The sequence below is a fragment of the Fundulus heteroclitus genome, chromosome 21, assembly GCF_011125445.2.
Source record: "Fundulus heteroclitus isolate FHET01 chromosome 21, MU-UCD_Fhet_4.1, whole genome shotgun sequence".
Classification (NCBI taxonomy): domain Eukaryota; kingdom Metazoa; phylum Chordata; class Actinopteri; order Cyprinodontiformes; family Fundulidae; genus Fundulus; species Fundulus heteroclitus.
In genome coordinates this window covers 13,274,319-13,345,410 of record NC_046381.1, presented here as the reverse complement: position 1 = coordinate 13,345,410, position 71,092 = coordinate 13,274,319, and the positions used below count along the sequence as shown (strand labels likewise).

Here is a 71,092-nt window from a genome sequence, read left to right as displayed (position 1 = left end):
ATCCAACTATAACCAGCTCAGTGGAGGATGAGACATAAGACGGTCCATATTTACCTTTTATACCTAATCTATACATCAAACCAACTGTGGAGAACTAAACAAACGTTTATTTATACCACAAATCGTGATCACTAGCTATGTAATTTCACAATCGGATAAAAATGGATTCGGATTAAATAATCGGATTGTACCGTTTACATGGGCACACAATCAATTAATCCGATCATAGTGTACGTGTATATGCACCTGACTTTATTCAGAATAGAACCACTCTGACGTGCGCAGTTATCAAATTTCCCTAAAACACAGAAGAAGTACTTCCGTCTTTGCTGAACAACAAAAATAGTAAACAAACAGTGTCATACGAGTTTGTTTGTCTCCCTAGCAACCAGGCTGGACTTGCATGATGTTTTAATTACCTTTGAAATGTTACTGAGTAAGTTACAATTTTGAGCTCTGTAATTTATTTTTCGAACAGAAAGGTTGTATCGGGAGCCCCGTCGGTTTTGCTTCCCGACATATTTCCGCCACTTGACAACGTGGAAAAACATCACATTTACGTTGGGCGCACATGCGCACTTGGTTCAAATTGTGATGTTCGGAATAATTTTGACTTTGGAAAGTGCCTTGAGATGACATGTTTCATGAATTGGCGCTATATAAATAAAATGTAATTGAATTGAATTAATTTGAGCCTGGCAAGCATTTATATGCATGCTGATCGGATTATCAATCGGCATAATCCACCCCTCTCATTCGGATTACAATATCATTCCAATTGAACTTAATCCGATCATCATATTGCGATTGGTTTGTTTACGTGACGCATTTTTATTCTGATCAGCCCTTTATTCCGATTACTTTCGTCCATGTAAACATAGATATAGATAATGCACTTCTCTCTAAGCATTTCAATATTGTGTTATGGCAATAAAATCTGTGCAGTGACAGAAAAAAGGCTATTGTGTTAATTACCTAAAAAGTTATATTACTCGACCATATTTGAAAAGAGAGTTTATATTTCTGAGAAATCAGTCACACATCTTTACAAAATCACAGATTTCTTTGTGAATATATAATTAGCATTACCATTTTATTTGAGGCAAAAAAACAAAACAAAAAACAAAAAAACTGACATACCATGGTAGTGACCCTGCTATTGGTACGTGGACAGCTATGCAACAATTTATGTTAGGCTGCAAAAGAACAGTTTATGCACCACCACATATCCATCACATGGCTTACAAATCCACAGATTTCTCCGTGAATATCGAATCAGCATTACTAATTAATTAAGAGAGAAGAGACGGCTAGAAAAAAAAAAGATTAATTTCCAATGTAAAGTTTTGCCAACGTTTTTGTTTTGTTTTTACAAAGCAAGCAAGCAAAAAAAAAAAAAAAAAAAAGCTTTGTTTCTGCATACAAAGCACTTGAACAGTAAATGCCGGCGATAGTTCTAAACAGTGAAGGTTGACATGAAGAAGTAAGCTTTAAGTGGATTTGTTGGCTTTCATAAACACTCCTCCAAAATAAACGCTATATTGCAAGAGAAACTTTGGATGGCTGCTGATGAGGATTCTGATGAGGACATCCGGTTTCTTCACATAATACAACTCGTACACTGGAAGGGTCCAATCTTCTATATCCAGCCAGAATGTGACTGTGAAGGTCCATAAGCCATGATGTCCGCTAGCCTTAATGCAGAGGCTAAAACAAGCGGTAATGAGGACAATGATCGTCTTCAGGATCTAAAATGACCCGCAATTGATTTATTTACATTTCTTATTGGTTTTCCTTTGACTGACTTCCACACATGATTGCTATTTGTAAGCCCTATATTCTTCTGGTGTCGCCTCAGTTATGTGAACTGCCAGCCCAGCGGTCATACAGATGACTTTCACGTCAATTTTTATTTACTTTAAACACTACAAAGCGCATAAACAGAGTGAAGGAATTCATTCTTTTATATTCAGAACTGCGTCCATGTGTCTTTTGTAGCCAAATTACCCCAGAAACCTATGTGGCTCAGATGTTTTCTGGTTTTAATTCAAACAAATAGAAAACCTGGCATAGCTTTGAGAGATTAGCTGTTTTAGCAATACTTGTTCTGTAGACTAACACATAGTACGAGTCAAGTGAAAGGAACGTAAAAGATGGTTCATCCACTTTTATCCTGTTGAATCACGATTTACAACTAAATTGTCAAACAAACTAAAAAACAGACTACCATGTTTTGTCTTATACAGGGGGAAATATAGTCATATTCAATAAATTTGAATATTATTGAAAAGTTAATTTATTTCAGTAACTCTGTTCACTAAGGGAAACACATCATATAGATTAACACAAACTGATGACGTTTTAAAGCCTTTCATTTCTGTTAAATATGTTTTTTTTCCTCACCTCCGGCTTATATCAAAACAGCATTTGATATTAGAATATTGCATCAGACCAATGAAAAAGCAACATTTATGATGCAGAAATGGAGGCTTATTGAAAAGTATGTTTAATACCAGCGTAAAGGTTGTGTTTTTTTCAAAAGGTACTTTTGATCTGACAAATAAGCCTCTCAGAAATGCATATTCTATGTTTTGAATGTGACTGTAGATGAGTTTGAATGACTTTCAGTCTTCGTCTTGCCTGCTCGTTTAAGGGAATAAAATGATTCAGTCAGGAAGGACACAAGATGGTAGAAGGGAGCATTTATTGCTATCAGAACACTGACAGCAAAGCAACAACTGCATGTTTAACTTGTGTTTATTTAAAAGCCATTTAGTCCTCCAATAGATTTTGTTAGATCCAGAAAATAGTAAGCTACCAGTGGATAAAGCTTTAATGACAATTTATCTTTGGTTTTGTAAAGAATTAGGTAAATTCAAATGAATGTTTTCACATACCTGTGTGTATATATAGGTTTTGCTTCATATACGTCAAAATCCTTGTTTTTGTTTGCATTTAAAGACTTTTTCATTTATTCATGAATGGTAGATTATCGTGCATTATTGGTTTGGTTTCCAGCCATATCCAAGTTTATTGGACCAAAGAATCATGCTCATATAATAGTTTTTTTTAACCAGCAGAATCAACTAATACTCTCCGGGCTCTTATAAAGGGAGCAGACAGATCATAGAGACCACAAGTTCCAGATCCAGAAAATGATTCTTAACTCTGCTGGCTCGCTTTTTAAACTTTCCTGTTGATCCTACTGTTTCCAGCTTTAATTCCCCTGGCAATCGTTATGAAAGTCCCTCTGCTGGTATCTGTATCAAGTGGTATCAATCTTGTTCATCTAGCCAGTCAAGTCTACAAAGAGTTATCTAGCCATGTTACATTTCTTGAAACCACAATTACGTATCATGTGTACATTCCTGAGTCAAAGGGGCCCAGTGTTTCTGCTGCTATGGTGACTAATGTAGGGAACAGCTAGGTTATGTAAAAGCTCTCTAGTGTCCTGACCTTTAGCAAAAAAAAACAAAAAACAACCACTTATCACATTTTTAAATTAAGGGGACCAAACTGCTTTGGGGTACATACAAAAAAATAAATAAAACTGCACTTACAAAATGATAAAAGGCATTTAAAAATGTTTCAAGACCAAAAAGAGTTGGTTTATTAGTTTCTTAACAAATAAACTGTAAGCTTATATAATTGTGGTTTTCTGACCATGTGGGCTAGTAATGTATTTTCATAGAGCATGGACCGCATCTCACGCTTCAAAACTCATATACTGTGTTCATAAAATCATTAATTTAAATATTTGTTTGTTCCTTTCCTGAATCTTCAAGCCCAAATAATGATCATTATTAACGCATAAAATCCTTGAACCAAGGGGGAAAAGATCAACTGATTGTGAACAGGAAAAGAAAAAAAAAAATCATTCCATCACATTTTGGTATAATTTGCATTTCCATTAATCCCAAATCACTGCCTCGAATTTGAATTATTCTTCACAGATTAGCTCCCTTCTTTATTCCTCAAAGGCTTATACTCCAGCAGTCAATCTATCTCAGCTCTGCAGAGCCCATAAATCGAGGCTAAAGAGGGTAGACAAACACGCTGGGCAGGCGGTGTGAGAATCAGCCGATTAAATCCTTTGTCATTATCTGGCAGGCCCTGCCAGGGACATCTGCTCGTGAGTGCAATTTCAGACAGAACCGGGGAAAAGTGGTGTTACGTGGGTTAGAGTGGAAGCGCCACACCCCGGCTCCTTTAAAATTACTAACATTCACTTCATTAGGGCCTGAGTGTTGGTCTCAGCCACGGTGAAAAGAACTCGTCTCTGATAGCGTGGTCTTTTGTAACAAAAAAGAGGCACCGGCATTGGCCCAAAAGTAGCTTATGCCGTTGCCATCTTCAGCATGAGAAATTGAACTTCCTGCCTCCTGCTGTGATCTGCCCCCAAAAGACTAACGATGCCGGTTGTTAAAGGTGAAATGATGAGTCAGGCTCCAAAAAAACAAGGCATCCAGGGACCTCCTAACCAGAAAGGAAAACGAGGCATTTGTTTAAGCAAACAGCCCGTCTCAACAGTTTGCTGTTTCAGTTCGGAGCCAACAAGTGCGGACCAGAGGTCGATTTATGAGAGTGGTAAAAAAACAACGCTTTGGTACAAAAACTACTGAGCAAAAACAACATCATAGAAAGAACAACAATAACCGAGCATGACGAAAAACAAGGGAAGCTGATCCTGTTTGTTTCTTAAAAAGGATCACTGGAAAGGCAGCATGGCAGAGGAAAACAGGCCCAGAGGAAAGGATACTAATCTAGAGGTAATCCCCACAGCATCTGTCACTGATGCATTAATCAGACAGAAAGGAAACATGTTATTCTCAAACACCCCCTCTTGTCTAAAGCCACTGTTGTTGAATTTAGCAGATTGGACGCGAGGCCGGGGCTTCTTTCATCTAAGAAACAAATTTTACACCAACCTGACGGCATACTAGCCTCGTGAGACCATCCTGATCTTGCGAGCTTTCAAGGTTTCACTCGCAGATCAGTCTGGCTACTTTCCATTAAAGAAAATTTGGAGCAGTTCACCAAACGAACGTCCAATCAGTGTTGGGTTTGAGGCGGGTTGAGGTGTGACGCAACGAGAAGCGCGACAGTTCAGTCTAAAGAACATGGCGGCTTCAGCCGATGAAACTAGCGTTAGCGTGGCTATCGAGCAAGTTTTATCGGAATTACAGAGTATTTCTTTGCTGAGCTAACGAGCCTTTACCTGCAGCAGCAAGAGTAGCTTGGCTTGTGGTTGTGTTTTCGTCGTCGCTCTGTTACGAGCGACGACGAAGCATGTTGACGAGTACGTCATATGCTTCGTTGATCTGATTGGTTCATTTGGCCCGTCTATCACCAACATAGGCCAATCAGCTGACCAGTATTTTCGCCCCTTCCCAAAATTACTTCAACGGAAGGTTTCCAGATGGATATGCGGAGCAAATCTATCTGGCGGAGTCAGGTTAACGGCATACATGCAAAAGCGGCGTATTCTGTTGTCGCAGAGACTTTCCAAATTGTCTGTCACCAAATGAGATCAGATTTACCCGTTGACATTTGTATTCATCCTCTTTTACACCCAAATAAAATCCGGGTCAACCAGTTGCCTCCAAAAGTCACCCAAATAGGAAACAGAGCCCATCATCCTGTCATTTCATCTCAATTTAAATCCAGCTATTCTGTTTCTGGCCTGGAGAAAATTAGTGAACAACCAGCATTACGACGACCAAGGAGCACAGCAGACAGGTCAGTGAGAAAGTTGGGAATCTTAAAGCAAAAAAAGTGTCCTTAGCTTTGAACATGTCACTGAGGACTGTTCTGTCCATACTCCGAATACGGAAACAGGATGACACAAGCTATCAGAAATGTCCACCAAAACTGATTGGGTGGACAAGGAGATTGTCAATCGGAAAAGCAACTACAACGCTCATTTCAACTCTGGAGGAGCAGCAGAGAATCCACAGCTCAAATAAGCAAGGCTGTCGACAGGGCAGCTGGACGTAATGCGCTCCACTAATCTTATCTTTAAGGAAGAGTGGCAAAAACGGAAGACGTTGTAAAGACCATATAAGACACAAAAAAATGAAAGGAAATCAGAAAGACCAAAACTGAACTTTCTGGCTTTTTTGGAAAGCTAATCCTGCAATCACCCTGAACACATCTTTCTTAGTTTTATGCTTTGAGGATTTTCTTCAGCAGGGACAGGTAAGGAGGTCAGAGCTGATGGGAAGATGGATGGAGTTAAATGCAGGACAATCATGAAACAAACAGTGGTTTAGACATTCATGTGTTAGAATTGCCCAGTCAAAGTCCAATATGCAATTGGTACCAACATTTGAAAACCCTCTCACCCTCTTTCCTTTTCCTTTTTTGTTTTTTTTTGGTATTCTTTTTGATCCATTGTATATATGAAGATTCACTGTATATAACTGAATGCACCTTCCCTACTCTGCACCTTCTTGTATGAGCCGATGTGACGAGTGAATTTCTCCATTGTGAGATCAATAAAGACCATCTCATCTCTTATCTTATCTTGACATTCTCCATCCAATGTCTCTGAGCTTAAGCCATTTTGACCCGAAAGTTCCTTACAGTCTTTAAATGGGCAGCGCTGGTAAAGGCATAACCCAAAAGGCGTGCAGCTAAAATTGTAATGACAGGCTGGCGCCAAAGTTTAGTCTCAAGGGGACTCTGTTGGCCTATAACAGAAAATAAATCTCATTGAAATAGATCCCCGTTTATTGGTGCAACGTGACAAAAATTTTTGAAAAAGACGTGTAAATACTTTTGCAAGGTCTCTATACAAAGAGAAACTGTGAGGTCGACAGGATTGTCAGGGTGCTATTAGCACATTGTTGTGTATCAATCTGCCCTCAATTGGTCCACAATTGCCCTCAGTCCTGCTAAATAAATACTCCTCATCAGCGGTGCCACGGTCGTTACCGTGAAAAGAGCCCATAACGCTGACACAATTACTGACGGAGTCACGACTACGTGTTTGGACCAGCTGTTTGGGACACTGAGAAGCTGTGTGTTGCTTAGATGATTAACGCTACCTGCAGGTGTGATGCATCACGCAATGATGAGTTCCTCTCGCGCCGCTTAATCATAATGAAACACGGCCCCTCACTCCGCCGCCCCGAGCCCCATCAGTTTCGTTGAGCCAATCCCAGCTGGGGCTCTTGTCACCAAGGGGGGGGGGGGGATGAATATACAGAGGACATAGTCTGGAAGGCTCTGTATATTACACATGTAGAGTACGCAGGAACAGTGTGACGTCACAGAGGGGGCTGAGATGATTAAAGTGGCCACAATCCGCATCAAATCTCAAACACATCATCAGAGTCCGCAGCCCTAATCTCCCCAGAAAGCCTTAGCTTTTCCATGAACTAAAAACGCGCACTCTGACTCCTAAAGACATAAAAACGTGTTTACAGATGCTGAGGTCAGCTGCTCGGCACTGATTGGATTCACTTTGTTGTGTTGTGCGTGTGTGTGTGCGCGCGCGCGCCTTCCTTTAATCTAAGTAACCTCACGCGCCAGGCAGAGAGTGTTTAAAAAGGGGCTGACGGGCAGTCAGCTCCAGCGCCTCGACCTTCATTTGCATTTTTACCTCGTCCTGCACACGGTTTGAGATAAGAATGATCTGCGTCATCCCTTAATACGCATTGATTACGTAGAACACACACACACACACACACAAAAAAAGAAAACCCAGGGTAACGATTCTTCCTGCTGCTCATGACAGCCACCGGCTGCTTTCAAGAGCAAACAAACAGTCATTTTGGACTATTGTTTTGCAGCTCCGTCTTTGCTTATCTAGATTAGTCTCATTAAGATCGCAGATTTGCAGCGGCACAGATCAGACAAACAATTAAAGCGCCTCTTAATAAATTAAGTGTTAATTAACGCGTCAATAAATATCGTTCCACTGCATTTTGAGCTCTTGATGAATGGATCCCCCTGTTTGCATGTGCTGTGCAACTCCCTCCCTATTTCACCCAGATGACCTTCCTCCCGGTACACAAATATTGCTCATTACATGGGGGGGGGGGGGGGGGGGGGGGGGGGGGGTTTATGTGCTCGATATAGCCATTGACCCTCAGCCTGCCTCTGGCTGTTGCCTTCTCCTTCTTGCTCTTCCTCATCTCCTTCCCTGTCCACGGCTAGTTACCTACGGGGCAGTAAATTACAGCGGCTGGGGTTGGGATTAGGTCTGAGACATGTGCACACACACACATTTCTCACACTGATGATTGTCTCTTTGTATGCCAGACAACTCTGCATTTTACTGCTCCTTCTTTCCCGCCTTGCAAATTGTGCTATCAATCAATCTGGTTTCTTTTTCTTGTGTGTGTGTGTGTGTGTGTGTTTTATGCTTGCAGATGCACAGGTAAGAATGAGCATCTAGGTAGTTTTAATGCAGCGAATCCTTCTAGCTATTCCCGTATCAAGCATGCTGAATGATCAAGATGTCAAGCTGCATTTTTTTTTTATTGCACAGCAACACATTTTCTGGCTATGTTGTGTTGCGTGTATCAGCTAAGAGGAGCCCGCAGCCTTAATATAGGAGGTGACCTCAGACGTGTCCTTTCCTCCGCTCCTGCTATAGATGGACTCTGCACACATGAAGCTCTGGGGCAGCTGATGGAAATAGACTCGCTGCAGGAATTTCTCTACCAAATGACCTGGAAAACATCGCCTGTCTGACTTGTGGGAAAATATGCGTATCTTCTTCGAGCCCTCGCGCGATGCACTGGCTGACATGGCAGTAGGATTCTTGTGGCGTGATAACCTTGAGTAAAAAAAGGCATGGCATTACCCCGAAGACTGAAAACAGAATTGTTTGCCGCGATCTAACTTTTTCTTGCCTGAAAAGCAACAGTTCTTCTAAAAGCTGCACAAAGAATAATACAAATAGTTACAGCTGCACTTCCATTTGCAAGAATGGAAAATATATAAAGGAGTGCCAATACCTAAAAATAAGAAAATGCCCTTTTCTGGATCAAACCGTAGACCAATAACTTTATTACCAATTCTTGGTAAAATAATGGAAAGAGTTGTTAATGAACAGATTCAGTCTTATTTTATGAATAATGATTTGATTACAACTTTTCAGCATGCATATAGAGGAAAACACTCAACAGCTACTGCCCTGACTCAGATGGTTGATGACTGGTTCAAGTATATGGAGGAGAGGAAAATAATAGGTGTTGTAATGCTTGATTTCACTGCAGCATTTGATATCATTGACCACTAATCACTGTTAGAAAAATTGGAGTATTATGGGTTTTCACAAACTGCATTATTATGGATGAAAAAATATTTGTCTGATAGAAGACAACTTGTTTATTTTAATGGAAGTTTTTCAAAGGTAAGGGCTGTGGAACATGGCGTGCCTCAAGGAAGTTGTCTTGGGCCGCTCCTTTACACAATCTTTACCAATGATCTTCCATCTGTTTTAGATAAGGCAAGCGTCTCAATGTTTGCCGATGATTCCACTATATATTTAGCAGCAACTAATATTAGTGAGTTAAATACAAAACTGCAAAGAGAGCTGTAGTTAGTGGTGGACTGGATAAGGAGTAACAAACCGGTTCTCAGTGTATCTAAAACTACCTGTTTAGTGGTTGAAACTCCTTTTTCTTTACTTTCCAAACCAAAACTTGAACTCAGCACAGAGCAAAATTCTGTTGATCAAAGAGGAGAGGCTAAACTTTTGGGATTAATAATTGAGAATAGATTGTGTTGGGACAGACATGTTCAGAAATTGTTAACTAAAATGGGTAATACTTTATCAGTTATTAAAAGGTGTGCAGAATATTTTACACCACAGATTGTTAAACAAGTACTTCATGCTTTGTTTTTTCTCACACCTTGATTATTGTTTGGTGGTTTGGTAAAATACTTTAACAATAGATTTAAAAAAAAAACTACAAGTAATTCAGAATAAAGCTGCACGTGTCGCTCTCATGTGGGTTTAAATCAAATGTTGACAAAATGCATGATAGCCTTTTATGGTTAAAAGTTAAAAATAGATTGGTGTATTCAGTAATGGTATTTTTATATAATGTTATAACAAATAAAACACCTTTCACTGTATATATAAAACTATCCTTTAGTATTGATACACATCATTATCCAACGAGACATGCAGTAGGAGGTAGTTTTATTTTACCTAGAGCTAAAACCAAATCAATTCAACGTTCAGTTAGGTACAGGGCAATGTGTGAATGGAATTTGCTCCCAAATACTATCAAACAACAAAACACTCTGTATGGTTTCAAAACTTCACTTAAGGAATATTGCCTTCAAAGAAATGTAGTATAGTTAACGTTAATTTAATTAAGGAGATACTGTTGTACGGTTCTTGTTAGCTTATTCTTTGATATAGATCTATTTGGAGTAGCAATATTTTATTTTAATCGTGTTTATCATTTATTTATTTATTTTATTATTATTTTTATTTTAGTGATCAAGGGCGTTAATTGTAAAATACATAGTCAATTTTGTGTAAATGTCCCCTAATGGGGATCCAATTAAAACAAACAAACAAACCCAAAACTATCTACATCCATTACAGATTTCAATTTCATGTAATTTTTAAATGGCCTGTCAAATCTGACTGGAAATAACATGAACGTGTCGAAGTGGCCCAACCAGACTCCCAACTTGAATCTGAATCTTGATCTGCCATGAAAGCTGTGGATGACAAGGAGATAAGCAATTATAAGAAGGCTTTTATTGTTAGAATGCTCATAGAGACTTTTCAGTTTATTATGTTGAATCTTATCAATAGTTTCTGAAATTATATTTTTAAACAAGAAGTGAAAAAGCAATAGATCTTTTTGTTTTTTGCTACATTGATTGTCTTTTTACATGGTTTTGTCGTTTGAGTGATGTCTCTCTCATTTCCATTCAGAAACATCTTGATTGGATGGCAATAATTTTGAAGCTAGGTCAGCCTGCCAGTGCTACAGACACTTTTGGGCTTATTCTTATAATAATTCTAGCTATACCGCATAGATATTATTTTGATTTTAATACTGTCAGAGCGGATAAGGCCAAAACGAATGATGGACTGAAATGCAGGACTCACTTTACCTAAAATATTTTATTTGAAAACAAGTTTAGCGAGTGTGTTGGAGAACCACTGAGCGACCTGGGGACGGCGAGAGTCCGGTTAGGGAGGGACACCAAGGAATCTCCAGGAGTATCTCGAGAAGGATGAGGAAAAAAGGTAAATACAAGCAGTAGGCTACTAAAATCAGAAGTGCAAAGGTGGGTCTGATAACAACAAGTATAGTTTTGTGATCTGGTGAATACCGGTGCTACTGCTGCTCCTTAAAAATGAGTCTTGATGATTGCTGATGAGGACCAGGTGTGGCAGCAGGCAGCAACCAGACTCCACCCTGGCGATCCATGAAGTCTGCTTAACCCAGCCCACAACTCACGAAACGCACACATCTACACAGCCAAGCCAGATCGTGACAGATACACAGGATGAAGCAACATTTTTAATAAAAATTAGGGTTGTAACAATACAGCACATTACGACTCCAGGAGACACACAAAATTGGGTTGGCGAGAAGTAGTCCAGATTTTAGTAACAATTTTTTGAAAAAAGAATGCTTTTTTCCCCCTCACAAGCACATAGGAAAGGCTTTAAAAGTAAAGTGGTAAATACTGTATATTACATTTTTAATACTTTTTAAAGGAGCATAGCGTAAGATCCAGGATTTTTGCAGTAGTTTGCTAACCTTGCCTGCACGATGAATTTTCATGGTATTTGTGCGTTTACAAACACATGAGAATCCATCTTGTATCGCTTGTTTCGTTTGTGTCCGAACCAAAAAAAAAAAACGGTTCCGGCCAATCACGTTGTGGTATTTTGGTTGAAGGCGGGACATACCGGTGCAACGAAAGCAAGAGCTGCTGGGCCCACAGCCGAACCATAACAAACATGGCAGCGCAGGAGGACGCACGCATAGCTGCTTCGATCACATCTGTTTTGTAAGAATCCACAATTTTACTTTCGAAAAGAAGAACAGCAAGAAGTACCCGCCTTTCCCCAAAAGGATTCAAATGGAGCAGCACCAGATTGATAATGTGCAGAACTACAATGCTACACATTCTCGCTGGCCAGGTTAGAAGTCTGCCCTCTCTGGTGACAAGTTACAATCAGGAATATTTTTTTTTGTCACTGCATGTTATAGCGACAAAATGTCTCTTTAGCCACTTCGGTTCACATTAGAAATAATGAGGCAAAAACTGACAAACAGGCAATGAACAAGGGTTAAAAAAAAATTTTATCGTTCAGGAAAGTCACACATAACAGATAATGAGGAAGTAGGGTGTAACGTATGACCGGCTAGTAGCAGTGGGGTGATTTTTAAAGCGTTAGACTGCAGTCTCCCATCAGGGGGCGATTGCCCTCACAGCTCTTGGGAAGAAGCTGTTTCTAAGTTTATTTGTTTGGCTTTGATTCTTCTGAAGCGTTTACCTGATGGGAGAGGGGCAAACAGCGCATTGCTTGAGTGGGTGGGATCAGTGCAGATGCGTCTGGCCCCTCTTTAGACTCCCACATACCACAATCCCCTGCGTTGTTTTCACCACCCGTTCTAAGTCCTTCCTCTCCTGGTCTGTGCAGCTCCCATACCACACAGTTACGCTGATACATAAAACACTCTCTATGGTAGCTCTATAGAAGTTCTTTAGCAGTTTAGTGGAAAGTCCAGACCTTTTCAGTTTCCTGAGGAAGAAGAGCCGTTGTTGGGCCCTCTTCACCAAGCGGGAGGTGTTCACAGTCCAAGAGAAGTCGGAGGAGATCTGAATGCCCCGGAACCTAATGCTGTCCACGCGCAGAGAGGTGTGGATAATCCCATGCTGCGGAGCTTCAAAGCCAGCATGTCTGGTAGTACGGTGTTGAATGCTGAGCTGAAGTCCATGAAGAGCGTCTTAACATAAGCGTTGGGCTGCTGCAGAGACAGCGTCCTCCGTGGAGCGATTCCCCCTGTAGGCAAACTGCAGGCTGTCCAAGCCAGCAGGGATGGTGTCCTTGATGTACTTTAGGAGTACACCAGCGTTGTGCACGGGCACGGGGAAACAGGGAAAGAACCTGCAGCTGCGACTGAACAGGTGTCTTGTTTACAGGAGTAATAACTTCTTAGATAAGAAAGCTATAAATATTGAAGTTAGCCTATGTTCTTTCGTCAATGCATCAATTACGGTGGAGACTCAATAAAATAGCCAAGTAAACGAGAGCATGCAGCATGTCACACCCACACCCGCACGCCCAGAGAATTCAGCCCAAATCACTCTTTTATGAACGGAATATTATCCAAAACAAACATATACAGAAAAAAAGAAAATAAATATATTTAACTTCAAAACTTGCACTCACCAGTTCTTAATTGTAAAGTGGTCCTGATGCAAAAAAAGGCATTAATATTGGTTTGATTTTTGTGTTTCATGTTTATAAATAGGAAAAAAGGTTTTATAAATCAAAATCTGTATTTTAAAAGATTTTGAACTAAAAAAACAATAAAGCCAGCCCATAATTAACTTTCCAGTTTAGTGCTGATAGGAAGGTAGAAAATAGACACTAAGCTTGGCATTATTAAAGGCTAATGGTAACCTGGTCACGGTATTTTTACAGTGCCCAAAAAAACACAATCGTATCTTGTCTGTCAATGTTTTTGTTTTTTTTCCACTGAGCTCCCAAAATGCTGCCAGGCAAATGACGTCATGTCTTCATATATTCCCTTGTAACCAGGTTTGGACAGACATTGCTCAAAACACACACTGAGGCCCAAAGTGATAATGTAGCTTTGATTTACTTCACCAGATAAAAAAAAAACATGTTTTACTTGGACTAAACATTTTGAGACATATTTAATACAAACGATTATTTTAGCCATTTTGAAACCATACATTTTTTTTTTACTTTAGTGTATACTTTAGTGGTATACCATAGAGATGCAGGGTGGGGGCACGGCTACCTTGCAGCAAAAAAAGGTCCTGGGTTCAAATTCTGAACTGGGGTCTTTCTGCATGGGGTTTGCATGCTCTTGCAGTGTATGAGTAGATTCTCTCTGGGTGCTCCACCTTTCTCCCTGTTAGGTTAATTCACTGCTCTAAAACGGCCTCAGGTACAACTGTGTGTGTGGTTGTTTGTCCCTTACCTCGCTGTGATGAACTGCCCAATTGTCAATGGTGTACCCAGCCACTTGCCCAATGATCCCTGGAGATAGGTACTGAACCCCCCGCTCCTGTGACCTTGCATGGACAAGAGGGTATCAAAAAGGGATGGATGGTATTCCATGGTGTCATGGTTTAGTTTTGATTCGGCTTTTGTTGCCATTGGTTTTCGGTTTTTCCACCTTGTTTTAGTTTTAGTTAGGGGTTAACTTTATTTATTGTTTTTAGTTTCTCCTTCCCCTCACTTCAGCCTTCCCTTCCAGCCTTCACTTCACTCTCCTTGCAGTCAGTCACACCTGTTAGTAATTATTCAGTCAGATGCATGTCACCTGTTAGTCTTCCTATTTAAACCTCCCTCTGCCTCACTTTAGTGCTGGTCCGTCTTCAGTATCATCCACTCCATGCCAGTCCTCGTCCTTGCCTTGGAAGGTCTATTTCTGTTTTCGGATTTAAGGTTAGTTTTGCCACGTTGAAAGACTTTGTGCCTCACCGTCGTTCCTGGGAAGTTCTGCTTTGTGTTCTGGTGTCCCCAGTGATTTGCTAACCTGACTAGCCGCTCTGAGAAGGCTCAGCTCTGTGCCACCCCGCTCAGCGTTGTTGGACTCTCTCTCTCCTGGCCGTCAGCCCCTGCCTTCACCTGCACCCCTGAGCCGTTGTATTCCTGCACCTCCGGTTACATCTTCCATCAGTCATCAACCCTTCAATAAACCTCTCAAACTTTTGTCCTGTGTGTGTTCTGAGTTCATCAATAAACAAATCCTGACAGTACGGACCAGCCAAAAGGATGAACTCAGACACCACATGGAACTTACCTGCAGGGGCTGACACCCCGGAGATCCGTGCATACCTGGACATGTGCGAACGCCTGATGAAAGAGAGGTACGCCAGGATGGCTTCTGCCCAGGACCCTGCGCCGCCGATCAAGGCCGACTCCACTCCCCAGGTGTTCTACGTGGGCGTTGTTGCCGCTACCCCAGGGCACGAGAAGAGAAGCCGCAGATCCCTTCATCGCCTATGTCACCACCTCTATGACTCGCAGCTGGCTCCCCGAGTAAAGCTCAATGTTCCATCCATCAGAGCCCCACATGTCGAGGAGGACCAGCTGTGGAGCTTCTATTACGGTGACCGGGACGACCTTCTTCCCCGTGGGCCTGTAGCCACCCCTCTGACAGCCTCTGTACCCCCGTCAGGCTCCTCCCGGCTAGGACGCCGGGCACTCCGACGCCTTAAGGCCTCCGAAGACTCGCTCCCGCTCAGGTCCCGTGAGGGGGTTCAGGAGGACCCGCCCTCTGAAGCCTGTAGCCCGGCAGCGTCCGAGGTAGCTGAAGAGATGGTTCCGCCTCCACCCGAAAACTCCGCTCTGCCGGCCACCGTAAGCTCCGCTCTGCCGGCCACCGTAGGCTCTGCTCTGCCGGCCACCGTAAGCTCCGCTCTGCCGGCCACCGTAAGCTCCGCTCTGCCGGCCACCGTAAGCTCCGCTCTGCCGGCCACCGTAGGCTTCGCTCTGCCGGCCGCTGAAAGCTCCGCTCCGCCGGCCGACGTAGGCTCCGCTCTGCCGGCCACCGTAAGCTCCGCTCTGCCGGCCACCGTAAGCTCCGCTCTGCCGGCCACCGTAGGCTCCGCTCTGCCGGCCTCTGAAGGCTTCGCTCTGCCGGCCGCTGAAAGCTCCGCTCCGCCGGCCGACGTAGGCTCCGCTCTGCCGGCCACCGAAAGCTCCGCTCTGCCGGCCACCGCAAGCTCCGCTCTGCCGGCCACCGTAGGCTTCGCTCTGCCGGCCGCTGAAAGCTCCGCTCCGCCGGCCGACGCAGATCAGCCCGAGGCCTCCGAGGAAGCCGCCCTGCCTCAGGCCGAGGCCTCCGAGGGAGCCGCCCTGCCTCAGGCCGAGGCCTCCGAGGGAGCCGCCCTGCCTCAGGCCGAGGCCTCCGAGGGAGTAGTTTCGCCTCAGGATGAGGCCTCCGAGGGAGTAGTTTCGCCTCAGGATGAGGCCTCCGAGGGAGTAGTTTCGCCTCAGGATGAGGCCTCCGAGGGAGTAGTTTCGCCTCAGGATGAGGCCTCCGAGGGAGTAGTTTCGCCTCAGGATGAGGCCTCCGAGGGAGTAGTTTCGCCTCAGGATGAGGCCTCCGAGGGAGTAGTTTCGCCTCAGGATGAGGCCTCCGAGGGAGTAGTTTCGCCTCAGGATGAGGCCTCCGAGGGAGTAGTTTCGCCTCAGGATGAGGCCTTAGTTGATGCTACTCCTATTTCTAGTTCGTCGTGCCGGGGTCGTCCTCCACGACGCCCGCACCAGACTTTCCTGTTCGGCCGGAGCCAAAGACTGCGGACTCCGGGCCGCTCAACTTTGCTTCGTCGGGGCCGTCCACAACGGCGCCCGCCTCTGACTTTCCTGTCCGGCCGGAGCCGCAGACTGTGGACTCCAGGCCGCTCGACTTTGCCTCGTCGGGGCCGCCCACCACGGCGACCGCCTCTGACTTTCCTGCTCGGCCGGAGCCGCAGATTGCGGACTCCGGGCCGCTCGTCTTTGCCTCGTCGGGGCCGTCCACCACGGCGCCCGCTTTTGACTTTTCTGTTCGGCCGGAACTGCCGACCGCGGTCTCCAGGCCGCTTGACTTTGCCTCGTCAGGGCCGCCCTCCTCAAGGGCTTAGTCGGGCGATGCTGCTCCGCCGCCTGCCTCGTCCAGGACGACCTCCACGAGAACTCTTGCGGCTTAGCAGCCGTCTTTGCCTACGCCCTTAAGGCCAGTGCTTTCTGTTTTATTTTGTTTAAGCTCGGTTTTAGTTTTGATTGATTTAGAATTCCTCGGTTTAGAATTATTTAGGGGGTTCTTTGTTTTCTTAGAGTACTTAGTCTCTGTTTTGCTTTGTTTTTTCCTGCTCTGTTTTAGGAGTCTAGATTTTGCCTTAGTTTTCTAGGTTTGCCCAGCCTTGTCATTTTAGCTTTAGCTCTCTGGTTGTCACGTTAGTGTACTTGTTCAAGTCCTAGTTTTTCTTGTTTTTTCCTTCATTCGTAGTTAGCTTTAGTTTCATTTTCTGCTTTAGTGTTTTGATTTTATGTTTTGCCTTAGTTTTTCTTTTGTGGTGTTATCCCTGCTCTAGTTTTGCCTTATTTTCTAGTTCTTGGTTTGATTCTTTATTTTTGTCCTGCGCTTTTAGTTTCCAGCGCTCCTTAGGTCTTAGCGCTCACTTAGATTTCTGACCCCTGGCCCTGAGCTGTTTCATGCTCCTTAGCTTTGGCTGGTTCGAGCTTCCTTGGTTTTTGTTTTGGCCTCTTAGTTCCTTAGTCCCCTGGCGTGTTAGGGCGCCCTCTGTTTCTCGGTTCTCTGGCGTGTTAGGACGCCCACTGATTCTTGGCTCTCTGGCGTGTTAGGACGCCCTCTGATTCTCGGTTCCCCGGCGTGTTAGGACGCCCTCTGATTCTCGGTTCCCCGGCGTGTTAGGACGCCCTCTGATTCTCGGTTCCCCGGCGTGTTAGGACGCCCTCTGATTCTCGGTTCCCCGGCGTGTTAGGACGCCCTCTGATTCTCGGTTCCCCGGCGTGTTAGGACGCCCTCTGATTCTTGGTTCCCCGGCGTGTTGGGACGCCCTCTGATTCTTGGTTCCCCGGCATGTTAGGATGCCCTCTGATTTGTGGTTCCCCAGCGTCTTAGGACGCCCTCGGTTCCCCGGCGTTTTAGTACGCCCTCCGTTCTAGTTCCTTGGCATTTTAGATGTTTCTGCTTCCCTTGTGCCCCGGCGTTTCCCTCACGCCCCGGCGTGTTCTTCCCTCTGGCGTTGTCGTACGCCTGTTCTTCCCTCTGGCGTTGTCGTACGCCTGTTCTTCCCTCTGGCGTTGTCGTACGCCTGTTCTTCCCTCTGGCGTTGTCGTACGCCTGTTCTTCCCTCTGGCGTCGTCGTACGCCTGTTCTTCCCTCTGGCGTTGTCGTACGCCTGTTCTTCCCTCTGGCGTTGTCGTACGCCTGTTCTTCCCTCTGGCGTTGTCGTACGCCCGTTCCTTCCCTCTGGCGCTGTGGTACGCCCGTTCCTTCCCTCTGGCGTTGTCGTACGCCCGTCCTTCCCTCTGGCGCTGTGGTACGCCCGTTCCTTCCCTCTGGCGTTAAGTACGCCCGTTCCTTCCCTCTGGCGTTAAGTGCGCCCGTTCCTTCCCTTTGGCGCTGTCGTGCGCCCGTTCCTTCCTTTTGGCGCTGTCGTGCGCCCGTTCCTTCCCTTTGGCGTTAAGTACGCCCGTTCCTTCCCTTTGGCGTTAAGTACGCCCGTTCCTTCCCTTTGGCGTTAAGTACGCCCGTTCCTTCCCTTTGGCGCTGTCGTGCGCCCGTTCCTTCCCTTTGGCGCTGTCGTGCGCCCGTTCCTTCCCTTTGCCGCTGTCGTGCGCCTGTTCTCCCTCTGGCGTTAGCGCGTCTGGCCTTGCCCGTTTTGCCTTGTGGCAATGTTCGCCTGACTTTCCTTGTGGCGATGTTTGCTTTTCAGCATCTGCTAGACGTTCTTGTTTTGCTTACCAGGGGTTGTTAGTGACCCCTTTTAGTCCGCTTTTGTTTTTCCTTTTGTTTCAGATCGCCCTGAGTGGGTAGTTTTTTTTTTTTTGTTTGATTTTGGCCCACCATCCGTACCACCCTCCACCCACCCTGCTTTGATCTGTTTTGTTTGACCCTAGCCCGCCATCCGTACCACCCTCCACCCACCCTAGGTTGGTTGTTGTTTAGTTTGTTAGGCCGTCCGGAGACCGGCCTTGAGGGGGGGGTAATGTCATGGTTTAGTTTTGATTCGGCTTTTGTTGCCATTGGTTTTCGGTTTTTCCACCTTGTTTTAGTTTTAGTTAGGGGTTAACTTTATTTATTGTTTTTAGTTTCTCCTTCCCCTCACTTCAGCCTTCCCTTCCAGCCTTCACTTCACTCTCCTTGCAGTCAGTCACACCTGTTAGTAATTATTCAGTCAGATGCATGTCACCTGTTAGTCTTCCTATTTAAACCTCCCTCTGCCTCACTTTAGTGCTGGTCCGTCTTCAGTATCATCCACTCCATGCCAGTCCTCGTCCTTGCCTTGGAAGGTCTATTTCTGTTTTCGGATTTAAGGTTAGTTTTGCCACGTTGAAAGACTTTGTGCCTCACCGTCGTTCCTGGGAAGTTCTGCTTTGTGTTCTGGTGTCCCCAGTGATTTGCTAACCTGACTAGCCGCTCTGAGAAGGCTCAGCTCTGTGCCACCCCGCTCAGCGTTGTTGGACTCTCTCTCTCCTGGCCGTCAGCCCCTGCCTTCACCTGCACCCCTGAGCCGTTGTATTCCTGCACCTCCGGTTACATCTTCCATCAGTCATCAACCCTTCAATAAACCTCTCAAACTTTTGTCCTGTGTGTGTTCTGAGTTCATCAATAAACAAATCCTGACACATGGGACCTATCCACAGTTTGCTTTGCACTCCTTAGTTTTGTAATGCATTCATATCAGACATTGACTGTTTTTTGGAAACAAGTTCACTCCATGACAAAATGCTAAAACCAATTCAAGTCTGCTGTCTTGGGGTGACTCCAAACTCTTTGGCATTCCTTTCTCCGTTCTCTCTGCTGAGTGCTGCCAAAGGCATTTTAGAGATAATTATGTGTACTTCTGTGACTACGTTTCGGAGTCTCCTTCCTTCTTCTTTTTTTTTCAGCCCTGTTGTTCTTTCCCTCGTGTTACCAAAGCAGATAGGCAAGGAGTCATTGTGCCCGCGTGTTTGCATGCACGAGTGTGTGCAGAGGAGTCGGCGTGTGGGGTCTTTGTGTCCAGGAGTGAGAGACCTGCTCCAGTGATTAATGGGGTTTCTGTGTGAGGCACCGCGAGGCGCCGTACACAATCGCTGGGCCAGACCGCAGCCCCGCCAGGCTTGTCCTTCACATGAGAAAGGCGGGAAGGAGGGAGTGTGGGGGGGGGGGTGAATTTCCATCGCTGTCCTATACTCTCTCTTTCCCTCCCTCTGCCCATCCATGTTTTTTTTTGTACTCCAGGGACTATTCAGTCTTAAATATACTCCCACCAATTCTTCACCCCTCGTTCTTTTTTTTTTTTTTGGCCTCCGTCCTCTGCTGAGAACACTGTGCTACGTTCACACGTAGTGCACTTACACACCGTGAGCCACGCATGTTTTCACATGGAGGAGAAACTGAGAGAGGGGGAAAAAAAAAGAAAGAAGAAAATAAGGGAGCGGAGGGTGAGGAGCCTCAATCCCCCCCACCCTGCCGGGCTCCTCTTCCCTGTGGTTTGGGTATGTGGCCCCCTCAACTCAGTGTTAAACAAGCCTTTTAAATGGGCTTTAACCTGGGCCCACCCTCAATGGGGCCATTGTGGGAGCGGATGTGTGGACAGTAGTGCTCAGCAAACACTGCTACTTGTCCCCTTTCTCACATTCTGCAAGTCCGGTGGTTGTTCTCCAAGGGGGGAAGTGTGTCTGTGGGCTATGCGACATAATGAAAGAAAGAGAACAAAGCTCAAATTAAAGTTACAAAATGAAGAATTTTAAAGTTTTAGTATCTTTAGTGTTTTATCCATCCTTGCATATCACTGATTAATTACAGAAAGTTTTTTTCTCTAACATCTACCCATGATTTAAGAAAACAAACAAACAAAAAACAACATGTCATTGCGCACCTATTTTAATTTTCTTTCATTTCCCAAAGGCTGAAATGAGCCTCCCACATTGTCGTTTGGGCACCTGCAGTTGGCCTGCATGTCCTCCTGGCTGAGGTGACAACAAGCATCACTGTAATGCAGATTCTCCATGCCTCAGACCCTCCATGTATCCCCCTTTACCACCAACTAATTTGTCTCCCTCCATCAAAAATTTAAATAAAAAAAAAAGAATAACTAAGTCCTCTTCAGAAGCTATGCCCTGATTGTGTTTGTCGACAGCAACCACCACTGAGATCATAGAAAATAGTCTTAATTATCTTATTGTGTTGAGTTTATACCAACAGTCACTACCTTACCAGTTTACCTGTCATTTGAGAGTGGGACAGATATTCACCTTCCAGCAGCTAACACTTTTGGTTTAAGGGAAAGCATTTTAACATGTTGGAATGGCCTAGTTAAAGTTCTGACCTCAATCCAATTGAGAATCTGTGGTTAGACTTAAAGATCACTGTTCACAATTGAAAGCAGTCCAAAGTGAAGGAGTTGGACCAGTTTTACCTTGAGGAATGAGCATAAATCCCAGTGGCAAGAAGATGAGGGGGTGGGGTCATCAGGTTTTGGTTATTTTGTCCTATTTGTTGTTTGCTGCACAATAAAAAGTACTACATATTCAAAGTTGTAGGCATGCTCTGTAAATTAAAGTGCAAACAATTTTAAATTTAATTTTAATTTTGAGGTTGTGAGGCAATATAATTTAAAACAACTAAGTAAACTGATAAAATATATAAATTTTATTAAAGGTTTATAAGTCCCTCCCTTGTCAAAAGAAAGGTTTTGCGGATTTTTGAATTTTAAGAACTATTAATCTAACAAGTGTAAGAGAAGGAGACTCAAATCAAAGTTCATGATCAATTTTGATCCATCACTATTCAACACCAGAATAGCCAGTGATAGAACCGGGGAAGAGAATACACAATGTGGTCAGAAAACCGCAGAGCTGCAACCACGACAACTCTCTGTGCCAGCCGTGCCACTTTGCTTAGACATTAGAAACTGGATTCAACTTTTTTTTCCCCCCAAAACACATTTTTTAGACTGGAGAGACACTAAATATGTCAATAATTATCACCGCAGATAACACTATCCAGTGTTGTTTTCACATCCGAGGTTTCAAACATGTAACCAGACACTTAACAATTGAGTTTGACTCATCAGTTTAGAAAAACAACCACAAAGGCGTTCTGAATAAAAGGCTCTTGGAGGTAGAGCTATGGTCCATCAAATATACATCTTTAAGGGACTTGGTGGAAAGCGGTTCTTGCAGATGAAAGGTCAAATCTGGTGTGTACATGTACACAATATGTTTGTTCATGAAATCCTCCAGGGCTTTGGCGGTGCTCCTATTGTTTGGTGAATGAGAATTACACGGAGTGTGCAGAAATAAAGGCTGGAAGATTTTTTTTTAGGACCTAATCAGTCCAGTGCAGTTCCACTTTATTCATGAAGAACCATGTTGTTTTATGGCATATGGACTAAATGCAGCTTTCTTTCCCATCAACACAACTTCTCCATTTCTCTGTGAGTTTTTTTGGATCTCAACGACTAAAATCTATACCAAGCGTGGGCGATGAGAATCCACGCAATGGGCCAAATGTATTATTGGCATGCAGAGCGTGAATGCACGCTACTTGAAAAGTGATAGCCCACCAAATGCTGCATTTCAGTTATCCTTTGCAACTAAGATATTACACACATTCATATTTTGACTCAATATATTGTGTGGAGCTAATCTAAAAGAAATTGCAGAGAGATTTTTCAAACAAATTGGTTCATTAAATGCTATCTACTAAGTTACAGTTGGCAGCTTTCTAAAGGGATGAACTGTGAGCGTAAAGCCACGGGTTTCCTCGAAACACTCACAGGACGTCAATGTGTTGACACCGCCTGCGAGCTAGCTTTCTTTTTCTCAGCATTGTCACTTTGTGACAGGCTGTGCGCTTTGAAACGAGGAAAAACTAAATACGGAAGTACTAAGTTTGTGACGGGAAATATGGCGGCGTGTGATTTCCCTCCCCTTGTGACGAAGAGGGGTTTCCACTGCAGCAGGGTGGAATCTCATCTTCAGTTGTTGAGAAATCTACATTGTTGTTTTTTTTTTTTTGTTTTTTTTTTCCGGCATGCATAAAATGCGCTCTAAAATAATGACAAAGCAGAAAAAAAAACTCCAAAATAATATTTTGAGAATCAGTGAGAGCAGCAACTGAGTGATTGAATTAAGATTTTATGTTCATCCTACAACATGACAGATCCTATGTAGAAAACATCAGTTTTTCTTAATATTTTTCAAACTGTTTGAGAAGAATTTCCTCCTCAGTCCTTCTTTGAAAGCACGTGAGCTGCATGTAAACACTGCAATGAGGAAGTGCCGCAGTCAAAAGGAAAACAGGCCGTCGTGGGGTTTCACTTTTGTTGTCTGGCTCTCATCTGACCTAATATCTCAGCGCGCTCTCCTGCACTATGTCTTTTAGAACGCTTGTGCAGCCATAAAGCACAAGCTGCCACATATTGATTTCCTGGGCAATGCAGAGAACCATCAAGAGTAGTAAATTCTGGATGGCATGTGTTCTCGCAACGCCGCTGCTCGAGCACGGCCTGACAGTGGTTTCACAGCCATTCAGGAGAGCGCGATGACAGCTTAGAGGTTTACAATGATCACAACATCTCAGTGATGAAGTGGGCCGTTTGAAGGATTCATGTGAAACGGAGGTTTAGCTCAGTCCTGTGAATCATCACGCGGGCTACCGCTGGGGGGATGTGATTGAGCGGGTTGTCAGTCATGATTAGACCTTTCAGTAGCAAAACAAACATTAAATTTGAGAGGAAAGTACGTGTGGAAACTATTGTAAAGAACAAAAGACAGGTAATTCTTTGTTTGACAAATTCCTCTAGTCTCATAAGCCAGAGCTTTTCCAAATCATTACTGTGAGGCTTTCCATTTACTCGCACATAATGTGTTACACCCGTAACTCTTTCTCTGTTTCGCACCTGCAATCCAGAAAAAAATGGGTATCAACATGGCAACCAAGGACACTGCATTTATTCAGTGTGCCAATAACACGAGAAGGTTTAAACCATAAACTTTCAAAGCTAAGCCCACTGATACTCTTCATAATAAGAGACTCTTTGTAGGTGGAAAGATCAGAAGGATGTAAAGTTCAAATGACACAGACCAGCAGTAATAAAGAAGTTTATTTTTACTATTAAAATGAAGCAAACAAATACTCTTTAAAAAAGGTAAATCCTTAACTAGAGTCGGTTTTAATGTCCGAATTGGCTTGCTCTAGCAATCAACAAGAGAATTTATTTGAACTTTCAAAATAAAGCTAATGAGTGATTAAAATGGTTAGTAATTTGAACTTTAAAAATGAAGGATACATTTTCATTCTGAATATATCCGAGGATGATAAAATTAGGGTCTACATTACAAATGGAAGTAAACCAGCGATGAAAAATGTCAATGAAAAATGAAAATAGTGGCCTTTCTAAAGGAAGTTCATAATTAGCGCCTAATAATTGCACTATGGTCCATTGGTGAATATTAATATTGATAGCTAATGAAACTAAGGCTCTGATGGGAAGCTCACAGGGACTCACTCAAATAAAGAAATTCTTCCAAAAAATAATTTCTTGTGGACTTAAGAGAGCACAGATGACATATTGGGTCTAAAAGAAAAAAGTAAAAAAGACGGCATGAAATGGTAATATGCACCAAGTAGCAGGTGCTATTAAAATCTCTGGGGGAATGTTGCACTTTTTACTTCAAAGTAACCAGACCTTCTCTTAAATTCTCTTGACTGATTATTGACAAAACTTTCTGAAAACCTATTGGAGTTTTTCCTTTGTGTTTTGATGCATTGCTAATCCAGCCATTGTCCCCCTCTTATAATTAATTGATTTTCTGATTTGTGATGCCACTCAACAATGATGTATGAATGATTCAAAACAAGAACGGGGACTTAAACCCAAGGGATGAATAAGTCTTGTGTTGGCACATGAGAAACACCTTAGTACGGAATTAAATCAATTAAATGTAGAATGCACATTCTTTAATGTACAATTATCCTAGCATTTTTTACAATTTTTTTTTTTACAATTTACTGTTTTCCTGGGATATAAATGCAATGTGACAGAGAACCTTTTCTCTTAGCTACTCATCAAAGTCATCATTGTATGACATTAAAACATGTTATACAAGAAGGGCTGAAGTCTGCTGATTTGGTGGAAATTGCCATTAGAAAATTGATATTCATGTAAACTTGTCCCAATCTACCAATCTCATATGAAACCGGAACAAAACAAAAAACAAATAAACAAAACTAGAAACTTGTCCAAAGCTCACAGGTGGAGAACATCAGCGTAGTTGTTGGTGTGACATTATTCTACTGCTAGACGGGATGAATTTATTTAGTCTGACAGCAACTTTGAGCTGTGCTTATACCTTTGCACAGCAGCATAAGTCTAGAGACAATTCAGCAATGAAAAAAAAACTCCTTTTGGCTTCCATGACTTCACTTTAAAGGGCCCGTGACAACAAATTAAATTTTTCTGAGATTTTCAGGAGTATAATATAATCTGTTGTGCACTGATGAGGCCCTGTGAATTTCAAGTGTGTACCAAAGGACCTGCTCAGGTCTCTTTGCTCAAAAACAGTCAGAAAAACGAAACTGAAGCTGCAGAGCACGGATATCCAATAAACCTAATTTCACCGCAGTTACCAAAAAGGGGAGCTGTCATGTCCAAGGGTTTTAAAAAATGGATGGACATTTCCACTTACTCCCAAAGGACAAGAGAATCAAAGAAGAGTGGCTGAAGTTAATTTATGGGGACTTTACTGAAGATGGCTTCCTGTGGGGGGTTCACAAACAGATTGTTTTTGGGAGAAAAAAAATGTTCTGTACCAATATAGAATATTTCAAACAGAGATGGTGCTGTAGAGAACATTTGTCTATTTTCAACAAGTAGCAAAAGAAGAGAAGGCAGGTTACTAATGCAACTCAAACGACAAAGTTTTGGCTTATAAGTATTACTACTTTGTTTTTACTATCCTAATATTTTGGCAATATTCAATCCCTTTGGTGGTATTTACAGTCATGCGCATGGTTGTAAAAACTAGCGTAATTTCAGACTTCACCTTATAGCTTTTTCTTTTTGGCAAGACCCAGTCGCACATAGACTGCTGCAAAAATGGAGAAAAGACAGAACAAGCCCCCCAAAACAGACATGCTGTCCATGACAGAAATGGCTGACAATAACTTAATATTCTCTCACCATAGATGATACACCATGTTTTTCTGTGTTTGACCTTGTATCTCTCCTACACAAAGCAATTAAAGGAGATATTGCTGCATCTGACTATATGTGTTCTGTTTCTCATGCAGTAGATTTGCTACTTACTCAGTTGTTTAGCTGTGTTTTATTCTCCTAGATGGAGCCACAAAAGGAGCTTCCATTGCCTCTTTCCTTGTTTTCTTTCATTTTTTATTTTTTTTATTAAATAGAAGTGCACCTGGACCAGTGCTTCTGCAAATTTTGTATGTCTGCGCTGTCTTCTCAAACCCTGCTCAGTATGAGGAATTGCTGCAAAGGTAGCAACTCAACTGACTTTTTACACCTAGAATCAAATTGAAATGTACGTAGTTTACTTTGAATCTGTCATTGGATTGGCTATTTATGTGCATAAAGTGGAACTGTTGACGTTGTAGCGTGCCTTGGTACATTTCTATATACATAAACCCAACTGAGTTCAGTGGAATTTAATTGAATTTTAAAGCATTGTACACTGGAGGGTCTTTAAATCCGAATCAGCTTTACCGGCTAAGATTGTGTGAACAAACTGACTTCAGTGTCACGTTTATAGCATTCAGACATTAAGTATAAATATATACCCTTCAGAGGGCAAAAGAAAAAGGATACAAGGAACAGTATGTACATCTATGTTTATGTACAGCCATTTTTCATATAAAGAAAAAAGGGAAGAAGGACGTTGTGCAAATATTCTCATTTTGTTTTACAGCAGAGTAGTTGACGACTCAGGCTGTAAGGTCTTCATTGTGTTCATCTGATCGACAGCCTGGGGGACAAAACTGTCTCTCTGGTGGCTGTTTTTTTTTACAAATAGCACTATGTGGTGTTAACCACAAGGTAGAAGTCTAAACAGTTTATGTGCAGGGTGTATGGGGTCTGCAGAGAAGTCCTGGATGGAGGGAAGGTCAGCCCCGGTAATCCTCTCTTCAGACCTAATTGTTTGATTTCATGATTAGTTGCGCATACGAATGACATGATGCAGAGGCCCATGTTTCTGGGACACTTCTCAAAATGGGAAAGACAGGAGAACATTGAATTCAACAAAGGCTGCTCTGCGTTGATCTTCATCAGGCGAGCAACAGAAAACAGTGGGTTCCGTAAACTTGTCCCTGTCTACTGTCAGATAAATACTTAAAAAGGCATTTAACTTGCCGCCACATACAGTGAGGATTGTAATCAAGGTTACAAAAAAAAACCCGACCCTTTGAAAACTTACACAGGGTGGCGTCACTCTGTCTTAATAACAGCAATGTATTTTCTCCACAGCTGCCATAAACGTTGTGCTGTGTAGGTGGAAAAAAAAAATATAGAGACAAGAAACAGTTTAATACCCACTATTGATTGCTGGCTTATTGTTTCATTTAATCAGTTATGAACCAGACATAAAGGCACTCCAAACTGTCGATGTCCTGAGCACAGCCCTTCTTTTAATCGTCTATCAGGAAATCAATACGATTTTGTCAGAGGGGGAGTCTATAGCACACCACGTCAATGAATAAAACATAGAACTGGCATTCTTAGAGACAGTCCATAGTGCATTAGTCAGAAACCCATGTGACAATGCCATTTTTTTTAATAAGCACACAAAAATAAATAAATCTGGCAGCATTTCTTATTTATTTTTTTTATTTTTTTTATACCCTAAAGCTAAATACACGTAGACCAGTAGAGAGGAGCCATACAGTATGTGGTGAGGGGAACCCAAACATAGAGCTTGTTTGTCCTTGGATGAATGGAAGCATTGAAGACGGAGCATTTCTTGTCCCGGTGACAAGACAAAGGGAAGACGGCGGAGGCAAGATGCTGAATGTGTAAATCGTGCCTGTCTCAGAGCTGAACAACGGAGACCCAGTGAATGCGCTGTTAACCAAAGACAATCCATAGAGGTAACATTTAAATGCAGTATTTAAAAAAAAAGGACCTTACGATCTGCTCAACACAAAGAAAAATACAGAAAACTGATTTTATATAATGTGTAAATCTGATGTTTATGGACTTCTGCTTGTTGCCAGAGGTAGACGAAGGGAAGGAAAAGTGACCTGTCCTTTATTGGGCAGCTGATGATGTCATATCACCACACAGATTCTTTGGTCTCTAAGTAAACCAGCTCTTCCACATGCTGATTGGCTGCCTATCTGAGAGAGGGGGGAGGGTGTTTTTTTTTCTTCTTTTCCTCTTGCCTCTGGATTAATCCCTGTGCCTGAGCGAGCTCATCTTTGTATTTTTTATTTTCTCCCTCTCTTGTAACCTCTGCAATTACTCTTCAAAGTCCAGCTCATAATTTCCGCGCAGAATCTGGACGATTTAGAGGCACAAGTGGATAATGAGGTGTGTGTTTTCTCCTCAGGATTTAAAAGTAATCTTGTTAACGAAACACTGAAGCGTTTGGGATGCTCTTCCAGCTTTAAATCCAATAAATTATCCTCTGGCTTGTTTTCACGGATTTGACAAACAGTGCACCCGAACTCTCCGCGTCGCACCGGTCGGCCTCTGCAGTGAAACACAATGCCCCGGGCCTCTATCACGCTCATGTCTGGGGCTACAGGTGACCAGCTGTCTGCCTGCGCTCCTCTCCTCTGGGACAGCTGGAGCCATCAATCAGCAACCCCCCCCCCCCCCCCCCCCCCCCCCGCCCCCAAGCCCTGTTGTGACCGTCTGCTCCGCCTGACCACCACCACCATCGAAAACATTGCCTGACTGTGCTCATCTGGGCTGGCAAGCCTCTGGGGGAACATTGCCCTGCAAATGTATTCATGGTCGTTGAACTTTTTCACATTTTCTCACATTACAACTACAGACTTCAGTGTGTTTTAAACATGATTTGAGGTGATGGAGTGACTTTGCGTGGGCCCGTAAGTGCAGTTGAAGAAACCTTAACGGGCTGCCAGCACAGGTGACTGATGCAGACGGTACACTTCAGTTTGTCAGGAGGAGATTTTGCCCGATGTGAGACCTTTCTAAAAAGATGGGGGGGGGGGAAATCAAACCTCACTGAAATGGGAAAATCCTTTTTTTTTTATTTGATTTTAAATTTTATTGCATTCCTTTCTTTTACTAAGAAGGGAATGAAATAGACTCTATACTTTCATAGAGTTGTGGTACTTGAAACTTCTAAACACATAGTGGAAGAAATGTTGAGAACTCATTCTGCAAACTACAGCAGCCAATAGGGAAGCAGACACAAGTCAGAACTTTGATTGGGGAATGACTTCGGAAACAATTTACCTGTATTCCACTTCCTAATTCCCAACGTAGTAGTATTTGCTACCTTAAATGCTCGGGAACCAGGCTAACATCCCAACAGCACCAGGCTACCTCCACCGTGCATCCCTGGGGTGGTGTGATGTCTTCAGGATGACATGCGAAATTAGTTTTCCACCCATGCATTCAGCATTCAGACCCAAAAACTCGGATTTAGTCGGATCTGATCAGAGCATCTTGTCCCACGTTTGGGATTTAGGGGTATCAAAGGGGGATGGGATAACGCATGGCAAACTTTTTCTAGTTTTTCGGTAAAAAGTGTAAACAAGTTGGCATTTTTCTTTCACGTCACAATTTTTTTGCAATTCTGTGTGTGTGTGTGTCAATTTTGTGCTTGTCACATGACAAAATGTAGTAATGTTAAAGAGTTTGCGCAGTGTGCCCTAGTGTATTCAGTGGTTATCTCACCTCTTTATTCTAATGCACCGGACTCTCCTTATATCAAGTTATGACTTTTAGCATTTCCATCCATTGCCCGAGTCTTTTACCAACCCGCTTCCCGTTGCCTCCGACGGCCATAAACCGCTTCACTGTAGAGGCCACTATGTGCAACACGTGCAGTCACAATCCTTTCTCTCTATGCAGATGGAAAGCATTGAAGCCTATTATTGCGCTCTTTTGAGGGGCGTCTTCTACCATGAACTCTTTGGCACACTTTTAAAGAGAGTGGCCTTAATGTATTCAGGTCTGATTCACAGTGGCTTTGGTACTACCATCCCCCAGTCAGGCATGCAGACTCGCACCGCTTTTTTTTTTTTTTTTTCTCAGAAGAGAGGGGTAAACATGTGTGAGACGCAGCGTTCTCTGGAACTTTTCCCTGTTTATCAAAAAGGGGGAATTGATGGGCCTGACAGAGAGGGACATCAAAGAGGGCGTCATGAAAGGCATGAGTCCTACGGCCAAGACGTTTCCTGTTTATCTCATGAGAACTTTATGAAGGACACTTTACCAAAGACCCAGAAACTCAAAAGTTGTTTTTTTCCCATGTTAACCAGATTTGCCCGTTACATAACGAACAAAATTATCGTTCTTGCGCTGGCGATCCCATGTTTGCCAACTTGGCTGCTGTAATTACGCCGCAGCAGACCACAGAAGGGTCAGCGTGATCGACAATGTCCCCGAGCTCTCTGGGAAAGAGGACTGATTGTTACCACCGCTGATATTCACGGTGCTCCTTTATTGGCGAGGAGAACATTACTCCTCGGCGGTGGCTGTGACTGCTGCGGTTCATGTGACTGTCGGCTTTTTTCCTTCGGGCTGTGGACGGTTCATTGTTGTGTCTTGGAGTTGCCGGGCGACAGGAAAGCGAGGCTGGGGTGGAGTCTGTCTGGACACACAGACTCCGTCACACACACACCCTCACCTACTCTCTGTGACACACCTTGGACGCAGGAAAACACAAACAGCCACCCAGACAAGTATCATTATCAGCACGTGCGGTCTAAGCCGAGAAAACATAAAATCACACAGAGTACCGTAAGATGCAGTTGTTTTTAAATGCCCTACAGACTTAAGGAAGTTAAAGCACTGAAAGTGTTTTAGGGGAATTTTCCCTAAAACAATTTTTTTTTCCAGTTTTACCTCTTCTACTTTTACCAGAAACATTAAATATAGAAAAGAGCACTTTTACAAAAGTGAACCATTTCACATTTTACAGCTACAAACTTGAATGTATTCCCTTTTGTTGGTTTTGTGAGGGCGCAACACAAAGCAGCACACAGGGAAGCTTGTCAGGCTTGATGGGCATATTTATTAAGCATATTAATGGACAATTAATGGGGGGGGGTGTTTACAGGCTGCAAAAGACCTAAAACTGGGTCAAAAGTTAACCTTCCAGCTTTGACGAACAGCCAGAGCCACAATGGAATGATTAAATCAAAGTATATTCACATGTTCGAATGGCCTAGTCAAAGTCCAGGCGTAGATCTAAGTAAGAATCACTGGAAGACTCGACAATCGCTACTCAAATCTCCATCACATCGATCTGAGCCCTGGGTGTTTTTACAAAGAGGAATGGGGAAACATTTCAGGCTCTAGATGTGCAAAGCTGGAAGAGACAAAAAAAAAAGACCTTACAGCTGTAGCTACAGCAAAGGCTGGTTCAACAAAGCATTGACTCTAGGGAAAACCGTGTATAATTTTTTTTCCCCTCCACTTCACAGTTGTGTGCCTTTTACTGTTGGTCTCTACCTCATGAATTCCTGTAAAATCATTGAGCTTCAGGGCAGTGTTGAGAAAACATTTTAAGTTCTTTTAAAGTCCTGGGGATTCATGTACTTTTGCAGGGTATTGTAACTGTTGTTAACTAAAATACATTAAAGCACATTTTCCAATTTTCTGACCTTATTCAACCTTGTTATAACCAGACCCAAGCCTATTTTTATATCACGCTTAACAGGTATTTCTATAAAGTTATTTGTCTCCCTAGCCTTGCCAAATAAAGTTCAGGACGAGCCGTGATCTCTGTTCAACCCTATTTGAACAGCTGGCATCCGGTAAATCCACATACCGGCATTCTGTGACGTTCTAATTCTGTGGCACTTTTTAATTTTAAAAGGCACCTCGACCACTGCTGGTCTCCAAAGGGAGCTAGATCGGCTTGCTACTCCGTTTTATGTAATTGTTTTGCCTTCTAGGGTGACGCCCTAAACAAGGCGACCCTCAGGCTCAACAAGTTGGTGAGAAAAGTTGGGCTCCCTTATTAGCGGGGAGAAATTCGGAGGAGGCTAAGTACACAGCTCTGGGAGACGTCTCCTCACATATCTGAGTCAAACCCCTCTATTGACTTTGGCAGAATGCTTTGCTTGGTCTGCAGGTCCAGCTGAGAGAGAAAGTAAAACATCTCCGTGGGCAAGACCCACTCGGAAATACCTGGGAGGAGCTCATCAGTGGAGGGATGAGTGTGTGGATCCCGTCGGTGGTGTTACAACACTTTGGAATGCCAAACATGCGAGCGCCGCTGAGAAACTGTCGATGCACTTTAAAAGTCCAGATTCACCCTTTGGTGTCTGAGCTATGGCTTGAGAGCTTTTAAACAGAAATAGTAGATTCAGACATATTCGGGATGTGAGTTAAAGGTCTGGCTAAATCTCATCCAAAAAGCAACGTTTTAAGATGTGGCCTTTTCTAGGTGTCTGTTTAACTTAGTCAAGTTCAATGAACTGGAGCAGCTCTGCCAAGGAAATTCCTCGGAAGATTAACTACTGTTGACAAACCCAACCAACTAGATGTGTTGAAACACTTCAAATTTTCCCTTGAAATGGAAACAAGTTAACAAGTAAATGAGATTCTTTAGTTCATATATATATATATATATATATATATATATATATATATATATATATATATATATATATATATAAACAATTTCTGCAGTCTTTCTTTTGATGTTACTTGTTGAAGCTGTTGACTTTCTCAACATGATCTCTTTAGGCCTCTGGAGTTATAATCATCTGAAGCGTTTTTATATATATTGATTAAGTTACATTAATAAGCAGTGAGCAAAGTTTCCAATAGTTTTGCAGGTATGTATACTTAATCAACAGACTGAAGCAGCAGAGGTAATTTCCAGGCTGTGTCATTCCCTATATATATATATATATATATATATATATATATATATATATATATATATATAAAACCCCTTTCTGAGAATGTCAAACAGCTTTAGCAAATTTTGAAGTAACATAAAAAGAAAGACTGCAGAAACTATTTGTGAGTTTTATTTCGATTTTATTGTTGTTGTTTGTTTGTTTTTTCAGCCGAAAGTAGCAGAGAATGAAGAAAAATGGGGAGAGAATGAAAGTGCTACTGCTGCACCTGTGCACGTGTACCTTCCTGGATTACTTGTTCGCAATGTGATTGACGCCCTGGCAAAAAATGAGGAAGGATGAGGAAGAACCAGGCCACAAATGCTAGCTTACCGTGTCATCCTCACAAATATGACGTCACAGAAGTCTGGCTGCTTGTTTGACGGTTTCTCTATCCTTACATGTTTCTTTGAATGCGTCCACACAAGAAAAGCACTTATATTCCTACTGTTCTGCAGCGCCTTTATCTTTACAAAGCTGTGAAAAACTCAGGCTTTTTTTGTTGTTGTGGTTGTTGTTGTTGCACTTCGTCGCTTCAAACAAGCAAGCAGATAATATAGCCAGAAAAAGATTAACCGAGCATATCCAGAAAGTGTTTTTTGAAGTGATAATTCCTTTTCAAAAATGCCACAAAAGTTATTTTCTGCCTTTGTAGAATCATTAGTTCTCTGTGATTAATCACATTATTTTAAAGCTGAGTTAAGTTTCACTATTGTCACAATCAGGTCTGATTACTGCCTGATTACAAGTGAATTCCTCCACTGTGAGATCAATAAAGTCTATCTTATCTTATCTAACCTGCAGTATCAAAAAAATCACTTAAACAGAACCTGTCAGACAACAGGAAGTAGGCTAAAAGATCTCCAAAAAGCAATGAGCATTGCTAATAAGCAAGAGCTATTACATTTATTTTCACCTACTTACATTGAGTTTCCAGGAATGCTTAGGGGTGTTGCTAATTGTGGCACTGGTGACATTGTCAAAAAAACAAACAAACAAAAAAAAGTCCAAATGAATAAGCGCACTCAAATGAAAGGTTGGTTGGATGTTAAATAAATATTTCAGTTCTTTTTTTCTTCACATCTTCACGGTGTCAAACAGTTTGTTGAATAGCACTGTAGTTCATTCTTTTTGGCCCACTTTATCAATATAAAAATAGAAGAGAATAGAATGGAATAGTATACAACTCTAACGAAGAATTTTTGTTTAACTATCCACTGATGAGACTATGTAAGGAATGTTTTCTATGTGCTTATATTTCACCGTCAATGCACAACAACAAGGAAGTTTGGAATTTCTTTGTAAAGCAGTTGAATATTAATTAAAATGGAGTTGTTGTTGGTGTCCTGAAATATTCTGAGTTCACGTCAACACAGCAAGGGTTGATTTCAACAGCTTTATGAATTTTCTGTAGATCTTATTCAGTGGAGTGTCCCTGTCTTTTTAATAATTTTATTATATGGTATTTCATCTCATTCTATATACACATGTGCCTGGGATTCCCCAAAGCTCCATTCTGCTGCCACCTTTGGCGTTTTGACATTTCTGATTCAAACAAAAGTGAATGTGCCAACATTTCCTCTAGCTTAACAGAGAAAAGACTTGAAGTCGTCGTGTTTGTCCCAAAAAGATGCGGTTATTGATCTTCACCCAAGTAGAGATCCATGCGTTGTCAATAGACCAGTGCTGAATGCGGACATATGTAGAACGTCCATCAATAAATATGCTTAACATCCTAAAAACCAGAATAAAGCCAGAATTTTTCTCTATAAAAAACTTTTATCAGTAGATAAGATAATTGCCATGGTGTCTTTAGAAGAAGAAGAAGAAGAAAAAACGTCAGACAGCTGCAGTCCTGACCAACTTCAGAAAGTGGATCACACCAACCCAGCCCTTCTGTTCTAGCATATCTTGTTATTAGTCAGTCAGGCACTGAATTGTCTGGGGCCTAGCTACAGTTTAAGGTTTTGTCTGTCTGTAATCTGGCTACATGTGATTGGATTGAATATTTTTTCCTGTACATAAACTAGATACATTTGCCTTCTAAATTGCCTTGAGGTGACTTTTGCCGTGAAAGAGCACTAAAGTGACAATAAACTGAACTGAATTAACCTGGGTGTGCTTTGGCTCTCGCCCCAATGACTCAGCTCCTGCGGGCAAGCAAGTAGGTGGGTGGATGGATGAATGGATGGACGGATGGATGCATGGATGGATGGATGGATGCCCGCCCATCCATTAGAGCCCCACCATCCTGAGATGCCAGTCACTCCAGGACAAAAGCAAACAAGGCAATAGTTTCATCACACCTCAGCTCTCAAATCCCGTCATTGCTGTTATGTTGAAACCTCGCGGACTTAACTTTTAAATAAAAACTACAGCATCTAAATGCAGTTTTGCACGCTCTGGTCACTGCCAGATGCTCCTTTTGATACTTTTCACTGGATAATACCAACAGAACTACATGCAGTGCTTGTCATGAAAACTATCAAAGGGGATTTTTTTTACATCTAAAACATCACTGTTTCCTGATAAAAAAAAAATTGATCAGTTCATTTCTATTCTGTCTAAGCAATACATTTGTTTGCGGTTTAACACAGGTTTCTTATTAAATTCACATTCTATTTTCGAAATGCATGTCTTACCCTTTTATTTAATTTAATTAATTTTTTTTCTTTTTTTACAGTTGCTCGTTTAAATACCTGTAAAGCACTTTGATTTTCTTCCAACATACACACGAAGTCAATTCCCGTTTGTTATGGTAAATGATGCAACTTGCTTTCCTCTGAAAAAAAAACAAAAAAAAAAAAACAGTCAGTCTGTCTAAAAAGTGAGTCACGCTCTCAGACAGCTTAGTCAGTGTTTTCCCTGAAATTGAACTATTTGCCACACCAATACTACATTACCCTCCACCTATCAAATGCAGCGGATCTAGTTCTCCGCGGTGTGATCTGGCGTCAGTTTTATTTATTTATTTATTTTTATTTTATTTCATTTTTTACAGCTAATCTATCTACAATCCCACCGCTAGAACCACGGCTTCGTGAACGCGTAATTCTATCTGAGCCGCCGGATAATTTGTCAAATTAAAGCCTGTGGCGTGGTATGTGTGCCGCCGGTGGAGAAACTAGACGTGCCTACTAGTGTGTTTTTTTATTTTTTCTCACGCAGGTAATCGGGGACAGTAACTGGGGAGGGAGGGCAGGCAGGCAGGAAGCAGCGTGGGCAGCCTCCCTGTGTCACCGCCTGCGTCAGACCAGACGCCAGGAGGGAGTTTTCCACTGACGAAAAAGGCTGCGCTTCTCGGCAGTCTGCTTCAGACAAGGGAAGCGCTTCGGCTGGTGCGGAGCCCCGGAGACAATAGCACCGAGAGGTGTCTACACAGAAAAAAATATCTCCATATATATGCGGGGATTCGCCTTCTCTTTTTCCTTTTTTTTTTATTTACATATTTTATTCCTTGTGCCATTCGGATTACCCAACCATCGATTGATTGTCCAGCCCTCATTTGATTCCTAATGGTGATCGGATACTTAAATTGGTGAGTATCGCTACTGAGCGCCGTCCGTCTCAGTCGGGGGTGTTTTTATTTTTTTTATTATTTGTTAAATCGTTTTTTGTTTTTTAGTGTGTCTGGTTCGTTTAAATAGTGGAATCGGTGTGACCGGTTAAATCTGAAGGCTTTTTGTGTGTGTGTGTGTGTGTCTTTGCTGCATTTCTTAAAGAACGAGTGTCGCTCAAGTTGGGCGATTTATTGTTGCGGAGCGCCTGGACGCTCAGTCCGCTAAAGTGAGATTTTTTTTTTTTCTTTATCCAAAGACGCCGTTTTCAGCGACGCGTACCCTACATGAACAAATAAAGGTAGCGGTAAAGATTTTGGAAATGATAAGTTGTCTGGAGACGCGATTCCAACCAGTCGGCTTCATTCATTTGTTGCCTTTAATGCGCCTGTTGTGGTTCATCTAAACTCCCCGGCTCTCGTTTGGTTGGTTTAACGCAACTATTTAATGTGTTTTTTGTGCTTGTGGGCTCATTTCTGTGAACTGTTGATGAGGTCGGCTTTGTGTATTGAGCCTCTGTGTGTGTACTGTGTGTGTGTGTGTGTGTGTGTGTGTGGAGTTGTTCACCTCGGCGGTGCTGGTGCGCCTCTTGTAACGAGAGCGACTCCTGAAGGCACTACATGTGAGCGCCCAGCTGACAGGGCTGCTGTCATTAGAATTAGCATTAATCATGAGGAATGATCGGGTCACGGGGAGGGGAGGGGGAGACTGGCTTTGCGCATGTGCGGACTAGTTTTGATAATTGATTTTTTTTTTTTTTTTTTGGAATTGCTTGATTGGGAAATATTATCTTAATGGTTTGTTGCCGGTGGACGGTGCGTGCAGAGCGCGTTCATTGTTTTGCAGGTTTTTTTTTTTTTTGCATGACGATTTTCCTTTTCAGCAAACAAGTATTTGGGAATGTCTGCAAAAGATCGACCCACACCTGCTGAGTGTTTTATTTATTTTTTATTATTATTTACTGGTTTATTGTTATTAATTTTTGGTGGTTTCGCTTTTTGTTCTCCCCGAATGGTGTCTGAGCCTCATATTTCTCAGAGATGGTTCAAATCGTCTCTAGCGCGACCTCACCCGGATCATTTCTGGAATCATGTTTTTTTTTTTTTTTTTTTTTTTTTTTTTTGACTTGGTCTGAATGATCCTTTGTTTACAGGGAAGGCTTAAAGCACTTGGTGTTCAGCACTGATTGTAACATGTCTTTGCCATTTATCCTCGGACATGTTAAAGAACTCTTTGTCTCATCTTGCAGAACAATAAAAATTACTGTTTTTTTTTTTATTTTTATTTTTTATGGAGCTCTCTTTACAGAAAGATTGTGCAGCAGTGCAACAAAAGCTTTGTGTCTTTAGGGAATTTGTCCTACCGGCATGTGTATGTGGGCCCCATATGGGTTTTAACTCACCCTGGAAAGGGTGCCAGGTTCACAGCGGGCTTCTCCTAACGTGACCCGCTGCTGTTGATTTTAATAAACCGCTCTTGTCAGCAACACCACTTGGACACCTTGTGTAGTTCATGAAACGCAACACACAGGATCCACATGGTCCCCGTTTTTTCAACCCATTTTTATGCCATATTTCTAAAGGCTGGCTGAGATCTAACCAGGGGTGCACCTATGAAAATTTGAAAACGGTGGCCAAAAGGTGATTTTCAAAAAAACAAAAAAAAAACAGAAGCCACGACATGACAGTTCTGTTCATTTCATTTGTCATGGGGGAACCTATAGAGTTACGATTTTAATCGTCTCTAAGCTAATGTTTTCTAGTACCTACACAGATAAAATCTGCAGATTTCTTGATTTTATTATAAGCTCCGTAAAGTTTTAGTGTCTATCATTTTTCGAATACTGCTACTCTCCTAATTGTGTTATCATTAGAAGCTGAAGTCATGTGTGACATATGGAAAGAAAAAGAGCAATTTAAAGAACAAAACTTCCACCTTTTGAAAAATAAACTTGAAAAGCTGTTATGGAAGTTTGAATGGCATCTGCCTTTTGCTGCATACGGTCCGGCACCATTTAAAGCTGCAGGTTTTAGTCCCCGCCTCCTAGATAATGGCCCATTATTTCAGACCAATGAGGGATTTAAAACTGTTTTTGGATTATCTGCCCCCCCTGGAGAAACTATACTTTTATTTTGAAAGTCCAGTGTCGACTGACTGGCTTTGCATTCTTAACCAGTGGTCAAGAATTCAATTCTAGTAGTAATGTAACACATTAAGACAGAGTCTCTTATTTTAAAGCGCATCTGTTAGTTTTATTTTGAAATTCCTTTAGAAAAAAATCCTTATCAATGGTTTTCTTTTCCTTAAATGCATGCACAAATTTACAGAGCAGGTTAGCCAATTCGTAGTGGTCACCATTGCTTCTCCGGGCCCCTTTGGTGGCATCCCTGCTTCTACCAAAGCAAATATCATCCAGCCTCTAAGTGCCTCGTGTCCATCTTGTTATCTTGCATCGAGTTAACCTTGCGGTGCCTGCAGCTGTCAGACGCATCACAGATAATCTGGTCGGCCACATCCTGGGCACCGCTCTTTGCCTGTTTCACAACCTCAGGAAGCTCTTGCACACTTTTGGTATCTCTCCATCCCAGCTGGGGGAGAAGAAAGCTTGAGTTTAAGGGCTAGGCAGTGGGTGGGGGGTGCAGGAGCAATGGGGGGGGAGGCCGGCTGCCGGTCTCGATCACAGCAGCGGTGGAGAGAGGGAGAGAGCTCCCATCTGGCTTTGTCCTCTCCCAGCATTCCATACGGCAAGTGTCCCAGACTGGAGCATGACCCCTGAACGCACAACCTCCTCCTCCCTTCCTCCCTCTACAAATACACACCCAGCGCAAGAGAGGGTTTTTCTCAAGTTTGCTTGTTCTCTTACAGCCCTGCACAGATGTCATTTGGTAAAATCCCTCAGAACTCACACTGGACATGACGGTTTGTCACCTAGAGAACACAATTTTGTAATCAGTTTTGCTATTCTTTTGCGAATGATCATTTAATAAAGATCAAATATGCCTTTCTGGGGGGGGGGGGGAGAGAGCTTCTATGCTTCTGGTTACAACAAACAAGGCAGAAGACAAAAGTTTTTTTTGTTTTTCTTTTTCCTTTCCTCTTTATTTGCATGTTCTAACCAAGTTTGCCCTTCAAAGGGGGTTTGCTTTTTTTTCGTACGGCTGCAGCAAAACATTAGGGCGGCGCTGGACTAATCACGTAACTAGCCACTTACTCATTCTGCAACTAGCGGATCACGCAGGAAATCATTCAAATGGAAAAACTCCATAAACAGATTTGCCTCGGTTAAAGGTCTGAAGACGATCATCTGTTCCTGTCTTTATAAGGAAAAGGGACCACCGATCCGATTAAAACTCGCCTAACAGGGACACTTTTACATTCCGCCTTTTTTATGTGCCAGTTCATGTGCTCTGTCCCTTTTTTTGTTTGTTTTGCAATAGATCAATTAAAACTGAAAGTTTAAACACATCAGCATCGATGTCCTACTGTCAAACGTTGTGGGTCAGCCGTCATGTTGACTAATGCCAGTTTATCAGCACAGAACTTTGTGTCGAGGCTTTCTGTTTCTGCACGCATCCCCTGGCCATGCCTTTTTAACGTGCCGCCAAATTAGAGGGTTCGGGTGAGCGGACAACCTGACAGGTGTGGCTTTTGAAAAACAAAAGGCTCATGTTCCTCGGTGAGCAGGACTTTCCGCCGCTCGGCAGCGGAAGGCACATCTGGGTTAGATAGAGCCTGTGTTCTTCTCCCACTGTTGCAGCTGGAGCCACGCTGCCAGAGTGGAATTCCTGCGGATTGGAGACATGACATTATTTATTTGTTTTTGTACAATCCGTCCCCCTTCTTTCTTTCCCACCACCACCACCACCTCTCCCTTTTGGAGAGGCTGCGCGCACGGGGCGAAGCTGAGGAACAGAATGTTTCCGTGGCAAAGTCACATAGCGAGCCCTCAGTGAGAACAACAGGCTCATAGAGGAGGAAGGTGGAAAGAAGAAGAAGAAGAAGAAGGAGGAGGGGGGAAAAAAAGCAGCTGATGTGCCCTGCCTGCTTTGCTCCAGCAGGTGGAGCACTTCCGACTGACAGCTGGGGCTTTAAATAATGAGCTATGGAGTTTACCCAGCTGTGCAAGAGCAGAAGATGCAGGGAGGAGGAAGAGGAGGGGGGGGGGGGCACCTTCATCTCCGGAGCTCTGATCAGTTACCTGTGAGGTGCTGTACCCTGAAGCCCTGCAGGAGGAGGAGGGGGAGGAGGAGGGGGCTGACCTGCCGAGAAGCCGCTCCAGCACACGCAGGAAAGACTCCCGGGCTCATCATTATCACATTTTATGAGCACTCAGTCAGTGGTTCAGACGCTGCGAGGTTGTCAGGGTGCCATGTAAATGCTCTCAGCGGGCCAAGATTAGCACGACTTGTCGCTCCCACCCATGTTGTTATTAGCTGCAGAGGGGGCTGGACAGGCGGTGCAAAGGGCAAAGTCAACTGTGACTTGTCCTGTTGGGCCTCAGGTCAGGAGGGGTGGGGGGGAGTTTGAACAGGCTGCGAGCTGCAGAGTTCCTGTGAAGGCTGGAAAAGTTTGCAGTTTTGATTTAGGTTTTTTCCCTGATTTGCACAAGTATGGGGAAAGAAATGAGTGCTGGGGGGGGAAACATGGTTCAAGATTTCTTTCCCTGTCCTATTGTTCGTCATCCATCCATTCGCAGTAATCCATTGTAGTAAAGTTGCAGTGAAGTTGAATATACTTTGCACTGATTTTTCAGCAATTCTTAGTCGAGAACAACAAACAATGCATTTGCCCCCGGTGTAAAGTTTCCTTACCCACAAATTCTTAGATCTTTTTATTTTTTGTGCTCTCCGTTTGGAGCGTTTTTGTTTACATCCGGATGCCATCCGCCGAAACAATTTAAGAACCTTTCGCGAAGGGACCATGACTTCTGTTTCCAGATAAGCTAAAGGCATCCTGAAGTGAGACGAAGAGCCCACAGCTGCGTGTATCGAGATAATCTCATCTCGCTGACACAGTTCTGCGTCTGACTGGAGATGTGTAGTACTTCTGGTGACAAATCTCCTCGCCAGAGATTTATCTCCCCCCAACCCCATTCCCACCCCCCCCAACTCTGCGACGACTTGGCTGGGGGAGCACCTCGGCGGATGCGTCCTTTATCCGTCTGCCCGCGTACGGCTTGATGGAATGACAGCAATGCATAATTTAGTGCTCGCTGAAACCACGCTGCGCTCTCCCGCTCAGCTGTCCGATCACATCCATTCTCCATTTAGAGCAGCAGGCATTCAAAGGGCGCTGCAGTTCCTCGATTTCCCCCCCTTTTTTTTATCTTCCACTCCCTTCCTCGTCCTTATCCCTTTAGCAAATGACTCATTACAAGATATCGTCTTTTTTTTTTTCTTCTTCTTTGTTTTACTCCCGGTCTCCTGCTTCATCCCTGCTTGCTCGGGCCCCGCTCTGTGGCCGCAGCGGCTGAGAAACTCCAGATTGACTACGAGCCGTCCCTTGCCGGGATTAACCTCTCGCCATTGTTTCTGCCCGTTGAACAGGATTAACAAATCAATGTGTCAGGTAGACTGCAGTCAAGAGACAATGACCCAGTTCTGACATCACTGACACCCCCTCCCCAACCCCGCACACACACATACCTTCTGTCTCACTGCAGCTTTTAATTAAAAAGACTTTGCTTAGCTGGCGCTATGTGCTCCCCGGAGGATGCCTCCCAGCTTTTTTCTTTTTTTTTGTTGTTTTTTTTTTTTTTTGGCAGACAGTGGGGAGGGGGGGTTGTAAATGATGGTAAAATGTAAGGTGAGCTGATGTGTGCGGCATTTGGAAACACACATGTTGTCAGATAAGGCGAGCGCATAAGCAACAGATGCTGCATCCAGGTGTTGGGGGAAATTGTTTCAAGGCAAATCCGCTCCCCCTTTTTTTTCCCCACCTGCCCCCTTTTTTTTGGAATGCGAGACATTTAGAGATTGCGTTGCGCTCCAACACTTTTGCGGAGGGGAGATTTAGTGGCTTGTTTTCTCACAAGCTACTGTTTGGTGGAAGCCTTTTTTTTTGTTGTTCTTGTTGTTGCAAACCTGCGTGACCTATTGCAAGGTGATTCATTCATCATGTGTGTACTTTGGACAACCACAGCAAAAACAACGATGGCAACCCCCCTCTTTACTTGCACAAAGGTGTGTGCCTTTCGCCCTTGACTCTGGTATCCTTGTCTTTGTCAAAAAGGACTCTCTGCTTTAGCATAATTCTTCCCTGCAGCATGTTAAAAAAGATCCCCCTCCCTACCTCTCTGTACTTCTTGTGTTGACTCTCTAATAGCATTCGTACAAGAAGGGACAGGCACACGGCGCGGCAGTTCCGGCGAACCGACTTGTCTCTCGCCTTTTTTGGCACCCTTAAAGAGAGACGGCGGCGGCTTACAGTAGCTTGTTGACATGACGGCAGGCCGTGTGTGGGTCTGAGCCTGCCATAATTGGCCTAGCAAGACTTAAATTTAGCTCACTTGCGAATGCTAAGGATCCCTGCTCCGTAATTATTACAGTCTTGCATTCTGAAAATGAGCATTTGTCACAAATTATCGCCATCAATGAGGGAACGAACATTTAGGCAGGCGGACCTGAAAACGACTCCCAAAAACGGCTTAGCTTGAGTTGGAACGGCTGGACGGGGTTTGGCAGTGGTTGCAAAGGCGGTAAATCGACTAACGGGAGATATTGCTTCGGATCGTTTAAGAAATTGTTGTAAAGATAGTTGAGATTATGCACTTTATGGAATTGAAATTATATTTCGTTTGGTACGTTTAACAGTCGTCCAGCATCTTAACAGGTCATAGCAGGAAGCTGTGTGGGCAGTCTGGTTGTTCTGCTACTGATCTAGTGGTTAGTGCTTGTCGGAGGGGAGCGTTTTCTAAAAGTTCACATGGAGGGCGTGATGTGATGAGTTTCTGGGGATGTTCAGAGCCCGGCTCCTGCACCTGGTTGAGCCACATCCTGGACCCTCCCATCCCCCTTCCAGATTCCCTCCACATGGCAGTCTTGTAGCTGAGACCTAGTATATTCACACACTCTCAACCACTGGTAGGGAAACCGGTGAAATGGATGTCGAAATGATCTTCCCTGTCCCGCATACTCGTTGGGAGTGTCCGCACTGGAGCGGAGCCCAGTCGTGTCTTCCCACTCCGCCCCCCCCTCTTCCTTCCTCTCCCCTCCTAGTTTAGGCACAGTCCCAGACCGTGTAGCGTCACCCGCTGCCTTTTCCAGAACTGGCAAATGATCCCCAGGGACACCTTTTGCGTCAGATAAATGTGAAACGCACAAGCAGTACCCTGCCGTCTCAGCAAAGTGTGCGTTTTTCTTTCATTTGTTCTGATCTGTTCTTGAGATGCTTATTAACCGGTTCAGATTAAGAATTACACGCATCCAACCAGGCTTCACCAGCGTGAGGCAATGTTCTTAAAGATCAGAGATTAGAGGATAAATGGCATTCTTTCTTTCTTCTGTTCCTTCTCCTCCCTTTCTTTTTTTTTTTTAAGGATGCATTGTTCTTATCGCTGAGCCAGCAGACTCTCTCGTGGGAGCTGTGAAGAAATGCATGAGTTGTATAACAACAATCCAAAAAAAAAAAAAAAAAAATTCCACAGTCCGTCGCTGTCCATGTAAAAGTTCCACATGAAGACAAACGAGACGAGTGGCATATTCCTCTTGGCCCCGACCTGCTTGAGGAGAATGTCGGCGGTTGGATGATTGGGTCACCTTTGTGTGGTCTGTCTGCATAATCAATGCGGAGCTGATGGGATTTGTAAGAGGGTGAAGGGTCCAGTAATTGTTGACTTAGGCAAATAAGGACTGATTGATTGCTTCCTGTGCCATGGCTAAACCCCTTGTTCTTTTGCAGCATGAGACTTGGATGCCTTCATGCTCTCACATGGCCGTGTGCAGGGCTCGTTTTTTATTTTATTTTTTTTGCAGCTTCAGCGCCGTGAAAGTCCTGCGTGCACGCAAAAGCACGGCGCACACTTGCAGTACATCGTGTTCTTAAGATTTAAACCTGTGTCGCTTTTTATAAAGCGGTGTGAGCGATTTTGCTAATAGCCCTTTTTTTTGCTTATTCCTGCAGATTCTTTGCACTAGACGCCATGACGGGGCTTCTGAAGAGGAAGTTTGAGGAGGTGGACGAGGATCCGTGCTACTCGTCTCCCTCGCCCTCTTCCCTCTCCTCCGCCTGCTCGGCCTGGGACTCGGAGGGGGAGAGCTGCTACTCGGACACCCTGGATTCCAATCCCAGCAACCCCTGCTCCCCAGCAACAAACTTCAACAGTGAGTGTCCCCTCTCAAGCACTCTCCCAGCTTGTCTCCAGCATCCGCCAAAGCTCAGACAGAAACCCAGAAATTAAGGACGGCTTTAGCAATTTATCCCAATAGCATCTGATGAAACACTTTTCCTTTTTTTTCCCTCCTTTCCCCGAAACGCCTCTCATGATTTTTACGCCTAAAGCTGCAAAACAGTTAATCACATTAAGCGCAGGGGCCGGCTCACCGCGGTTTCTATCCTCATATTCCTCCCAGGACCGCGCAGACAGACGCGTTTCTTCACCTTTCCTATTTAGAGACTTGGGCTGAGCAGCTTTGGGGTGTTTACGCCTGTCTGGAGCCTGCTGATTCTTTAGGGGGAACCGGTGGAGAGTTTTTTGGAGTGGGGATTGTGTTGTGTACAGGGGGTGGGGGGGGGAAGGTTGCAAGGTTTCCAGGATGGCGGGGCAGGAAGCCAGGAAGAGAAGCGTGGCAGGTTGCCAGGGCTGGGAACACACGGCGCCTTGTCTGAAAGCTGGGCGTGCACCCAACACAGGTGCTGGAAGAAACTGGGTGAAGGGATAGAAGGAAGAAAAGAAAAAAAGAGAAAGGTGTGGGGGCGGTTTGAGGAGACTGAGGCACGCAGGCCTATCTAGTAGAACCGATTGAGTCGACTGTTTATGATCTGGTGTTTGCGTTGGCCAGAAAGCCGTTTCCTACAGGACGGCCTGCAAAGATATTTCATCTGGAAGCGGCAAAGCGTGCGCCGTTTGTCTGTCGCGGGTGTCACAGAGCTGACTGGGTGGGATGGATGCGAAGCTGAACGTGGCACCCGGTTTGATCTGTGTTGCCCCTGGCAGCAGATTAGACAACTCAGTAAGGCTGATGTGTGCATCGGTTGCCCATACTGGGGAAATTGGCCCGTTCTCATATTAAATCTGCACTTTAAAGGGGTGGCTGGGGTAGTTTTTGAAATTAGGTCCTTTTGAAGTTATCAGGAATAGTTCTCTTACCTGTAGTAGACAGATTTCATATTGCAGTGAGCTAGAAAGGGGGGGAGAGATCTCCTAAAAGTAGGAGTCATAGGTAGGTAGAGCTGCATTTTCAAATCATTTCAGTGTCGTTCAAATGACTCAATATAAAGATATTTAAATCTGTCAAATCCAGTGCTGTATTATCTGGCATTAGGCGTCCACACTTTCACAAGAGAGTTAGTTTTATTGCCGTTTTCTCATCCAAGCAACACAGGGTTGTATCCCATGGGTTTGAACATTTCCGGTTGGGAGTTGTTTCAACGTTGCTAGAAGCATCTAAAGCCGCAGCTTGGCTGGGAAAATGGTGACGAACCTAACGACGGCGTGACATAAATGTAAATTATCAACGCCGCATTGAATCCTACCGACAGCTTTTGAGTTGTTTTTTTTTTTTTAAAATGCTAAAAATACCCAGAGGTAAGCTAAAACGGCGCCTCCTGTCTGTCTAGCTGTCAGCTTCACGCTCCTCTTTTCTACAAAGGTACTGCAATAAAACGCCGCTCTACAAGATATAAGGGAGCTGTTACTGAAAAAAAGAACTTTACAGAACTACAAACAAAAATCCAAACTTTCTCTTTTAACTGTTACAAAAAAAGCTTTTTTGTGTGCATGTGTGTTTTTTATCAGGGACTCCATAAGGAGTTCCCTTCCATAAAACAAGAGTAATGGGGACCAGATGGGCAGGGGATTACAAGACATTTCTTTGAACGCATAGGCTATTATTATTAAAAAGAAAGAAAAAAAGAATGGTTCATTTTCTATTAGGGATACTCAAAAGTTGGAAATCCCTCGATGGAGTAGGTTCAATTTACACTAGAGCTCAGAAATGCTTTTAAGCTACTTGGCTTTATTTCAGGATATAGCCTAGCTCACAAATGACCTTTTATCTGTATGGATCATGAATCGGGCGAGAAGGTTTCCATCCTACCTGGAGGCCCCAGGGCTCCTAGGTGCTTCCGCCACTGGGTCCGCCACCAACAAAAGGGAAATTCCTGAGCTGGGCGTCTTTTGGTCTCATGCTAGTGTAAAGCTAGAAGGATTCCCAGTAGTTTGGGTTTCACTTTACAGGATGCAAGCATGTCAGATTACTCTGGGCAGTATTATTTAATTGGCTACATGATAAGGCCGGGTCAATGAATCACAAAGGTGTCCCTTTACAGTTTGCTCAGCAGCACCGGCAGGGAGAAGTGGAGCAGTGTGCCATCTAGTGGTGGGAAAACGACGTGGCAAACACTTTTCCTTGTATTCTAAACTTCTTCTGTTTTCTTTGTCCACAGCAACATCCATTCTCAAGAAATTCAAGAGAGCGCGCAGGGGCAACGTGACGTTCGACCAGGTGACGGTGTTCTTCTTCCCCCGGTGCCAGGGCTTCACCAGCGTTCCCAGTCGGGGAGGCTGCACCCTTGGCATGATGCAGCGGCACAGCGCCGAGCGCACGTACTCCCTTGCAGAATTCGCCGTGGAGCAACAGCTCCGGCGCAGGGAAAAACTTCTCAACAGGCTTAGGGAAGAGAAGCTGGAGGCTTTGAAAATGAAGGTGAGCGACGCTGATGGCTAAAACTTCTCAGAGGGAGCTCATTTTGTGTCTGAGGCGAAATAACTAAACCTGAATTCTGGTCTCTGTTGAAGCTGACGAAGAACGGCACGCAGGAATGCGAAGAGGCGGAACGGCTCACGATAGACGACATCCCGGAGCAAGACCTCGACGTCGGCAGCGCCAACCCGGACGAGGGCTCTTTCCTCCAGCCGTACCCGTCCAAGAAGCGCTACGTCCTGCTCAAGGCAGCTGGCGTGAAGAAGATCGACAAGGAGGAGAAGAGGCAGCTGCACGAGCTGAGGCTCTCCAGGGAGAACTGCGGTTGCGACTGCCAGGGGTTCTGCGAGCCCGAGACGTGCAGCTGCAGCCTGGCGGGTATCAAATGTCAGGTAAGGAGAAAAAAAAAAAAAAAAAAGCCCCTAAAATGTCCTGCTGGTAACCGCTGCCAAACGCCACCCACATGAACGCCTCTGCTGCAAAGATTTGACGGCTCCTTTTCTCTTTTCCTCGTAGATGGACCACTCGTCCTTCCCGTGCGGCTGCACCAAAGACGGCTGCGGTAACACGGAGGGTCGCATCGAGTTCAACTCCAACCGGGTGCAGACGCATTACATCCACACCATCATGAAGCTGGAGCTGGAGAAGAGGCTGGAGGAGCAGTCCAGCAATGAGGAAGAGGAGGAGGACAACGGCGTAGACCCCGGCAGCCAGCTACCAGCCGTGCCCTCCTTCCCTTTCAGCTCGGAGCTGATGGCAGCCGGGGAGAACAGCTGCAGCAGCGACATGACGGACTCGTCGGACTCTTCTGGCCAGAGCGAGGACTCGGAGGCGGGCGAGGGCCCGCGCGAGCAGCACAGCCCGCTGGACGTCGACGAGAACGGCCTGAACCGGATTTTGAGTTTTAACGACGCGAGCAGCGGCGACGGCGAGGACAAGGACCACGACAACAGCCGCTGCCCAAACCGGCAGCAGGACCAGCCGTCCACAGAGGCGTTCAGCAGCTTTAGCATCGTGGACTTCGCCGACGAAAACGACAACATAGACGCCGCGCTGCTGGACGGCCACACGGACAATCGAGCGACAGCCATTTCGGAACTTTTGGACGAGAACGCCAACCAGGGCAACGGGCTTTTCCACAGCTGCAGCGTGCCGCACACGCCTTCCCCCACCGTCGACCGCTCGGCGAGCTACGACATGGACCTGAGCCTCTCCTCGGAGTCGGACCTGGAGTTCTTTGACGGCTTCCCCTGCCTGGGGCCCAGCTCGCTGTACAATTCCCTGAAGGAGTACGAGCACATGGACAACTATTTCCAGTTTCAGATGCCCAACTACCCCAGTTTCCCCGCGGCGAACGACACAGGGACCTGCCTTCTGGAATCCCTGATCGGCCTCTCGGAATCCGTCCCGGAGCCCCCCGCCACCTTTACGGACAATCAGCTGATGGAGGAAGCCATGACACTGTCTGTGATGGAGTCTGTGAAAGTTTGACACAATACGCGAACAATGTAAGAAAGGAAAAAACTCACGGAAGAGTGTGGGGGTGGGAGGGGTTGGGAGGGGATTTGAAAAAAATGCACATAAGATGTCAACGTGTTTTTGAGGAAGCTGTGATTTCCCTCCTTTTTCTTTAATTTCTTGTTTTCCTTTGCCTACGAAATATTCAGATTCCAGACTTGCCTTCGAAATGTTAGCAAAGCAGTTTTGGGGGATGATTGCTTTGAGAGACGGCAGCTAGGGGTTAAAAGTGGATGGAGATCAATTGGACTAGGCCAATAGAAACCAATGAATCCTAAGAAAGCTCTTTTAACCAAACCAAGACCACCAACCGCTCGCTGAACAGGAATCAACCTTAAAAACTGTTTTCAGGTTGGGTGTTGAGCTCAACACGGCTGAATGTTCACCTCAGGGAATTCAATTTAAAAAAAAAAAAAAAAAAAAACATTTTTCTAGCTTTTCGGAGGCAATGCGCGGTGACCATTGCTGTGATTGCCTTCATACGAAACCCGAGTCAAACGGCGACGTACAGTAGTTCTGTTTGCGTCCCGTCCCCCCCACCTTTTCTGGAGATGACTTGAGCGAAGAAAAAGCTGAGGTCTCATCTCAAAAGGTCTTTTTGAGGTACAAGAAAAAGAAAAATCCCTGTCGGAGCTCCTCGATCAGCACTTTATCTGTGAAAATAGCTACGTATGCATAGGCATAGTTTTGGTCGTTTGGGATGGATTCAACAGTTTGATGCTAAATTATGGAGTTTCTTATTTATGGGCTGGAATTGTTGCTCATATTCTTTAAAAAAAAACAACAAGAAGCTGTATCTGTATTTTCTTTACTACTTTTGTTTTTAAATTATTTCCTTTTTAATGGTTTTATTTATTTCAGATGAAGCCTCCACTCACTCAAACAGCACTGCGGTTTGTTTTTACCTTAAAGTGCAATCTTCCTCCTGTTTTATTCCATTAAGGTATTGCAATGGGAATCGGAAACCCAGTGGCGGTTTTTGGTATGATCCCTGTAAGGCAGTTGCCCAGGGTGGCATTACAAATGGGGGCGCACTCAAGAACCAGAAAACATTAGTTTTCTGCCCTGAACAAGTTTTCTATTGCTTGCATGCATGTGCAGTCAAAGGAAAGTGCCCCCTGCACCCTGCAGTCTATAGGGAGACTAGTTTTCATGCTTTGTGCAGACCTGCATTAAAAACTGCATTTTTGTCCCACTGGAAGGTGTTGGTGGGGCAAAAAGAAAGCAAGCTTGCACAGGACACAGTTCATGCGAGAACCGCCACTGATAGGACCACAAGTTAATCCGAAAGTATTTAATATCTATTCTCTAATGCTTTGTTGTAAGTTATTCTGTCTTTATTTCACGCGTTATTTAATTTACAGACACTTTGGCAATAACGTGGGCTGTCGTGAAGTTTACTGGATGTGCCTGTTTATCAGGGGAGCCATGCCCGCCGGCGGTGTGCGCGCAAGTGCTTCCGTTTAAGCTTTTTGGGACTGAAAACTGTGGAACCTCCCTAATCACTGAAACAAATAAAGAAAATGATGCTTCTATTTGTATCGCTGCCTATAACATAACCATAGAAAAAAAATATACTAATATTTTCTAACTAATATATGTAGGATGAGAAAAGAATTCTAATCACTGACAAATTGAATATTTTATTAAGAAATCGAAATTAATAATTTTCAATCTGAGACAACCTTTGTAATATATGAATTATAGAGAAAATGTATGCTTATGAAGGTTAGTGCTCTTTAGCATTCTGAAGTATTTTTTATTAGGCAGCCAAATGGTTGGATATGTTAGAGAAAAGCCACTAAAACTTCAATTGCAAAAAATCAATTTGATTGTACTCTGAATATTTCTGGAAGTCTGTGACTTGGGTTAAAATGTTAAAATTACACAAATGCGAAGTTTTTTTTGTTAATTTCTTTTTATATTTTAGTGGGTTGGAAACTGCATATATTATACAGTTTTTAATCCCGAACCCTGAAATTTGAAGAGTTGCCTCATTGATTATCAAGCGAGACCCTTTTTTTTTTTTCTTTTTTTTTTTTCTTGAGCTGAGGGACACTAGAGAGCTGATGTACATATCCTCACCCTTTCCACAGCTGTTTCAACAGCCTTTTCTGGACCCTTTAGAAATTATGCATGCAGGTCCTGTTTGTCAAAACTTCTTCTGAATAATTGTATACTTTGAAAAGTGCAGAATGCACGTTAGAAATGTATTATTCGCTTTTTGCCTTTTTAAAAATTAATTTCATCCCATATATGTTTGTAAGCCACAAAGATTGGCACTGTTTTTATTTTTGCCTTTTTTATTTTTTTTTGCAAGCAGACAACTTTTTCTTGTATAAAGCATTAAATCTCATGAAGAAATGACATCAGTGAGTGTTTATCAGTGTAATATATTACAGTACAGTTTATTATTATTTTATTATTATTATTATTTCAAAAGAATGTGTCTTACTTTTTTTGCCTTTTTGTGTTGTGCATATTTCTGCTTGAAAAGGTCCTGCAGAGCAAACAAAGCTGCTTTATTTTTTACATATTCACACATTAACCTGCTGTTCGAAAACACTTTCTTTCATCTAAGCCATTTTGACAGCTTGTCCCTCCAAATGATAATTAAAACAAAACATTCTTTTGTAAATGCCCGGCTGTTTGTGTGATTTGTCACGTGTTGGCTGAACGCACTTTAGCGGAAGAAGCTACAGAACCTTGCAAAAGTATATGAACTTCTGGAACTTATTTATATACATTTTGCCACATTACGACTACAACCCACATGTCTTTTTTTTTTTTTAAATTGAGATTTCATGTGATGGAGCAACAAAAAAGAACCCCATAATGTAAGTAGAAATAGGATTTCCACTTGTTTGCGAGTTAAAAGTGTACCTTTTTAATGAGCCATCATTACTCTGATACCTCAAACAGAACTAATTTAATCTCAATATAAATAAAAATGCTCTGTTCAGGCCTCAGAGCATACTAGCAAGCAAATGAACGTCATTTAGAACCTGCCATCCTGTCCACATCGAAGCATGGTTGTGGAGTTATTATGCTGTGGGGATGTTTTTCTTCTGCAGAGACAAGGAATCTGGACCGAGTTAATGAGATGGATCTAACGAAATTCAGGCCAATATTGGAAAAAAACCTGTTGGAGGCTGCAAAACACTCATGGCTGGCTTGGATGTTCACCTTTCAGCAAAACAACGACCTTAAACGTGCCGCCAGAGCTTCAAGGGATTGGTTTAGATCAAAGCTCAGTTGCGTATCTGAATGGTCCAGGTGTAAATCTAGTTTAAAACTGGATTTTCAAAGACGCTCTCCACCTAATCTGACTGGGGAATTGGCTATTTTGCTAAAGAGTTGGCAAAGATGTCAGCCTTTAGAGGTCCAAACTGGCAAACACATACCAGAAGGGACCACGAGCAAAGAAAAACATACAAAGTTAATGTGCACCAGATGTAAAATGTCACGTTTCATTGCAGACGCTCAACCTAGGCAATAAATATTAATAACACAGACAGTTTATGAGGTCAAGAAGCCATTTTTGTGCTCAAGCCTTTTTAAACATTTCCATAAAGATTTTTTTTTTTTACCTTCCATTAAAAAAAAAAAACAACCTTTTCACACAATCTGTTGTCTGAAGAAAATGGAAAAACACCCAAAATGATGTCATGCTTTAGTCTCCCCGAGCACCGCAAACATATGGCCAGAAATTCCAGGCGGAGGGAGTATGCGACTGCTTTTAGCTCACATTTGGTCACAATTAGGATCGTTTGGATCCGAGGCAAAAAATTGCTCAAACCCTTTAGCTTTCCTTGATCCTGACAAGTCAAGAAAAAAAAGATTTTACCTCCACGCCATTTAGGTTGTTTTTAGTCAGAAAAACGCCGGCTCTCTGTGATCTTTGCTTTAAAGACATCCTTTGGAATTTTCCATCATCTCAGGCTGCAGCTTGGGAGGTCAGGAGATCAGGATCATAATAACTTTGTTGGTCCTGGACCAATGAGCATTTAGACGGCGCGCTGAGCGTGAGCCAAAAACAGCAACGGGACACGCAACCAGTTTCAATAAGGAATGCATTTCTGAGACGGTAGGAGAGGAAGGCTCTTGCATCAATAATAAAAGAAATGTTGTGTTTTATTGATTAAAACATGACGCACCTTGAAGTTTTTCAGATTCTGATTTTATTGTCCTAAAAGGGAAAATTTGCCTTCATTTCAGTTCCAACATTTACAGAAACACTGTCCGGTTAAAGGATGGGCAATGCAAATTTTCTTGAAATTAGTGTATTAGTGCTTTATTTGAGTAGGTAAATAAGATAATGTGCCAATGGAATAAGATTTTTGCACTTAAAATAGGAAGAACTCGTCTCCATCAACTTATTTCAAGTGCAGTATGTTTAATTATCTTATTTTAGGGTTAAAATTACTCATTCCATTGGCAGATAATTTTATTTACCTGCTCAAATCAAGGACAAATACACTAATTTCAAGAAAATTTGACTTACTTTTAGTTCCATTTTGCAGTGGGCAAAACAGGGGATAAAACACTGAGATACTTGAGAATTTTATTTTGGTGATTTAGCTTGCATGTCAGAAGTCAACACTTCTCTAATATGTTTGATACATGACCTGAAAAAAAGAAAGAAAAAGAAAACAATCAAATCCATCCAGCTGTCATCAATCTGGGTAAATATCAGGCAATCCTGGTGGTTTCCGGTTCCTTACTGAATACATCCAGTCGAGGAAGGAAGAGACTCTGGTGAAGACGGTCGGTTTAAACGGCAGGTTGCACTGGTAGGCCGGACCATAGCTGACGACGCCGTGGACTCTCCAGACTCCGTCGGTCAAGCAGTTCAGGGGCCCTCCAGAGTCGCCCTGGAAAATGATCATCATTGATGAGCACCACATAACGTCATAAAGCGCGCAACTCTGTATGGATCAGTGGTTCTAACGCGGTTCAACTTTTGATCCAAATTTAACATCCCCAGAGACTTTGAGCCCCAATTACAGCCGATTGAAGGAAACTAACCTTGCTGTTCAACTAATGAGGGAAAAGACTGCTTGAGGCCGATATCCTAGTTTTGTTTTTCTTAGGAGGTGGTGGGCGTGGCATTTATCATTAAGCCAATGCATGTTTTGCTGTTGTTTGTACTGGACTGTTTTGCATTCTGTGTTTAATACAATATTTAACAGAGGATGTTTTGCTTGATCATATCAGTCAACGTACAATTTTTTTCAACTAGCACTTGGAATTAGGTGACTATATAAAATATGTCTCTTTTTAAAGTATTTCATTTCAAACCATAATTTTAACTAACATAAGCATTTCTTTGCTCAGAAACATCAGGAGTCTGTCTTAAAAGGGTAGAATAATAACTAACAAAGCTCATAGTTCATGCTCTTCTGACCTGGTACATATATTTAGCTTTCACATCAATAAAAGAACAAAAGGAAAACAAATCGGTTCATTCAACCATTAGAAAAAACACCAAAACATTCCTGGCTTTATAAAATCCCGCCCACCGTCTCCTACTGTCAAGCATCAGTCAGACTTGTTTGGTAATCCGTTTGACAGATTTGGGGAAGAGAAATCTTCAAAAGTCACTAGTTATAATGAACTGGGAGCTTTTTCCCATCCCTCAGACATACTCACTCACTTACTTTTAATCGTAATGAAGAAAAGAGAACAAATGCTGGTGAACAAATACTTTGTTTTGGCATGCTGTGGTTGATAGTTGATTTTGCAATGGTGGGGGTAACAGATCCACTTAGGGTTAATATAATGTCCATGGTATTTTCTAACAAAAACAACAAGTGAAATAACAAGAATTGATACATGTGCCATCCTGCCATACTGTCATCACTTAGGGCTGTTTAGAACCTAAACTTGGGCTGGTCCTACCCCTTTATCGTGCTTCATGCCCCATGGTGAGGCTCCAACTCCCGTTTGTGGGAACCAGAGCCCCGGATGTTAGCTGTTAGCCGTTATAAAAATCTGTTTTTGCTGATGAGCTTGCTGTTCTCACTTTAGGAAACCTATTAGTTGATGCCGGAAATCACTTCCAAATATATAGTTTGGACTTTTTTTTATTTATAATTTTACCAACCATGTCTTTGGTCTCCATACCTGGCACCCAGATGTGACTCCGTCCCCTCCAGCGCACACCATGGTTTTCAGAGCAAGGCTGCCCCACCACTCAGGCTGGGAGCAGACGGCATGCTCTACCACGCCCAGGGGCGCCTCCTGCAGTTTGTCAGGGACGCTTCCAATATCTGAGATGGCAAGCATAAAATGCCACATTTCTTTTATTTATTTATTTATTTTTGGGCCATATGTGCATATATTTATTGTGAACACATTCATAGATCTGTGTACTCACAGTCCATTAATCCCCAGCCTGTGATGTAACAGGTGAAGCCATGAGGCAGCATCTGGTCCGGGTAGGGAAGGTTAGCGATTTCCACATGACCGTTGTCATAGATGGGATTAGCCAGCTTCATCAGAGCAATGTCGTTGCTAAGGGATATAGGAAAAAGAAAAACTAATATTAACACTAAAGTAAAATTTATCGGAGAAATATTAAAAGGGGTAACCAGCAATATTATTGCTGGCAGAAAATCTTAAATGATGGCTCATAATAATAATAGTAGTAGCAACAATAATAGCAAACATGCTTAAATCCGAGGCAACCGGACTTTCGCACAGTTCTTGCTGAAAAACGTTTCGACACCTATCCAGGAGTCTTTGTCAAATATGGTGACTCGCACTTGAGCGATAATAATAACTATAAATTCACTTGTTTAGCGATTAATTTGTTTGATTTATTTATTCTCCCCATTTTGATTAATGAAGTATTTTTGAACTGAATTTGAATTTACTCATGCCTAACATAACCCTTTTGTGAATTTGGGTTTGTATGGGTTGAGCAAACAGTATGGTGTTAATAAATGCACCTACCAACACTCATCCACACACTGGTGCCGATACAACAAATAGACCTGCTTCATTCCTGCCGCCATCAGACTTTACAATGTTGAACTAACTGCAATAACTTGTGCAATAACTAATGTTCAATTACTATTTATTACCCTGTGCAATAATCCTGTTCTCATTGCCTCACTGTTGTTCTTTACCTGGTACCCCTTTAATGTACAACATCGAATCCATATGTATATGTCACCTTAAATGTACATAAGTCATGTTAAATCGCTGCTTTATTTGATTTTATTTTGTTTTTCTCGATCCACTGTATATATGTGGATGCACTGTATATACCTCATGCACCTTTTCCTCCTTTTGGCACATTCTTTTTATTATTGAGCCGATGTGACGCGTGAATTTCTCCACTGTGAGATCAATAAAGTCTATCTTATCTTATCTTATCTTATCTTATCTTATCTTATCTTATCTTAGGCAAATACAGTCATGCCTTTGTTCTTCTTGGAGTATTACATGTTTTTTTACATTTGATTTGAATTTAATAGATGCTATTAAACAATAAGTTTTTTTTTTTTTTTACATTAAATAGATTTCAAATTGATTAAGTTCAATCATATTTCATATTATTTGGTATGCATCTCTCTAGTGTAACTTAGTAACAAAAATAGATAACTGTGAAATCATACTATACTGTATTATTTAGACACAGCTCATTTGGTGAACTGAATGTTTTTTTTTTTCTGTCATGGATCACATTTATTTATTCATTTATAAGCTCTGAGGTTAAACTGAGAGATCAAACATTGCCAGCTGCTCCTTTACCCATGGGCCAGATTCCCACTCCAGTCGGGATGGACGAAGATTGCTTCCACGGAGGAGAACAGCTCACTGCCCTCATATTCAAACAGGCTGTACTCACCCACCACCACCCGGTACTGACTGGCGTCCGAGCTGACGGAGACAGAGAGGGGAAACGTAAACACGCAGTGTGATAACACTGCAAAAACAAAACTTAAAATAAGTCAAATCTTCTTGAAATTAGTGCATTTATCCTTGATTTCAGCAGGTAAATAAGATGATTTGCCAATGGAATGAGATTTTTACACTTAAAATAGGAACAACTCATCTCTATCACCTTTTTTCAAGTGCAAGATGTCTAATTATCTTATTTTAGGGGTGAAAATACTCACTCCATTGGCAGATCATCTTATTTACCTGCTAAAATCAAGGATAAATGCACTAATTTCAAGAAAATTTGACTTATTTTTAGTTCTCTTTTTGCAGTGAAGACTCTCCTATTCATCCAGCCCCACCGAGGTTACTCCCACCTTAGGATGCAGTGAGCCGCGGTCATGATGTAGGAGCTATCAACAATAGAGCCTCCACAGATGTGGTTGAAGGTGCCGTCACCGTACGAGAGCTGCAGCGACACCTGCGAGGAAGCAGAAGACAGAACATCTGGATGCGCCACTTGACTTGGACTTCAATTCAATTCAATTCAATTCAGTTTCATTTATATAGCTCCAATTCATGAAACATGTCATCTCAAGGCACTTTACAAAGTCAAATTATACAGATTGATCAAAAATTTCTTATTAAAGGAAACCAGTTGATTGCATCAAAGTCCCGACAAGCAGCATTCACTCCTGGAGAAGCGTAGAGCCACAGGGAGAGTCGTCTGCATTGTCCATGGCTTTGCAGCAATCCCTCATACTGAGCAAGCATGAAGCGACAGTGGAAAGAAAAACTCCCCATTAACGGGAAGGAAAAACCTCCAGCAGTACCGGGCTCAGTATGAACGGTCATCTGCCTCGACCGACTGGGGCTTAGAGAAGACAGAGCAGAGACTTGATAGCGAAAGCTTCTTTAACGCATTTACCTGCCATTTCCAGGTGTTTGGTGTGGCATCACTGCCTCCAATCACCCTCCCGTTGTTCACCTTGTAGTTGAAGGGTTCGCCGCAACAAATCAGTCCTGTCAGGAAAAGCACACGTGCATGACACATGAAATGAAGATGAATGGTCACAGTTTCGAGAACAAAAGTGAATTTTGTTTGATTACGTGCCAAAGCAGGACAGGAGAGCCACGAGCTGAATCATGTTGAAGTTGCCGAGTACTCGATGCGGTTTGCCTTTAAGTATTTATATCAGCTTCAGGCAGGGAGACCTTCAAAAAGTTCCTCTGAGTGACACAGATGTTCAGCCAGCTGGCCCAATCAGCAGCCAGTGTGGATCCTTCCCCGCAGAAAGTGGGAGGTCAACAAACTGTTGACTGTAACGACAAAAACAATGTGAAGTTTGATGTTTCTGTTGTTCAGACCCAAAAATTACGCTCTGGATTACAGGGCACATCGGTGCACGTCGTCAATGCAAGTTTTCTGCTTGGAACTAACAACAATAGCAAGAGAACGCACTAATTTCTGTCACGTTTTAACACGCTGGGAAAACAACAGGTGAAGTCCGATGATTGGCACGCAGTCACGTTAAAAGGAAGTCCGCCAAACTCTACACGAAACAGGTGAGTCAAACATCAAACGTATCCAGTGAGATAAGAGTTCAAACAGAGCAGCAGATATTGAGAAGAAGAAAATGTTCTGCAGGAGGCAAAGTCAGCTAAGGTCAACAGCACATTTGTGCTGAACAAATTCTACAGATACAAATAAGTAATAGGGTAATACAAAAATTTAGTCCACTTAATTACACTGCACTTTTAAAGTGCTTAATTTTATGCAATTTTGCTAATATTTATGCTGTACAAACAGTTTATTTAAAAGTGTGCTTTTTCCTAGGATGACAACTAAAAGGCTGCACATTAGAATGCTGTAAATCAGCTCATTTAGTTTTTTTTTTTTATTATAGAGGTGTTCCCAGGACCGTTCACAGATAACCTTGTGTAGAAAATGGATGGATAGGGATGGATGGATGGATGGATGGATGGATGGATGGATGGATGAATGGATGGATGGATGGATGGATGGATGGATGGATTATAGAGGTGTGGACTGCTGGCTTGAAAACAACAAAAACCAAAAGGCTTTTTAGTTTGAACTGCGAACTGTCTGACTAAAATAGACACTACACATCGTCTTTTTTTATTTTTTTTTTACACGGTATTGATCTATTTGTAAACACCTCAAACTGATATTTTATACAGAGATTCACAATTTTATTGGTGAGAAAAAGAAAATTTGATAAAATTAACAAGTATCTTTTCATGAATACACAAACTAAATGTCTAAAACAAACTGGTTATTTCTAGATGCAAAAAAACCTAAATAATATTAGATATCGATACATTTTACCTGCCTCATTCTCTGGCTGGGATTTTTTTTCTCTTGTTAAATTGAGAACCCAGCGCAAGCACAAAGAGGACCTGGACTTCTCTGTAGCTGGTCCTCTGTAGCAGGCATCCTTGCTGCCCATTTTTAAATCTCTTTGCAATACAAATCGTTTCTCCCTGGCTTTTATTACTTAATTGGGAATTTGTTTCATGTTGATCTTAAGCTGTTTTATGGCTTTATCATTTTTTATTTTATATTGTATGGTATCAGTTGGTGCTGTTGGCTACAGTGCTTCAGCTTCCTGTGTTTGTGTTCCTTATAAATAAAGTTGGATTGGATTGGCTATTAAACGACATGTAATGCTCTTATAGTTAAATAAAAAAAAGCTTTATCTTTTTTAATCACACTACATTTCTACTTTCCCAGTAACCGTTTAAATGAATGAAACTCCATCGCGTTGTTGTCCGTTCCTTAGCAACCCCTTAAGTCTCGGCAAATCGATTGCCGACGTTCGTCCTCGTTGCGCAGCGGTCGCGCGCGGAGCGGTTCGACTTCTCTGCCATCCTCCTTATGCAGCTTCGCCTGGCTCTGCTTTGCACCTGCTGTCAAACCGCCTCTCTTGCTAGCTGCTGCTAGCTGGCCGCATCCCGGTGCGGTGTGATGGTTGGTAACGCGGGTCGACCGCGGGGAGTGACAGACAGTTAACCCGGACTGTAGCCGCTGAGGACGATGGGGCTGCCGCAGAGCTCGCTCCTGTCGGACGGTGGAAGCAACAGCGGATATCATGTTCACGGAGTACGTTGCTGTAACGTTCAGTGCAAGGTTATATGTACATGTGTCATTGTTACGGCGACGTTTTTTCTTTTCTTTTTTTAAGTTTGGGTTTAAGAGCGTTCTGATTATGCTCGACTGAAAATAAATGTATGTGATGCATTTTATTTTATTTAAAGCTAGAGATGTTTGTTTAAAGTTGGCTGGTGTCCACCGCCCATCACTGTCACTGCCGATGAGGTGGCATTTGGCCCGTATCCAAACTTTTTTTTTTTTATCTTTCCCTGACACAACTTCAGCGTTTTCCTGTGCTAAATGCATGAAAAAGAAAGAAAAAAAATGACCTGGCGCTTATTTTAGAGTAAAACCAAACGTGGCGTGTAATACCAGCCGCGTTGTGCCTTTTCAGCAAAGATTCTCGTTTTCGGACACGCTGCGATTCCTGAAACGAACACGCGGGGGCGACAAATAAGCTTCTTGTTCCACCTTTCAGGTTCAAGAGGACTCGCCTGCACTGAACGCCGGTCTGGAGCCCTTCTTTGACTTCATTCTCTCCATAGGGAACACCAGACTTGTGAGTAAATGGCCTGACAGAAACTGTCTATTGAGTCTAAGTACTGGATTAATGTGAAAAAAAATCGGACTTTGTTTACTGTCCTAAAGTTTCTGTCTCCGTCACATTTTTTTTCGTTTTTGCAGGTTCCACAAAGATTTCAATCCAATTTATTTAATTGATATAGTACCAATTCACAGCTTATAGCATCCAGACCGGTTGGTTAAATAGTTTTCCATCTAAGGAAGCCCAGCAGGTACACAGCAGACTGGCATCACGTCACTGACCCCTCCTGCATGAGCATGCAGCGACAGTGGACAGCCGCGTGCACTGTTTCAATGACTTAGCAGCAATCCCCCATACTGTAGATCCAGTTGAAACCGCATTCAGCCTCAAACCTCAGTGTATTTTATTGAGCTTTTATGTAATAGACAAAGTATTGCATGATGTGTGAGGTGGAAGGAAGACAATGCATGGTTTATAAATAAATGGAGGCAATTGCTTTCAGCCCTCTTGGAACCGCCTTTCCAGCTGCAGTTACAGATGCATGTCTTCTGTGGGGTGTCTTGGTGATCCAGTTTTGCACATCTGTAGACTGAAAGGCATGTCCTGTTCTATGCAAGTAGCTCAAGCTCCGTGAGACAGGATGGAGAGGAGCTTCAAAGCTTTGAAACAACATGAATATGCTCTGATCCAAATAGGTTGTAGCTCTGAATGTGTGTTTAGTGTGCTGGGAACCACCAATTCAGTCTCAGGTGTTTTGTAGCTTTCAGGATTGGCCTTTTTTTTTTTTTTTTTTTTTTTAAGTCAGTCTCTCTTTAAATCAATTACCTTCCTCGTCCCCGCTGAAGAAAAGCATGCGTCCATTTTCACCCCGTTGATGCCGTGCAAACTGCAAACGGGACTTCTTTCTTACAACATTAGTTGTTCCATTGCCCTTCTTCCGTTTCGGCCAGATTTGGAGGGTACATGCGACCCCATGAGGGATTAAGCGGGTCAGAAAACGGATGGATGGATGTCTGAAAGCTGTCTTGCCGACAAATTCCTCCACCTGAGCTCCGGATCTCTGCAGCTTCTCCAAAGGTTACCATGAGTCTGTTGGTCGGGTTCACAGGTGGACTCTGTTTACTAACTAGGTGACTTCTGAACGCACTGGCTTGGTATAGGTTTTATTTAGCCGTATCAGAGTAAAAACATTATTTGATGTGTATCTAAAGTTGCTAGCCAGTAAAATGCGTTATGTGTTTGTGAGTAATAAACAGGAAGGTTAATATTACGAGGCTTCAGAGGGTTTTCTAGGCCATTTTAAGCTACTGCCACATCTTTTATTAGTTTCAGCAGTGTCCACATAAAGTAAAACTTGTGCTTACTTCATGTTTAGGTTATATAACATGTTTTAACTGCTGTTTGTTTCTTTATCTGAAAGCAAACACAAACCAACTCTTTCTAATCCTCCTTATAAAACGGAATTAACCTGCTTGAACTGAAGCCTCTGCAGGAAATTCATCAGCCCCCGTTTTTCTCGGCACTACACTCGGGTAGATTCACCCTCCTGCGTCTGTTTGCCCCCAGAATAAGGAGAGTGACTTGCTGAGGGATCTGCTGAAGGCCAATGTGGAGAAAGCGGTCAGGCTTGAAGTGTACAGCTCCAAAACCCAGCGGGTGAGGGAGCTGGAGGTGACACCCAGCAACATGTGGGGCGGCCAGGGGCTGCTGGGAGCCAGCGTTCGCTTCTGCAGCTTCGAGGGAGCCAACGAGAACGTGTGGCACGTGCTGGTAAGTCGGGTCTGCGACTCCTTTTGTCTTTGAGATGAAGGTTTGAAACTATGGCCCTCACACGAAGTCTACAAATCTTTATTATCTGTAAAATAGTTGAATTAATGGAGTGATTTTATAATAATAACAGTAAGTTGAATGAAGGAAGAGGATCTAAGGGTGTGGGAGGGAGGATTGTGAATGGCCTTCGATGTGTGCAGAAGGATTTTTAGAATATTAAACGAGCCGCTGAATTTTTGAGGGAAACCAAAGTAGTCGATGTGGGTAAGAGGTGATGCAGAGGATCTCAGTTTTGTCACTGTTTAGTCTTTTTAAATTGGTGCTGGACTAAGATTTCATTTTGGATGGACAGGAGGCGAGGGTGGAGGGTCAGAGTGTAGAATCAGGCTCACTAGATAAATAGAGCTGGGTATCATAGCAGTGAAATTGAATGTTTGGAATATATTGTCAAGGAGAAGAAGGTAAATAATGAAAAGTAGGGGTCCCAGGACAGAGCCTTGGGGCACGGCGGCTGTGACAGGAATGATGGAAACTGAAGGAGTTTAGTCAAGGGGGGTGTCAGTGATCCCAATGGAGATGATCTGTGGAGAAGGATGGAATGAGAAATTGTATCAAAGGTTTCACTCGGGTCTGGAGGTATGAGAACAGAAAGTAAACGACAATCAGCTGCTGTTTAGTGCTGTGGTAGAAACCAGACTGCAATTGTTCTTGGAGGCCATTATGGGTCAATCCAATCCAACTTTATTTATAAAACACAAGGTTTCCAAAGTGGTGTACAACAAAATAAAAAACACAGTACATATATAACACTTTAAAAACACAATAAAAGATGAAGTAGACAATAGAAAGATAAAGGCGGTAAAATTTAATATTTGTGAAGTTGAGAGGCAACTGTTTTTTTTTTTTTTTTTTTTCTTTAAGTATTTTGGAAATAAAAGGTTGTAAGAAATGGGGCAGAGGTTATTGAAGTCAAATCCATCGTTTCTCTTTTTCCTTTTAGGACGTGGAAGAGAATTCTCCTGCAGCGCTTGCTGGCCTCATTGCTCATGACGACTTTATTGTCGGGGCTGACCAAGTCTTACAAGATGTAGGTTTGTCTTTTTTTTCCCTCTTCAACGTTCCTCAAAACATACATCAATCAAAAACAAAAAAAAACTCACACTGCATAATTGTTTTTTTTTGTTGTTTTTTGTGTGTGTGTGGAACTTTGCAGTCAGAAGATTTCTTCTCCTTGATTGAAGCCAACGAGGGGAAGCCTCTGAAGCTGCTAGTTTATAACACGCAGACGGATCAGTGCAGGGAGATTGTGGTGACCCCCAACGGAGCCTGGGGAGGAGAGGGCAGGTTGGTATTTAGCTTTCAGACTGATATTATAACACAATACCCGAACTTTTAAATCCATATTTTAATGAGTTGAGGTTTTTTTTTTTTAGAAAGACAAGACCACAAGCCATACAAGTAGCCAAGTCTTAACATTTATTTTAAGGTTTTTTTCCGCATGTAATGCATAGGTGCTAATCATTTTTGAAGCGGTGCACCTAGTTATATAGATCATCACATCCAGTATCAGCTCAGTTCCTTTTATGGCAACTTTTTCTGCTACATCTCTGTTTTGATAAATAAAACAAACCTTTACAGCTACATAAATCCAAGAGGTTCCATCTTTTGTGTTTTATAAACAACGTTCGGCAGTGATAAATCGGTTCATTATAGGTCCATTCCTCGTTCCAGTAAATCAGGCCTTCATCCCGTTAGAAAAGGGATGATGTGACGCACGCAGAAAACGTTTAGCCTTCAGCAGCGCCGCACCCTGCAACAAAGCAGCCACGTATGATGCAGAGCCTGAGTTGTGAAAGTGGTCAGGCAGCAGTATTGGTGGTAAACCAATTTGGTCAGCTCTGATGGAGTCCAGATCTGAATTTTATCAGGTAACGCTGAATTGAATTACACATCCGAGTGGAGGCAAGAAATCTTTTGAAATTCGATGAGGAGGACAAAGAGGTTTGCTGTCGCTTAGTAGTTCCTGTCTCCTGCAGCAAGAGTAAATAATTTTGTGAATTAGGATGCGACTATTGTTTTGGCCATACTTTACAACCACGGGCGGACGAATACACGTGAGCCGTCTGTTTCAGCTTAGGCTGCGGCATCGGCTACGGCTACCTGCACAGGATCCCGTCTCATCCGGTTCACCCAAGCGTCCAGCACAGAAACGTTCCTCAGCCGACCGTAACGGACAGCAGGGAGGAGGCGACCGCGTCCGCTCGCAGCCAGGTACGGCTTGCTGTCATCTGTTGGAGTAATAAAACGCGCCCCTTTGACGCGCCTTTTATGAAGTGCGTGTTCTTCTGTTTCTCCAGGTGCCTCCACTGGCTGAAGGAAGCCCCTGTAACGACGCAGGGTTAACCGAAACCGAAGGAGTTGTGCTCAATCTTAGCGAAATCTCACCTTCACACGAGCCCGCAGACGACGGTAGCTACTTTGTATTTATATGTTAAACTGCACAGCTATTCTTAAAATTTTTTTTTTTTTTTGCATATAGTAGCTGGGATGGAGAACGTATGTTAAAATAGATTTTCAGGTTTTGTGGTAGATTTTTAAATTGCTTTAGGTCTGGACATCACTCTGACACTGTAGGAATGAAAGGGTGGGCGATTTTTCCATGTCGGACATGAACACAGCATTTTATGCATAAGAGCACTGCAAAAAGGGAACTAAAAGTAAGTACAATTTTCTTGAAATTAGTGTATTTATCCTTGATTTGAGCAGGTAAATAAGACTATTTGCCAATGGAATGAGTATTTTTACCCCTAAAATAACATAATTAGACATCCTGCACTTGAAATAAGATGATGGGGATGAATTGTTCTTATTTTAAGTGCAAAAATACTCATTCCATTGGCAAATAGTCTTATTTACCTGCTCAAATCAAGGAAAACTATACAAATTTCAAGAAAATTTTACTTACTTTAAGTTCCCTTTTTGCAGTGAGCGTAATGACGTCAGTAGCTGCTGGTCCAGTAAAAAAAGCCAGCATGGCTGATAGAAAACGCTAGAAAGTGTGGCTCCACTTTTTAAAACACGCTGCAGATTCTGCTCGCTGCGATATCTGATGTGAAATGGAAGTGGGGGAATACTTCTAATCTGAGGAAACCTGGTCACTGCTGCCAGTTTAGCGAATTTCTCACTGTATTTAGTGACTTTTCAGACCCATCCAGCGACCTTTTTTCAATAAAAGCGACTAGCAAAAAATCTAGCAACTTTCTCCTGTTATTGGTGACTTACTGTGAAAGAACCAATCGTTCTGCAGTTATTGTCTTGAGGGAGCGGCGAGTGCTGCTGTGAGTCCTTCACACTTCTCTTAGTGTTTTCTCTCATAGACAGACAGCTGCTGCAGGCAGAGCAGAGAGGCTCTCCTCTCTGCTCCTTCATTGCAAATGTATCCCACCCTGGATCACAAAGTGGAATAAAATGTAATCTTTTTAATATACTTTTTTTCCTCTGAAACTGTTGAGCTAAAACAATTTCCTGAATTTTATTCCCACAGCTTCAATCCCTTATTCATCTTGTTCACTCTGTGCCACTGATAATTGTTGTTTTGGTAAAAATTAGTTTTATGTGGCATGGCTTCAGGCAATGTATTAAAATTCATAAATTATTTCATAAGGTTCATTTGCAGATCCAAACAAGTTTATATATTGAGAAATGAATACATTAAATAGAAAAATATAAACATTTTATTATTAAACTAATGTTTATTACTACATAAACACACAAAGGGCAATGGTAGTTTTTCTCCCGACACAGCGTTTGAACGTAGGCGGACCCCTGAAACGTGACTTCTGAAGGAAGTTTGTTGCACTGGATTTCATTTAGGGGTATCAGAGTTAAGGGGGCCACATTTCCTCGTTTTGATTTTGTATTTTTTTTCAAATTTGGAAATATTGTCTTTTTTCCACTTTATAACAACACACTTATTTGTGCTGGCCTGCCACATAAAAGACATTTAAATAGCCGGTTTTAACGTGACAAAATGTGGGGGAAGTTCAAAGCAGTGGGATTTTTTTTTCAAGGCGTGCTGATCTCATTGATTTATAAAAATTTTTTTCTGTACTTTGACACAAAATAACCAGCTTTTGCCTGTACTCAGATGTCTCCAGCACCCCCGGAGTCGTCGTCTCAGATTTATCCGAAGCCGCCTCCACCAACGATGAAGGCCACAGCTCTTTGTTCGCTGATTACGCCGATGACACGCGTGACCAATGTAGCTCGGGTAAGCGCTTCACTCGCGATTACGTTCTGCCGTTAGATGGAACAATTACGTGTTTACAATGCTGTCTCGGTTGAAAAGAATAACCAGCTCTCGGCTCGTTACATCCCTCAATAGGTGGGATATTTTCTGCTCCTGCACACGGAAGTTACTTTAGCCAAACGTAACTTTATGTTTAGATAATTAAATGTTTTCTATGTTTAAAATATTAGCATTCTCTGCTAGAAATGCTGGTTTTAGCGTCTCTCGTCACCAGAAATCAGGCAGTTGATACATACCTTGAAGTCCAGTTTTTTTCTGTAGTTTTACTAAAGATATTATTATTCTTTCATAGATGATTTGAGTTTGGACCAAACGTCCTTATCTCAGAGGGAGGAAAAAGAAGACTCTCAAACACAGCAAGAGAGCGTTTTAGATCGTAGCTGCAGCCTCAGAGAGGTTGCAGATGATGCGGCGACCGTCAAAGATTTCCCAGAGAGCGTGGGGACCGTCCCAGAGATGCTGAACCCTAACCTGGAAGCTCTCAGCTCGGGTCCTCTCTCAGAGCAGGAGATGGTTGAAGCTGCTGCGTCAGCCAGTTGAATGAGCGCAGCGACACCGAGGAAGACGGAGAGCACACTGTGATGGAGAAAAAGCTACTTTTATTTCGTTTAAAGTCTAAACTGGAGCTGGTTTTTAAGTTAAAATATATTTTATTTCTAGCAGGGCCACTGTTGCATGCTGCATTGCACATTTTAAAACGATTGTATAATCTGGAAAGATAAGAATTACAGAGAATGTAAAGCATTATGAATGTACCCAACTATGTTTTAATATTTTAATGAAATGAAGCCTTAGTTTATTTGTTGCCAAACGCATAAAAAAAGGAGGCCAGGATTTTTATTTTGTGGATTTTGGAATGCTGGTTTTATTTTATTTTTTTAATTCCTATCAGGGGCAAGAGTGAAAATAGGTTGTTTTATTCTCAGGCATTTACTGTTTCTGCCTTTAAGTGCTTAAGATCAGTTTTAATTGGTCTAAATGAGTGAAACGTGGGATGCTGCTCCTTTTTTTTCGTGGAGGTTTTTATGTGAAACTGTGTTTCAAGTTTCGTTTATATTAAAAAAAAGATAGATTTAAAAACTGGAATCTGTTGTGTTATGTCTATTTTTACAGTCTTTGTACATTTGGATTGTCTCCCAACTTCAGAACATATCCCCGCAGTGCTTACTGTGTATTCATGAATAAAAGAGTTCTTGTGATTTAGCTTTACGGAGCCGCATCATCCTGCAAACTCAGGCAACAAAACTCACTGCTGAATAAACCTTTTTCATGATGGCTATTGATAATACCAAGGCAATACCCTAATACTGAAAAGGTCCCTTTTACAGTTATGTTGCCAAAAGAAACAAATGTGTGTTGCTTTAACAACTCCACTCAAGAAAATGTTGCTTTATGGGATTTTCTTGCGTTTTAAAAGAACGCTTTAGTGACATATTTACAAAGGTATTACTGTGTGCTAAATGTGGGCAAACTTAATTTTCTGAATTCTGAAACGACACACAAAGATCCACTCGTAAAATAATAGCAGGACCAAGCAAAAAAACATCTCTGTGCTGACGCTGTTTGTCTGCATTCAAAAAAGATACAATACATGCATTTAGAGAGAATGTTGCCCATATTTGATTATATCTATGTAACCAAAGAAACTAGCTTGGTTCCTAAAAGCCCAAAGCTGCTTGTGTTAGCAGAATAAAATACCATCTGATGAAAGCTCTTGGTAATTTAGGTGCAAAAGAAAAACATGGACGAAGGCAATCTGCTGCCCCCAGTGGATTTATAAGGAATAGGTCAGGGAAATAAAGAGGGTAAAATAATTTTTTTTTTCCTGTAATATTTTATTTAAATCGTTTTCCTTTTTCAAACATTGTGTATAATATGAAAAAAAAATATTGTATTGAAATAGGACTGGGAAAATCATGTATCTATTATAAATGTATGTTTCAACATTTAATTAATTTGCTTCGAAAATTGTGTTTTTTAGGGGAGGGGATTAAAAGGATGTCATCTCCCACATTTTTTTTAAATATCTGATTTAACTACAAACGTCAGCCTGCACTTTCTCCAAAATGTTAAGGTCACTTTCCAAAAGCCTTTAAATACTTTCAAGAAACCTTCATGGATCTTACTAGGTACTTTTACGTCAAACTATAGGAACTTGAAACATACATTAATGGATTTGTCATGGAAGTCATCTAGTACCTTCATCAAACCACCAGAAACTATTTACTCGGTATATATTAAGAAAAACTCTGAAAAGTTGCACAAAGTCACTTTTAAGCACCTGGAAAGTGCGGGCACGATTAGGAAAATCTCAGAGTTTATCTGTATTGACAATATGTGGTAACTTTATAATCAAAGCCTTTGTTAATAAAGGTATGCATCGGTCCACTTTTACAGTCTGCAGCATCACTTAGTTATTAATTATTTACCAAAAGAACAAAAGAGTGCGATTCTGAGGTGATCCCACCAATTAGCTGTTGTTCTTAACATTTAAAGAAGGTCTTGCCAATTCCCCCTCTAACCTTATTTACACTTTGTACGTGGCAGTGTCCTCCTTTGTAAAGAAAAAAAAAAGATACCAAAGTATAACTTTACAAGATGCTCCACATTCCTTGTTTTAACGCAGGGGTGAGGCTGCGCTTTTTTGTGTACGAGTTCTTATAAAAATACAATTTTATTCTTAGAATTTCCCGCCCAAAAAAGGAAAAATAAAAATCTTCATTCTTGATAGATCCTCTATGAACAGAGAAGTTGTGCTTTCATGCAGCAGGGGTCAGCAAACGCCTTCTTCTGAATCGCAGCCGGGCTCTTCCTCCACTGCAGCTTAAAAAAACGATGACAGATCAACAACACTCACGGTTTCATTTCATGAATGGAGCGGCGCTTCGAATGCGATTTCCATTTTGTGAATTACGTCTTCTGCAGATCAACATAAAGGATTTGTTTGTTGAATCAGGGAGAAATGATATATTGCTTAAATCACAGACGCAGACTGAAAAAAAAAGGCTTCCTGCTCTAGTAATGTCACTTATCACATGTACAATTTGTACCTTTTAAATGCAGAGGATTAGAGGACTGTAACTAAAACTTGTAGTGCCTATTGCATCATTTAGTCGGGTATAAATTGCAAACAGATGAGATCTCAAACTGTGAAATAAAATAGGGACAAAAAGGCCAAACATCTGTACAGGAGTTTTCTTTTTGAAGAGGTTTGTGACGACACAAAAGAGCCCATCAAAATGTATCCATACAATCAATAACATGTACTATTAACGCTTATTTAAATTATTAATGAGCAGGACCAATTTTGGTTGCACAAACTAAAAATATAAATAAAAATCCAGTTGAGAAGCTCCACTAAAACAGGGGGAATGCGCTTGAATTATTTACAGAGGAGATCCTCAGTCGAAGGGAGGGGGGGCGTTAGGGGAAAGGAAGCCTGGATGTAAGGAGGGAAGAAAGAAGAGAGGATGGATTTATCTTTTTCCCCCAGTGATGGAGTGTTCTCAGGGAGGCGTACCTGTGGGTCCACTGCATGTTTTTTAAATGATTATAATCTATGTGTGAATAACACGAGGATCTCTGCATTTTGAACCCGCCTGAAAACTCAACTTCAGTGTTGAAACATTTGCATCGTTTCAGCCATAAACTTGTCAAATCAACACATTTTCAGCCCATTTCTATACCTGAGTTGCATCTGACGTCTGTGACAACCTCCTTGTTTGAAGCAGCTGTCCAAAGCCAAAAGCCACCGTCTGTGCGCCGGGAGCAGCAGGAAGGGGGGAAAAGAAAGAAAAAGGAGGCCACAGCTCTGGAGGAGCACGTCTTCCCTCCTTTTTTTTTTTTTCTCAGACCGTCTCAGAGGACATTGTGACGCAGCTGAACCCACACGTCAGCTTGGCTTTATCTCAGCCTCTCTGAGAGGCACCGGCACTCAGCCTGGCGCTGCGGCATGACCAAATTATGAAGCAGAATATCTACAGGGGGTGGGAAGGATACAGAAACTTAGCGACGCAGCTAAAGACCCTCACCCTGCAGCTGAATTAGCATTCAGTGTTAATTCAATCTCCAGACTGGCACGTTTGTGTAGCAGTCCATGTATATATGCCATTTATAAAACTGACAAAACGCCGGTAATGTTTTGGTCCACGTGTGAGGAAACAAATCCCCTCGTGCTCCCAGACTTGTAACGTCTGCTCTGAAAATCACCTCCGTACCCGCGTCGCAAACACTCTGTCAAGATGGAAGCTGTATTTGTAACAGCATTTACATACAAGATTCACCCAGTTGTCTCTCACAATGTGCACAACCAAAGGAAGGATCTGAGTAAGTGCTCGTCTGTGTCAGACCACCAATACACAGGCTATAATTAGATTCATTCACGCACGAGGACTGTCGCTGTGAGGGGTCTGAATTCATTTGGAGGCTGTTTGCATATCTTGCAGCTGATTCCAAAACACAGTGTTGTTGCACTGGTTGTACACAGGATTGACTCCCAGCAAACATCAGCTTTTCTCAGATTTCCCCT

General features: G+C 42.7%; 3 protein-coding genes across 3 annotated transcripts; 2 read left to right on the top strand and 1 right to left on the bottom strand.

Annotated features, from left to right (window-relative positions):
• The first annotated feature begins 36,258 nt into the window (after positions 1-36,258).
• On the top strand, positions 36,259-51,574 carry csrnp1b (cysteine-serine-rich nuclear protein 1b). Its single transcript, XM_012880172.3, has 5 exons — positions 36,259-36,537; positions 44,678-44,877; positions 47,162-47,421; positions 47,514-47,810; positions 47,935-51,574. Exons 2-5 carry the CDS (start codon positions 44,697-44,699, stop codon positions 48,907-48,909), a joined length of 1,713 nt encoding a protein of 570 aa, XP_012735626.2. The 5' UTR covers positions 36,259-36,537; positions 44,678-44,696; the 3' UTR covers positions 48,910-51,574.
• A 1,520-nt stretch (positions 51,575-53,094) lies between these two features.
• LOC105938445 (chymotrypsin-like elastase family member 2A) lies at positions 53,095-59,248 on the bottom strand. Its single transcript, XM_036125823.1, has 9 exons — positions 59,177-59,248; positions 57,941-58,146; positions 57,755-57,849; positions 57,204-57,307; positions 56,698-56,826; positions 55,316-55,452; positions 55,063-55,208; positions 53,661-53,810; positions 53,095-53,564 (listed from the first exon to the last, which is right to left on the bottom strand). The coding sequence occupies exons 2-9, from the start codon at positions 57,972-57,974 to the stop codon at positions 53,544-53,546; spliced, it is 816 nt and encodes a 271-aa protein (XP_035981716.1). The 5' UTR covers positions 57,975-58,146; positions 59,177-59,248; the 3' UTR covers positions 53,095-53,543.
• Positions 59,249-59,734: 486 nt separating this feature from the next.
• On the top strand, positions 59,735-67,763 carry LOC105938446 (Golgi reassembly-stacking protein 1). Its single transcript, XM_012880190.3, has 9 exons — positions 59,735-59,950; positions 60,420-60,500; positions 62,052-62,255; positions 63,256-63,342; positions 63,469-63,599; positions 64,388-64,526; positions 64,613-64,724; positions 66,403-66,525; positions 66,857-67,763. Exons 1-9 carry the CDS (start codon positions 59,885-59,887, stop codon positions 67,102-67,104), a joined length of 1,191 nt encoding a protein of 396 aa, XP_012735644.2. The 5' UTR covers positions 59,735-59,884; the 3' UTR covers positions 67,105-67,763.
• Positions 67,764-71,092: the final 3,329 nt, after the last annotated feature.

Bases quoted from the DNA above. Each gene is read 5' to 3' on its own strand.
- csrnp1b (XM_012880172.3), top strand. From the start codon at position 44,697: ATGACGGGGCTTCTGAAGAGGAAGTTTGAGGAGGTGGACGAGGATCCG. The intron at 44,878-47,161 runs GTGAGTGTCCCC...CTTTGTCCACAG, and splicing joins CCCAGCAACAAACTTCAACA to CAACATCCATTCTCAAGAAA. The intron at 47,422-47,513 runs GTGAGCGACGCT...TCTCTGTTGAAG, and splicing joins TGGAGGCTTTGAAAATGAAG to CTGACGAAGAACGGCACGCA.
- LOC105938446 (XM_012880190.3), top strand. From the start codon at position 59,885: ATGGGGCTGCCGCAGAGCTCGCTCCTGTCGGACGGTGGAAGCAACAGC. The intron at 62,256-63,255 runs GTAAGTCGGGTC...TTTTCCTTTTAG, and splicing joins AGAACGTGTGGCACGTGCTG to GACGTGGAAGAGAATTCTCC. The intron at 63,343-63,468 runs GTAGGTTTGTCT...GGAACTTTGCAG, and splicing joins CTGACCAAGTCTTACAAGAT to TCAGAAGATTTCTTCTCCTT.
- LOC105938445 (XM_036125823.1), bottom strand. From the start codon at position 57,974: ATGATTCAGCTCGTGGCTCTCCTGTCCTGCTTTG. The intron at 56,827-57,203 runs GTGGGAGTAACC...TGTCTCCGTCAG, and splicing joins GCGGCTCACTGCATCCTAAG to CTCGGACGCCAGTCAGTACC. The intron at 53,565-53,660 runs GTAAGGAACCGG...TCTTTTTTTCAG, and splicing joins TCCTCGACTGGATGTATTCA to GTCATGTATCAAACATATTA.